At 40.9% G+C, this 72089-nt stretch overlaps 1 protein-coding gene across 1 annotated transcript; it reads right to left on the bottom strand.

Annotated features, from left to right (window-relative positions):
- Nucleotides 1-22733: 22733 nt before the first annotated feature.
- On the bottom strand, nucleotides 22734-65702 carry ATP6V1C1 (ATPase H+ transporting V1 subunit C1). Its single transcript, XM_035011677.1, has 13 exons — nucleotides 65512-65702; nucleotides 48259-48429; nucleotides 47182-47249; nucleotides 41194-41279; nucleotides 40375-40469; nucleotides 38352-38443; nucleotides 37234-37332; nucleotides 35389-35457; nucleotides 27637-27729; nucleotides 27453-27546; nucleotides 25916-26013; nucleotides 24955-25081; nucleotides 22734-23650 (listed from the first exon to the last, which is right to left on the bottom strand). Exons 2-13 carry the CDS (start codon nucleotides 48388-48390, stop codon nucleotides 23555-23557), a joined length of 1149 nt encoding a protein of 382 aa, XP_034867568.1. The 5' UTR covers nucleotides 48391-48429; nucleotides 65512-65702; the 3' UTR covers nucleotides 22734-23554.
- Between the last annotated feature and the right edge of the window lie 6387 nt (nucleotides 65703-72089).

Below are 72089 nucleotides of genomic sequence, written 5' to 3'. Positions count from 1 at the left end.
CTGAGACACCCGGGGGTCGTTCCAGCCTTCTCGATCTCCCACGGAGTGGCTGACTCAGTTCAGTGGGTGCGGGGCTGAGTTTGTGTGTGGTGATGTGTGACACCGCGGGAGGAGGAAGACGGTTGATACTGTCATTATTTAAAATCACTTCCACCTACTGGGCTGAGTCACTGGCACGTCACTGCCTGGGATTCTGCATCAGTCTCAAAAATAGATCTCTGTGGAGCTTTCCATCCTCAGCAGCACGCCCGTTCCCTCACTCAGGCTGCCTAGTGGACCTTGCACCCAGCCACGTCTCTGCCGAGTGCCTAAATCTCCCTCTGCAGCCTCCTGAGAACAGTGATGTGGCATGCTTGTGCAACACGACCTGAGCTTGAGGGAGGCCGTGCGGTGCCCCCACTTCATGCACAAGAAGGCTAAGGTGGAGGAGGCTGAAGGGCCCGCCCCGGGGTCCCCAAGAGCAGCCTGGGCTGGCTGGAATCTGCGCCCCCAGCCTCCTGGCCCAATCCTGAACCAGGAAGAGAGGAGAAAGGAGCTTTGGGTCTGACAACATGGACCCCCAAAGCGCACCTGCGGCGGGCCAAGCAGAGACCAAAATCCACTGTGGCTGAAGTGATCTGACCACTTGACATGTGATTTCAGAAGACATGAGACCAATTTCCTTTTTTTCCTTATACCTCAGACTACGATAAATATTCTCTCCCTGCCCCTCAAAGTCCAAAACAAGAGCTTTCGTCTAATAGGCGTGACTGGTTTCCAGAACCCTTGTGACTATGCATAAGGAAAACTAATGATTTCCCAAGCAGTGAGTTCGAATGGTTCTAAGAACACAGCTTTGGGGCTGAAGCCAGCTTGTGTGGCTTTGGGTGAGTGACCGTGGCTATCTAGTCACTCATGATTATTGTCATCACAGGGTTGCCAGGAAGGTGACACGAGATAACTAAGCACTCAGTACAGAGTCTGGCACTTATTAAACCCTCTGGAAATGATGATGATAGTATTATACATTTTCAGTTAATTATCTCATGCTAGCTATCTGGTAGATCCTGGATACTGTAATGGCCCAGTCTTACTTTTTAAGCACTTTCTATAATGACAGTCCCTTAAGATTTATTTTACATTTGTCATATGGGTGACTGGAGCCCCCTACTGTCAGGGGAGCCCCCAACTACCTGGTTTATGGGTTTTTTCCATCCAATTTCCAGACAAACTCTTGGGAGCCTTCAAGGAACCCAGCAAGTCTCAGGAGGGTTGGTTAACCCACGTGAACAGTTCCCACACTGCTAAGAACATGAGAAGAGCCACCCTCTGCATAATAATGGGGCATGCTCTCCAACAGGGATGTGAGTTGGGATTTCTGGATGCTTGAATATTCCAGAGCCCCCTCTCCAGACAGGAACCTCCATCCTCCTCACCTCCTCACAGAGTCATGCCTCCTCTCACTGCACCTCTGGATCCGAGGTGTCCTTGTGGCTCTTTGCTACATGGATGCCAACCAGAACTGCTCATGGCAGATGCCTCATTGTCCCCACTTTGTCCTGCTCTGAGGAAGGAATGGGGCTTGGGAGCTTCCCCCAGCCTCCTACACTTCAGAAAGGAAGTTCTCAAAAGAGGCAGCAGAGGGATCTAGTCACATGACATTAGCAAGGGTTGGTGTAGAGATGGGCCATAGAGGAGCCATCTGCCCATAGAGGGGCCATCTGCCCATAGAGGGGCCATCTGCCCAAAAGTGGCCTGCATAGAATTCAGACCAGCACTCCCACCGCTAATGGCTGCTCAAATGAAAAGTCCAGGTCCATCTGTCTGATCATCTGGGGACTAAAACAACAGGATCACAATAATAGACAGATATTTATACAGCACTCACTCTGTGCCAGGCATGGTTCTCAGCACATTACGTACATTACACTAACTCTTTAGTTCTGTCCTTAGGCCCCAGAATGGACAGAAATCTGCATTCCTTCCAGGTACTGGGGTGAGGAAGCATGGCAGGTGAGAGGGGTAGGAAAGGAGAGAGCTTTCTCTTTTCCCGAATATCTGAGAACTTGGAATCCTTCCCTCCCTATCTCCTCTGAGATGTTCCTGCTTCACAGAAATCCAGACTTTCTTCTGTTTTGGAATTCAGGCATCCCCCAAAACATTCCCCCGCCCTGCTCCCCAGCCTGCAATGCCCAGTGTCCCTCCCCAACACCATCACCAGGCCACCAGGTGGCCGGGGGTCACATTTGCCTTCTCTGGGCCTCAGCTTTCTAGATCATCACCAGCATCCCTACCCTAAGCAGCCACCTTCACATCCGGTAGGACATAAAGGTAGAATTCATCTGGCCCCAGTAGGACATAAAGATCCTCAGTCCACGAGGAAATTTCCGAAAGGGACCCCTGAGCTAGAGAGTAAATATTTTGAATCCTTTCAATATTGCTAAACAAAAAACCCATGAGCTTCTCCAGGGTTGGAATTTTTTTCTTTGGCTTTCTATCTCCTGCAGCTCCTGTGACCAACACACAGCAGGCACTCCATAAATGTCTACTCGGGAAAAGAATGATACCATCGTCCCAGTCCGCACACTCGTACCTCTCTTCAAGAAGATCCAGATTCAGTATGCAGTTGATGAGCAACCGGTGGGCACTTCTAACTGGAACACAATACCTGTAACCGAGTTGAGAGACTGTGGTGGAATCATAAAATCCTTCGTCCATCTACCGAGACAGAGTGAAGGCGGAAGTGGTCCTGATAAGGGCAGACACAGGCCATCCTGTAGAAACCCTGTCAGTTCAAGGAATTCACACCAGGTCAAAATTTCAGAGAGACTCCATGATGGGTCAGTAACAGACGATGGGAAAAGACATTAGGCTCTAGGGGCGCCTGGGTGGCTCAGTTGGTTAAGCATCCGACTCTTGGTTTCTGCTCAGGTCATGATCTCAGGGTCATGAGATCCAACTCTGGCTCCACGCTCAGTGGGGAGTCTGCTTGAGATTCTTTCCCTACCCCCTCCCTTTTCCTTTGCCACTCCTCTTTCTCTCTCATTCCCTCATAAATAAATAAGTAAATAAATAAATAAATGTCTTAAAAAAAAAAAGAAATGGAGCTCTAGCTTCTCTCAGCGATTCCCCAGAATGAGCACTGCCCCCCAGACCTGAACCCATCTTCTTTAGTCAGAGCCTCCAGCTGCCACCGACATGCCCAAGAGAAAGGCCCAAGGAGAAAAAATGCAAAGGGAGAAACGAACCAGGTAGAAGACAACAGGGTTACTTGCTAAATCCGTTCCCCTGAGAGGGAGGGAGAAGAGTTACCCGAAAGGAAGCTCTCGTAGGTAATGGAGATGCCATATCAATGCATAGAGAGCTGAAGGTGCTGGAGAGGCCAGGCGATATGGTGCACTTTTAAAATAACTGATAATAAATGTATAGTTTTGATCAAATGTTATTTACCAAGTTTTTAAAATGCAAATTTTGGTTTCCTTTAAAACAGCCCCAAATATTTTATGTCACTGTTGCCTTTGGGGAGGGGAAATGTCACTGACAAAATGAGTCCAAATGAAGCCAAACAAAATTCCATTGCCTGGTACGTGAGGGAATGCCTTTTGAATTTTCAGGGTTTTCCAGAAATCCACACACATTGACTATATGACTTGCAGGTAATTTTAAAAGCAGTCCTATTCTGCTTTGCTGTCTACGGTGGTATAGAACAACCCAGGCAGGTGGGGACCTCCGACAACCAATTGCAGGACGCGGCATCCGCCAGCCAGGCATTCCGAAGGGCATCGGTGAAGAGGCATTGTCTAAGCTTCCCTGGTCCGAAGCAGGGCCCTCCCCCATCTGGCTCCTGTGAAGCTCTGGAACCTGGTCTGTTCCTAGTTCACCCTTGTTCACTCCATTCCAGCCACACTGACCTGAACAGTTTTCATCCATGCTGAGCCATCTCCTGCCTGAGCTTCTCCCTCTGCTGGGATGCTCCCACCCCAGGTGTCTATATGGCTGGCTGCCTCCTTATCTCCTTTGTGCACATCTCTCTTTCTCAGGAACCCTGACCTCTACTGAAAACTACAAATCCACCCGCCTATCTCTATCATGCTGATCATCCTCTTAGACTCTCCGTTTTCCTTTACTTGCTTGTGGTCTGTCTTCCCCCTCTAAAATGTAAACTCCACGAGGGCAGAAACTTCTTTCTTTCTGTACACTGCTCTATCCCTAGCACATAGATCTTGGCTCTGAAAATACTTCTTAAATGGATGAAGATTATGTATCGGATTTGAAAGTGGCTTTGCCTTTTTGACAGATCACAAAGGAACAAAGTTGAAAAGTTTTAAAATGTTATTTGTGATTTTTTACCCATGTCCTCTTTGACATATTAATACTACGAGTGTTAACCACAGGCATCTGTAAAAAGGCTAGAGTTTTTTGAATGGATACAAGGCTTAAAATATTAACTGATATTGTTTTCTGGTTTTTTCCCTTCTACCTACTTTATCCTCTCCCCACCCCCACCCCAGCTCTGCCTTCCACTACAACATATACATGTCCTGTTGGCTTTTTCCCCATTTAAGCATCGAGGCTGTTTTGTAAATTGAAAAATGCTACAGTGGAAGGAGAATAAAGGGATATTTTTAGCTTTACAAGCGTAGGCCCTGAGAAAGTTCAGAGCACAGAAAAATCAGGATGAACATGGGCCAGCTTTTTATACACTCAGATTAGAAAAAGATTTCCCAGGCTGTTGGGGGCAGAGACTAGGAGGGCAACAGGAATAAGGGGAAGAACCCAAGACATGGGGCCTTTATACCTGACAGGGCCTTTGGTTAAGGAGCTAAGTCACCATCCTCAGCCTCTGCCCCAGCGGGCACCAAACACCACCAGGGCTGGGGAGCTCCCTGGATGTCCTTCTCATTGACTTCTTTTTACAACACTTTTGGCTGTAAGTAACACACCTGTCTAAAGATAATGTAACAACAGAGATACTTAATCATCTTATATCAGATGTCCTTAGAAAGAAAAGTTGGTTTGGCAACTTAATGTCATTTAAAAACCAGGCTCTCTCTTTTCCTACCTCAGAGGACTGTTTTTTTGCTTGTTTGTTTTGTTTTGTTTTTAGGCTTGTCACCTCATGGATGCAAGATGTCTTCCACAGCTCCAAGCATCACATCCTCATACGACTGCATCCAAAGATATAATGAAATGAGACAGGGAAGAAGGGTTCTTGTGCATATTTCTTTTTAGTGGGGAGGAAAATCTTTCCTAGATGCCCTTCAGCAGACTTCCCTTTACATCTCATTGGTTAGGACTAGGTCACATTCTCTCCCCTAGCTGCAGTGGAGGCCGGGAACATCTGACATAGTCAGTCTCTGTTGTGGGTAGAGAGCTCTTCTAACAGGGTATGAGAGGAAAGGGAATCTGGACTACTCTACTGAGAGACAACCAACAGTGTCTGCCACAATCTGATACCAGGTTGTCTGCCATGCATTAACCACCTCCAGCCACCATTAGGGGGCACCTGTCTGTGCCCAGGAATCTGTCCCTTTCTGACTTATGTTTTAATGTCCTGAACACACGTAAAGCTTCTTCAAGAAGAGGAGGTCCCTAGACACCTGTCAAGGTGAAGGTACTGGGGGAGGGAAACATTCGACATTGTACCTGGGGCAGGGCTAACTGGAGGGTTTGCTTGGGATTCAACTCCTTCAAGCTACCCCTTCAAGCCAAGACAAAGGGGCACTCCCTAGCCCCCCATCATACTAGAACACGAAGGCCCTTAGCCACTCCAGGCCCTGCCATCACAATGGTCACCAACACGATACCGTGAGAAGTGTGGATTCCAAATCATAGTTTTTCCAATGACCAGTCTAAGTGGAATAGCCCAAGGAATAATATGGATTGGAAATAGAACGTGGTTCTGAGAAGGCTGGTAGGGGGGATTTATTTCAGTAGTAAATAAGGCAAGACTGGCTGCTGCTTTATTTAGGACTTAGAAGCACTGTTTCGATGAGTAAAAATAGGTTCAAATAACATGAGCATCTGTATCTAGCTGTATTTCCTTTTTTATTAAAATGGAAGAGCCCAAACACTGGCAGCAAAATCAATATGGATAATCAGGCATACTAAGGAAGAAGGCAATGGGTTAAGTGAGAACAGAATACCAAACAGGACGTTAAAAATAATTGTACTTACACACATACACACACAATGTAATGTATTATAAAAGTAACAGTTATGTGGGATTATGGATTAGTTAAACTGTTCTCTTTTGTAGAAAACAGATATGAAAGATAACTGACTTACTTTGGCTTTAGACATATTGGAGCACGATTTTGCTAGAGCTTCGCTCCCTCCCTTGCACTGAGGCTCTTTCACACCCGTTACAAGTCCCACACTGCAGTGGACGCATCAAGAACTAACTTAGCTTGGGCGCCTGGGTGGCTCAGATGGTTAAGCGTCTGCCTTCGGCTCAGGTCATGATCCCAGGGTCCTGGGATCGAGTCCCACATCGGGCTCTCTGCTCCTTGGGAGCCTGCTTCTCCCTCTGCCTCTCTGTCTCATGAATAAATAAATAAAATCTTTAAAAAAAAAAAAAAAAAAAGAACTAACTTAGCTCCAAGAGAAGATGAGTAAAATGAGCTGGCTGGGATCAGGGAAAGCAGTGAGAGAGGACAGTTAAGTCTCCATGTGTAAATGTAGATCATGTGTGTTGAGCTCAGAAATTTCTCTTATTAAACATATTCTATGTGATTCATACAGCGTATTAGGTTTAGGAGAATAAATATAACTATACCGTTGCACAGCAAAGACAAGTTGTATGCCTATCCTAGACACATGACTTCCGAAAATTCACCTTCCAAATTCTTCCTTGTATATGCTATGGCTTCTCGATCCTTTATTGACAATCTGTTTTAAAATGTTATTCGTGATTTTTTTACCCATGTCCTCCTTGAAATATTAATACTATGAGTGTTTATCACAAGCATCTCTAAAAAGGCTAGAGTGATTCTAAATGTCCCTTTGTGATATTTTGTAACTGGAAATCTAGGTTGAAAGAAATTCTTGACAGGTTACTTAGTTGCTGGCTAGTTTCCTCATTAAGTTACAAAGGAATGACGTACTTTAGAAGCTAGAAGCAGCTTCTTGACCCTCACTTGGAGAGATTCTTGGACCGTGCTAATGAGCACTTAGAAGGAGGAGACAAAGTTCCTGCATCATTTACACATTCTGTTGGTTCTGCTTTTCAAAGTTGAACCTATTGAGGAAATGGCAAAAATAAATCTGCATGAGTGTTTCTTGTTTGCTTTAGTATTTAATTATTCAAGATAATGTATTCTGCAAAAACACTAAAGGAAAAAATTCAGTTTCATTTAGCAGCCTCACAAGGAGAAAGCGAGTTAGACTGGTGTTTTTTCAAACTTTTAGGGCCACAAGCCACAGTAAGAAATACATTTCACATCACAAAGTTTCACAAAACAGTATTTCTGCTTACAACTTGTGAAACACACTAATGTTTTTTATTTTATTCTACTCTGTTCTGCTCAGTTGTCTTTTTTTCTTTCTTTCTTTCTTTCTTTCTTTCTCTCTCTCTAAGAAAGTGCTGCTTGAACCCCTCTACACTGGTTTCACCACCCTCTGATGGATCTTGGCCTGCATCTCAAAAACACTGGATCAAATGGTGATTATACATTAACAAGGATTAACATAAAGGATATTTTAACAGTTGTTTATAATACTGGGGCTAAGGGAATTAAAAAAGCCCCATGTTATAGACAAGATTATATTAGCAGGCTTTTGGAAGAGTCATTAAAATGTTCAGTTGGATTGAGAATAAATCATTTCTTAGAAAGCCTTTTAACCTTTTAATGTTTAACAATTCCCGGGATGCCTAGCTCTTTGTCTATAAACATGAATCTTCATATATTTTTTCAACAAGTCTTACCCTACTTATCTGATTCATGTTTCCTTCCATGTTATTTTCTCGTCCCGTTCAGCAGGCTGGTTTTCCTCAAATGTCGGGGGATCCCCGGCTATGGCTTGTGCTGAGTGTCCTTCTAGGTCTGTCTGTGAGCACTGGGTCTGGCTAGCAGACTGCCTGGGGAACAGACAGGAGGGGGAGCGGGCAGGGCTCCTTCCTCCTCGTCCCTTGCTCAAAGCCTGCTCTGTCCCCGGGGCATAGCTCTTCACTGTCCTGCCAACATCTCCCTAGAAGCACACACACCTTCTTATTGCAGCTTGGCACAGAATGATTCATTTAAAATTTTTAAAAAATGAATAAACAACCACTGAAACTAGAGGTGTCCCTAAAAAGAAGTTCTTCCACTAAGTTGTAGGAACAGAGAATCCTCGGAAAAACTCTGGGAGAAATAATAACAAGCACCACCAGGAGCAAAAAGTCCTTCCACAAAATCTCAGTGAAGACCTGGAAGAGAGAGCTCCATTATCTGAACGCATCAGCTCTGGGATTCCACCTTCGCTCACGGTTATAGTCAGGACACACAGTCATCACAAACCCAACTGAACCCTGCTAAGGCCAAAAAAGGGAATTTATTGAGATGTTATAACTTAAAAGTCCAGGTACACATCAGGCTTCAGAAAATTCTAAATCCAGGGGCTCAAACTAGGTCAGCAGAAATCTATCAGTTTCCATTTTTTAGGTCTGCTTTGATTTTCCAGGTTGGCCTCATTCTCTGGCAGGTTCTTCCCTCTCCTGGTGATGTCAAGATAACCACCTCCATCTCTGGGCTGCCTTTCTATCCAATCGTCTGTCCCACTGGAAGGAGAAAGGCCTCCTGCCCAATAGTTCCAGCAAACGTCCCAGGTCAATGTCTCAGGGGCCTGGTGTGGGGCGGGTCCCCATCCCTGGCCCAATCACTCTTAAGCTGTGTCATCAGGGCCCACCAACCACCCCTGAGCTGGCCGGCCGGCTAAGTACCACCTCACAAACACAGAGAAGTGGGGCTAGAGGATCGGGGTACCATTACCCAAAGGAGGAGGACCAGATCTGGGCTACCAAAAACAACCAACAACTACCTCGCTCACCGTGTGCAAGAAGAGCTGTCTGGTATCACAGAAACAAAGGATTCTTTGGCAGACAATGACCACAGGATCATCAAGGAAGGGAATAACATTCACAGTGATATTTCAGAGAGTTTAGAGGCATGATAGGTGTAGCAGGCAGAATAAGGGCCCCTCAAAATGTCTACACTGTAGTCCCCGGGACTGTGCATATGTTATCTCACATGGCAAAAGGGCCTTTATGGATGTGATTGGTCAGAGGGGGCGGAATGAGATGTGATGTCTCATGCCTGGTGCTGAGCTCTAGGGAGCCCCATGCAAGGACCTGAGACAGACTGCTATCTGCTCAGGGTGGCCCCAGGCAACAGCCAGCAAGGAAACGGGAACCTCAGTCTTACAACCTCCTGGAGGTAAAGTATGCCAACAACCCAAACCAAGCAAGGAAACTGATTATCCCCTAGAGCCTCCAGGACACAACCCTGCCCTTACTGGATAAGGCTGTGTCTGACTTTTGACCTACCAAACTGTAAGATGATCATCAACTTGTGTTGTCAAAACTACTGAGTTTGCAGTAACTAGTTATGGCAGCAACAGAAAACAAATACAATTGGAATGGCCCTGCCTAGTGCCTCTCGGACTAAGGGCAGTGGAGAGCCCCGGGGGGCATTTTGCCAAATGATTCCCCACTGAGAAATGTATCAGGTGTCTTAATGATGTGATCTCATCTGACCCAGGGAGGCAGAGAGGAGAACCCAAACACCACTCACGAACAAAGGGGCTACGTGCCAATGTCACACGCCTCCACAGTGGCTGAGTCAGAATGCAGCCCGAGGTGTGTGTCGTGGGAAAGAGCCTGTGCTCCTTTGACCACATCACACTCAGCAAGTGAAGGAGAAACTGGAAATCAGCTAAAGACAACACACACGTGAAAACACAGGCACACACCTCCCACAATGGGAGCCGAGGGTCAAAGGAGGCACAGGGAAAAGACTTCCCAAAAAGAAAGGGACATTCGAGCCGGCCTAGAAGGAGCAGGCCCTTCCTAGGCAAAGAAGAAACATGGGGATGTGAAGGGGGCGGGGGGGGGGGGGGGGGGGGCCTTGGGGGGGGGGGGGGGGGGGGGGGGGGGGAGAGGGCGAGGGGGGGGGGGGGGGGGGGGGGGGGGTGGTGAGCGGAGGGAGCAGGTTGACAGACAAGAGTAAGGCTGGAAGACTGGGTTGGAATCGTATTTCCAAAGAGCTCTGTAGGCCACGCTAAGGAGTTTAACTGTATGTGCAATGGGGATCCATGAAGATTCCTAAGCAGAGAGTGGCCTGGCCAGGCTACATTTGTAAAAGCTCCTTGGGCGGTGCCCAGCAAGGGCTGGGGCACAGAGACTGGAGGCAGGCAGGGGGCCCCTGCACTGGTCTAAGGTGGGAATTGCCAGGCCCGTCTGTGTCAGGGAAAAGTGCTTAGTACTCACTGCCAATCCTCACAATAACACTATGAAGGAGTTATCTTCTTTTTATGGATTGAAGAGACAGACTCCGAGAGATTAGTTAGCTTGCCTAAGGTCATAAAGCTACTAAAAGGCCAAGTTAGGATTTTAATTTGAACTCCTGTCAAGAAGCCAGACGTTAAAACCTGTGCTTATTAATTGCAGGAAACAAACTGAGGGTTGCTGGAGTGGGTGGTGGGGTGGGAGGGATGGGGTGACTGGGTGATAGACACTGGGGAGGGTATGTGCTCTGGTAAGCGCTGTGAATTGTGCAAGACTGTTGAATCTCAGATCTGTACCTCTGAAACAAATAATGCAATATATGTTAAGAAAAAAAAAAAAAGAAGAAGAAGAGCGTAGCGGGAGGGGAAGAGTGAAGCGGGGGAAATCGGAAGGGTAGACGAACCATGAGAGACGGTGGACTCTGAAAAACAAACGGGGTTCTAGAGGGGAGGGGGGTGGGAGGATGGGTTAGCCTGGTGGTGGGTATTGAGGAGGGCACGTTCTGCATGGAGCACTGGGTGTTATGCACAAACAATGAATCATGGAACACTTCATCTAAAACTAATGATGTAATGTATGGGGATTAACATAAGAATAAGAAATTTAAAAAATAAATTAATTAATTAAAAAAAAAACAAAAACCTGTGCTTAAAACTACAGAAGAGGGGGCAGAATTAAGAGCTATTTTAGAAATAAATGGATGGAATTTGGTAACCAATTAAAAGGGAGGAAGGTTGAGGTAGAAGGGCAAGGTCTCCACTTGATTGACTAGGCATGTGCTAGGATACAGGAGGTGCGGGATGGGGGAACCTAGTGAGCTTCCCAACCAGGGACAGCACCACACCCCCAGGGGCATTTGGAAATGTGCAGGGGTGGGGGTTGTCTTGGTTGTTCCAGTGACTGGGTGGAACCAAACATCCTTCGGGGCACAGGACCATCCCACTCAGCAGAGAACCGTCACATCCAAATGCCAAAAGTACCCTTCCAAGAAATACTAAAGACAATCTCAAAGGACATCTACCTGCCAGACCAGAGAGATGTGGAGATGAGAGACTGAATTTCAGAAAATAAATGACACCAGAATCCATGAGAGAGGATGACACTAAGGGGAACTCACAATGAGAGAACATTCTGGAAAACCTGCAACATCAGTGTCAAAGTGTGGTCTCTGGAGCAGCCGCAGCATCACCTGGAGTCCAGTTAGATGCAAAGCCCTGGGGCCCACCTAGACCTGCTGGATCGGCAGCCCTGGGGTGGGGCCGCCACCTAGGGTGCCACGCGCCCTCAGGGTGATGCTCATGCACAGTCAAGCATGAGAACCGCGGCGGAGGGGCCGGACGGAAGGTGGGGGAAGCTGAGCAAGAGCAGAGAAGGAACGAGAGTTCCTGGGGGAAGAAATGGTCAGCAGTGACAGATGCTGTGGAGTCAAGCAGAGCAGTCACGACACGGGACTGAACAGGATGCTCTCCAGGTCTCTGCCAAGAATAGTGGATGGACAGACAGCAGCAGCAGCTTGGGTCTCAGCAGGCCGAGGACTTATTGGGAGTTAAAAATAAAGAATGGGGAGTAAAAGGAAGAGAAGGGATCAGTAATAACTTGAGAGGGACACAGGGTCAAGGGAGAGTTTTTAAGGATGAAAGAGCGAAGGATGTTTTATACCAAATATAAAGGGGGAAAATAAACAGGAAAGAAAATTACAGGAGCAGAGTGCCAGAGGCCTGTGCACTAAGAAGCAGGCACTAGTCAGTAAGATCTGAGCAATGCTGGGTGCTTGGAACAGGACACACCCTTCCAGAAATGGGAAGGACAGAGGCATCAAGGTTAGAGACGTTGGGGAAACGAGGGCATTTAGCGCTCAGCATGGTGTCTGGCACCCAGGGGGGCTCCCAGGAAGGACAAGGCCCATTGCTTCAAATGCCATCCGTTTGCCCACTCAACAGCTGTGTGACTTTGGGCGAATTAACAGACCTGTCCAAGTCTGTTTCTCCCGTCCACGAAAGAAGAGGCCAGATCTCACATGGGAAGCAAAGGGGTAGGAGTTAGGAAAAGAACTTGAAAAATAAGGAAATTTGGAGCAATTCCTGTGATGCATGAGAGGCCACTGACCAGCGACCAGTAAAAAGAGCATGTACAAAACATGATGAGAGGGTGCATGACCAGAAGCGTAAGAGCAGAGAGGCGTCAAACTACAAAATGATGTTCCAGCTCTGACCTGAGGTCAGCTTCTGTACGTGTCAAACAACATACAGCTCCCAGCCCAGGAGCTGCCTTGATGTTAATCTGACAGGGCCACAGGGTGCCCAGGGAGTTGGGCAAACACTATGCTGGGTGTTTCTGTAGGAGATTAGCACTTCAATTGGTGCACTGCCTTAAGCAGACTGCTCTTCCTGGTGTGGGTGGGTCTCACCCAATCAGTTGAAGGCCTGAATGGAACAAAAGGCTGACCTGCCCCAAGTAAGACAGAATTCTCCTGACTCATGGCCATCCAGCTAGGACATCAGCTCTTCCTGGTTCTACAGCAGTTCTGGCCTCTGGACTCAAACTGGGACATGGACTCTGGAGATTCTGTACTTTCCAGCTTCCATAATCCTGCGGGCCAATGCATTATAATAAATCCCTTTTGTACACATACACACACACACACACACACGGTTGACCCTTGAACAACACAGATTTGAATTGTATTGCTCTACTTACACAGATTTTTCAATAGTACAGTATTATAAATGTATTTTCCTTACAATTTTATTAGTAACATGTTCCCTAGCTTACTTTATTGTAAGGAATATAGTATATAATACATGTGACATAAAAGAACGTGTTAATCAACTGTTTATGTTATCGGCAAGGCTTCTGGTCAACAGTAGACTATTAGTTAAGTTTTTGGAGAGTCAACATACAGTCAACGTAAAGTTATACAGAGGGAACACCTGGGTGGCTGAGTCAGTTAAGCTTCTCATTCTTAGTTTTGGCTTAGGTCATGATCTCAGAGTCGTGGGATCGAGCCCTGCATCTGGCTCCATGCTCTGCGTGGAGTCTGCTTGTCCCTCCCCCTCTGCTCCTCCCCGCCCCGCCCCGCCCCCCTCTCTTACTCTCAAATAAATAATCTTTCTTTCTTTTTTTAAGATTTTATTTATTTGAGAGAGAGAATGAGAGATAGAGAGCACAAGAGGGAAGAGGGTCAGAGGGAGAAGCAGACTCCCTGCTGAGCAGGGAGCCCGATGCGGGACTCGATCCCGGGACTCCAGGATCATGACCTGAGCCGAAGGCAGTCGCTTAACCAACTGAGCCACCCAGCACCCAATAAGTAATCTTTCTTAAAAGAAAAAGTTATACACAGATTTCTGACTGTGCAGGGTGGGGGGTCGGTGCCTCTAACCCCCACACTGTTCAAGAATCACATGTATATCACATTGGTTCCGTTTCTCTGGAGACCCTGATGAATACACTGCCTAACTGCATGATCTTATCATTCATTCCCTCAGCTTAAGAAAGGATGTGAAACGGCTGCATAGCAACATGAAGTTCCAGGCAACTCAGCTTTCTCTTCAACGGCAATCCTTGCAGGAGGAAAAAAAGCAGGTTCATGGGAAAGGGGTGTTCTGAATTCGAGAGAGAAAACAATAGAAAGAATAAGCAGAGGAATTACCAAGGTGGAACAGGCCTAAGGGAACCCAAATGTTAAAAGAAAGATTTTGACCAAACAAAACTAAGAAGAAAGAATAGGGGGTAAAACCAGGAACCAAAAAGGAAAGCCAGAAAAAACAACAATGGCATCAAAGTGGGGGGAGGCGGGGGAAGAATCAACTTTGCTGTCACCTTACAATTTTAATGTGCGGTTTAATGAGGTTTTGGAAGCTGATTAAACCAGGACGACGCTGTGCACCGTATCACAGCTGGGGAGTTAACTTTCCCAGGCAGGAGGAACTGCAACTGTGTGTCTGGGTGGCAAGAGAAGAACGTTCCAAATCATTTATTTTAGAAAAGAAATTCCCACTCAGGGGCAAGCAGCCAACCAAGTTCTGGAAAGCTCGGACTATGGAAAATTTGACACTTCCTTTCAGCATTAGTACCTATGACAGAGGCCCCATTCCAGAACCTACATGAACACTTCTCAAGCAGTCGACTCACAGACCCCAGCGTTCCCGTCTCTCCAAAGCTGCATCAGTTCCCCTTGAAGAATGTGAGGGATCCGCCGTAGATGAGCCGGACAAACGCCTTAAATGACTGAAGAGGCAGAGGCAAGACGGAAGTTAGAGTGGCAGCAATTCATGTGATAGATTTTCACTTCCTGCATTAAGTTAGTGGATGAAGATCATATAGCCTCTGGTCTCCCAGCAAAAGGCCGGAGCAGTTTGAAGCAAACAAGAAGACAATTTTCCTGGGGCGCCGGGGTGGCTCAGTCCGTTAGGCATCCGACTCTTGGTTTCCGCTCGGGTTGAGATCTCAGGGTCCTGAGAGAGAGCCCCACATGGGGCTCCGTGCTCAGTGTGGAGTCTCCCTAAGATCCTCTCCCTACCCCCGCTCGTGCTCTCTCTAAAATAAATGAATAAAATCTTAAAAAAAAAAAAAAAAAAAAAGACAGTTTTTCCCTCTAAGGAGCATGGAAGCAAGAAATTCAGACACACTGGAAAAATGAGTTAGAACCCAGAGCGCCCCTTCTGTCCCCCAAAAGCCCTGCTGTTGTGTTGGCTCTTAGCAGAGAACGACTCTGTTACTAGTTACTAGGTGCAGTTAGCCAGTTATGTATCAAATATGGTTTAAAATGCCAGCTCATTTTATAAACATGTGATGACCGTGATTTTGAAATCAGGGCAGTTGCAAAAAAAAATCAGTAATAAGTTTATAAATTGTTAGATTCTGCCTGCCTCTTCATGTACATTTGCAGGAGAATACTAAGTATGTTTACAAAACACTCTTAAAAGAGTGACAAGGTGAAGAGCTTCTGGGGTCAGCATCAGGCACACTCCCTGGCGTGGGGTACACCCCATATGCCCACCCACTGGACGAACCAGCACCTACTATGAACGTGCCAAACACGAAGTGAGAAATTGCGGTTACAAACACATGAGTAAGACTGCTGCTGGCATGATCCTTGAAAAATGTAAATTAGACCATACAATGGGTTCCCTTTGTAGAACAAAATCTCAGTTCTCCACCATGCTTGTAAGCCCTGCCCCACCTTCATGTGTTGCACTTTCTACACCCCCTCGCTCATGAAGCTTCCGCCTCGCTGACCGGCCACTCCGACTCTCTGAGCCAGTTCTCTCTTGGGGCCCTTTGCATCTGCTGTTTCTTCAGCCAGGGATATTCTCCCCCTGGCTCTGGCTGGCATCTTCCCCCCCTCATCTGCCACAGCCCCCCTTACCCCTTCCCAGCCCAGGTCACTATCACCTCACACATTCAGAAGTGAAGCGTCTTGTTTATTACGTGTCCATTGCCACCAACCCCCAGCAGGTGAGCTCCATACCAGCAGGAGCCCTCTCCTCACTGCTCACTCCTGTTCCAGCAACTGGTACTGAGCCACAGCTAAGTATGTGCTGAGTGAATGAGGATTCTACCCTCAAGGAACTCATAACGTATGTCCTCAGTCAGGAACTGGCTGTTGAAGGAATGAATGAATGAAGGATTCTTTTATCTAGACAAGTCGTTGGGGTCATGTACCCTAAACCATTAGGCCAGTAAAGTCTCAGAGAATGGACCTTTTCCTCAGAGACTGCTGGGAAGGCGGGCTGAGCGCTGACGCTGATGACCAGTGGCATCAGTTTCCTGAAACCAATGCGTCCCCGCCCTGGAAGCAGAGGAGGGGTTTGGCAGCTGCTGCAGCCAAGTCTCACTGGGATGATGAGTGGAACGAAGGAAAACACAAAAGATAAACAGAGACTAACAGAAAAGGAGAAAACCTCACAATGAATAGCAAGACCACAGAAAGGAGTAAAACCCTAAAACACAAAACTCTTTCACCAAAGGGAATTCAAATTAATTTTTACAACTACACTGACATAAACACATGAGCCAAGAATTGAGAGAATCTGTCGAAAATCTGATTTCATTCTTGATAGGTTTTTTCAGAAATAATACATAGAGCGTAATTTATTCTCTTCAGTTATACAATTCAGTGATTTTTGGTATATCCACAGGGTTGTCCAGTCATCACCATTATATAACCCCAGAACATGTTTATTCCCCCAAAAAGAAACCCCGTATCCATTAGCAGCCACTCTAAATCCCCAGCTTCTCCCTGGTCCCCACCAACCACTCATCTGGTTTCTCTATCTTTGGATTTGCCTACTCCTATCATCTCATGTAACAGGAATCAGACATTTTGTGACCTTCTGTGTCTGGCTTCTTTCACTCAGCACAACGTCCTCAAGGTTCAGCCATGTTGTAGCATGGATCAGGACTTCATTCCTTTTTGTGGCTGAGTAATATTCTCTTGTATGGACCTACCGTATTTTGTTTATCCATTCATTCATCTTAAGTGGATGGCCACTTGAGTCTCTGCTTTTCAGTTATTATAAATAATTCTGCTACAAATTTCCATGTTCAAGCTTTTGTGTGAATCTATGTTTTGTTTTGTTTTTTAAGATTTTATTTACTTGACAGAGAGACACAGCGAGAGAGGGAACACAAGCAGGGAGAGTGGGAGAGGGAGAAGCAGGCTTTCCGCTGAGCAAGGAGCCCAATGCGGGGCTCGATCCCAGGACCCTGGGATCATGACCTGAGCCGAAGGCAGACACTTAACGACTGAGCCACCCAGGTGCCCCTGAATCTATGTTTTCAATTCTTTTGGGGACACACACACACACACCCCCCCCTTGGAATTGCCTATCCTATGATCCTGGTGGATTTTTAATGAAGGAATTTGCCTTCTAAATAGATATAGTTAAAGGGAAACTAATTTCAATTCACATAAGCTAGAGAAGCCAAGAAACAAAAAAGAAACAAAAATCAAGTAGCATAAAAAATAATACTGGGCGCCTGGGTGGCTCAGTCGTTAAGCGTCTGCCTTCGACTCGGGTCATGATCCCAGGGTCCTGGGATAGAGCCCCGCATTGGGCTCCCTGCTCAGTGGGAAGCCTGCTTCTCCCTCTCCAACTCCCCCTGCTTGTGTTCCCTCTCTTGCTGTGTCTCTCTGTCAAATAAATAAAATCTTAAAAAATACTACTACTACTAACAAAAGTGGCCGTTAGCATGCTGAATCCCCTCTTCGATGCATATACCTTGTCAAAAAATCTGAACACACCATGAGGTTTAATTCTCACAATAATCCTGCACTGTTATCACCATCCCTCTTCTGTAAATGAAGAAATGGAGTCAGACCCAGGGTGGCAGGCTGCCTAAGATCACAGTAGGATCTGGATCTAGCACACAGGGCCAGCTCCAAGGCGCCAGAAGAGAAAAGCAGACCCTTAGAGCACTCGTAACAAATACCCATAGTCTAAATTCCTCCATCAAAGAAATTGCAGACGAAATTAAAAACATTAAACAACATCCCGCTTTCAGAAAACACGTAAGAGAAGCTAACTTAAAAAGAAGGAAACAATCCAACTTGAACAAAGGGACTTTCTTCTGTGGGTAAATGAGGAAGAGCTCTTCAGGATTTGTGGGCAGTGACCTGACAGTCCCCTGGCAGCCGAGCAAGGGTGCTACGAAGGTGAGCAGAGAGGACAAGGCCAGTTAGGAGGCTCTCAAAACAAACTGGGGCAAGGAAGGACTGGGAAGGGGAGAGGGGAGAGAAGCTCCAGAATGCCTGAGTGCCTGGCTGCCAAGGGGGAGAGCGACAACGAGCACACAGCAGAGGGGGAGCCTGGGGCCCGGGTGGAGGACGCGGGGAGGAGCTGGCTTTCTGACTGCGCTCCTTCCTCCCTTGGCCAGCTGTCCTGCAGGCTGGTGCCACTGGGCTCAAGAACGGGGCAAGATCCAGGCCAACATACCACTGATGAAAACAACCTGCAGACGGGTGCTATCCTTTCATACATAACTCTCCTCTTTCCAAGGGTTGGTTCCCTGTAAATTGTCACTCTTCTTGCTAGAGACCTGGACTGCTTCACTCTTCTATGAACTTCTTAAATTCCTAAGAGTCAACAGAGACCAAAAAAATGTCATTCAAGAACATGTGTTGAGCATCTCCCTGATGTCTCCCTACAGATGCGAGTGCCCTGCACACAATGAGTACTAAGTGAGCACTGACTGACAGAAGAAATTATATCCCCTTCAGAACCACACAGCTGTGTTTCCAATTCTGCGGATTCAATATTTCCCATCAGAAACAGCTTTTGGTCTTTCAATATTGCAACCAGTTTACCCTCATGCACATAAAGGCACAAAGTATATGTACTTGTCTTTCGTGATCCAAGTGAAAGCTGTCTGTGTAGCAATCTGGGCACATCAACAATGACTCAGAAAGCCTTCTTTCTCAGGCTGGCAGGGAAGTTAAATCTGGCAATCAGAGTGAACAGAAGCTAGGCTGGCTCTTCCAGTTAGAGGAACACAAAAAGCCAAAGGACACAGGGCATATTGGGAACTCAAAGGCAAAACAGCTCATGACTCAAGCATAACCAACTAGGCCTGTGCTGGCCAGTGCAGTAACCACTGGCCACAGGTAGCTACTTACATTAATTAAAGATTAAAAATGTACTTCCTCGAACACATCAGCCATATTTCAAGTGGACTATGGCCCCATGTGGCAGAGGCTACCACAATGAGTGGCATAAATACAGAATGTCCGTCATCGTGGAAAATTGTTTTGGACAGTGCTGAACCAGGCCAACTGTATGGTCGTATTCGGTGGGGGGAAAGATCTATTCTTCACTCACTGACTGATAGTACAGGTTGACTTTTCTGGACAGATATCCTCAGAGATGTTTTCAGACTTTTGATTTCACAGATCAGTAATTACAGTGCCTTTTCTCATTTCTCACTGTGCCTTTTTACTGCTCAGCATCACACCCCTGGCACCGAAACCTATGCCTGATTTGTAGTATGTGCTCAATTTACTGAATAAATGAACATATGCGCACACAGACGGACAGACGTATCTATAGAGCCTTAGTTTTTTCATCTTGTCTTTGGGGAAAACTATCACTGGCTGGCACCAGTGTTTGGGCTCTAAAACACTGCTTCTATATACATAGACACTCACACAGGCTGGATTAATTCACAAAATGAATATAAGTCGTCTAAAACTTTCTGAGAACTTTATATTAATAACATTAACTTGTAACAAAATATCGCAAATCAGAGCACTACCTAGTGTTTGTGGGCTTCTCTAAATTGACTATATGTTTCGTAACCAGCCATGAGGGGGATTGGGGGATTAAGCTACCTGTTTGCTTCTAAATGGCACCAGAGCACCCTCTTGTGGTGAAATGTACTACCCGTGTATAGTCACAATTCTTTTTTAAAGAAACAAGTGACTTTATGCTTCCAACAACACATTAAAACCTGTACTGACCTGTAACTACTCAGCCCAAATAGGTACCCAAAATAGTTAAATATAAAATCTGGCAAGTTGTGTTGGTGAAAAAGGTAATTAAGAATGTCCTGTCAGGGGCGCCTGGGTGGCTCAGTCCGTTCAGCGGCTGCTTTAGGCTCGGGTCATGATCCTGGGGTCTTGGGATCTATTCTATAATATTTGTATATATGGTTTTTAACCTAGTGCATTTGTTACTCTGATTTTCTTTAAGATTTATTATTTGACAGAGAGAAAGAAAGAGCAGGGGTGTGTGGCAGGGAAGGTGCAGAGGGAGAGGGATACAGTGTGTCTTAAGCAGACTTCATGCTGAGCATGGAGCCCAACACAGGGCTTAATCTCACGACCCCAAAATCACGACCTGAACTGAAACCAAGAATCAGAGATTCAACTGACTGCACCACTCAGGCACCCTATTACTCTGATTTAAGGGAAAAAAAGGAAATGCAGCTGTGAATAAAGGTGAATAACTTCATATCTATATCAATTTCTTATATTTTATTTCCAACATTTGGGACTATTTAAATTTGAAGTTCATGTTTGCTGAGTATTTGTGATGCACGAAGTATTACTTGAAGGGTATTACTTGGCATATGCTTATTCAAAAAGCTACATTGGAGTCTGTTCCACCCAGACCACACAGTGTCTGCCTAAGAGCAACTTCAGCAGGCAGGAAAACGTTCCAGTCTGAATAACTTGGGCTACTGAAATTAGCATGCAACAGCTAGACACATCACTGAAAAAAAGGTGTGGGTTCCTATGTTCCTGCCAAATACCAGCACAATTTAATATCTCATGAAGCACATGTAATGCCTTTTCCTTCTCTATATCACATGGACTAAGTTGAAGGAAAGTGTCTGTCTCACTCATACAGGACCCTGTAGAGGGAAAGAGGCATGATATGGATAAAAGAGCCCAGGAGTCAGAAAGCTTAGATTCAAATTCTGAATCTAACTCAAAATCTGTGAGATCTAACAAAGAAATCACCAAAGTCCTTTGTCCCTAAGCCTCCACAAGTAGAATGGGGACCACCAGTCCTCCCAACACAAACAACATGGGGAAGGAATGAGGCAACGGGTACTGAGAGCATTGGCAGAATGGTCTCGAACAGACACCCAATAAATGTCTAATGAATCTCAAAGTAATCTGAGCTCAATCCTAGAGGAGAACCAATAGACACTGAAGCAAACAAGGCAAGAGGAATAGAAGAGTCCCTTCCCAGGAATGGTAGCTACCATCAAAAATACAAAAAATCCAACACAGACTGAAGCTCAGAGACACTCAAACTGCTTTAACATTAGGCTACATACACAAAGTCTACTCACCCCACCACACACACACACACACACACAAAATTACTTCCTTCTAACCTTCAAACTCCACAATGTCATGACTAAACACAGGTGAAAAGAAGCTCTAGGCACTCATCTAGGATTCTGAGTACATGCCTCCAGCTCTCACCGGGCACCATTTCAAAGCCCTGCACGTGCAGGTGGGAACTCTTGCACTTAGAACAACAGCCCTATGAGGTGGGCACGCTAGTTATCCCCATTCTATGAAGGAGGGATGGGGCGTGGAGATCACAGGGCTCAGCAGCAGCAGAACTGGGCTTGGGCTCCACAAGAGCTTGAGAGCTACATCTTGGTCACTCTGCATCCCTGATGGAAATTACAGTGAAAGTCCTGAAGTTCCAAACACACACTGGGATTTTAAACTTGAAACAACCCTACCTACCCATGTCAGAACAATGTTACTGTCCAGGTAAAACCTTAAAGTCATCACGTAGGCCTATCAATCTTTCACTTTGTCAAAACACATCCTCTATCACAGACTATGCCCACTGTACAGATACTAAGACTCAAAAAACACTTGCAAAAGATGACAGAAAACCAGAATTTCCTGACACCAAAACCAAAAATTTTCAGCCTCCTTTTATCCAAAGGAAAACTGAAAATAAAATCTGCAACATGTCTTAAACATGTCTTAAATTTAGAATTCTGACAGGGAACTTGGCAGTACGTGTCAGAACTTTAAATATACCCTATGATCTACGAACCCCACTTGCAGGGTCTTTCTTACAGAAATACTAACACAAGTAAACAAAGGTACCTGTAGAAGGAGGTTTACTGCAGCAGTGTTTGTTAAGAGCAAAAACAAAAAATAACCCGAATATCCAACCAGTCAGCTATCTTATGGCAGAAATACATGATGGAAAACCATGCAGCCAGTGGAAAAAAATGAGGTAGCTCTAGACAGACTGACATCTACCTATTTTGGATACACTAGTAAGCAAAAAAGCAAGTGACAGAATATATGCAGTCTGATCCTACATTTATTTAAAAATAAACTATGTTTGCATGTGTGTGATATATATGCTGTGGAAACCTAGAAAAAGGCCTGGAAGAATACATCAACTCCCTTGAGAAGAAATCTGGGGGGGAGGAAGGGTCATCTCTCATTTTTTACTTTCTAGAAGTCTGAATGTTTGAGGTAAATTTCTTTTGAAATAACAATATAAATTTGTGAAGTAAAAAGGATTTGGAAGGTGAATTTCTAGAAGGAATAGAATAGCTGAGAAATGCCCTGGGAGTGCACAGGAAGGGGAGCACTGCCACAGAACCCTCTTTAGAAGCTCCTCCAGGATGCTCAATGAAGTCGTCCAGAGATTTTTACAACAAACAACGTCTTTTTTCAGACGATGCCATAAATGACATATATGTGAAAACAAAGGCTTGTATAATCAAAAAATCCTAGAAAGGAAACATGTAAAGTAAGGACTTACACAGAACAAATGACTGAAGCTGCACGGTTTCGCTACATTTTATTCAAAGTCGGCCCCACTTCCTAATTATTTGCGGGAAACTCAAAATCTAGTGTCCAAATGTAAATATCCATCATATACTGAAAAATAACCTTTACATTTGTGCTGTGATCCAAAATTGGCACACTTAAATCATATGTGAGCCAGACCCAAACGGTTGACCCTCGATACAGAACAAAAGCCTGGAAGTGGCACAGCAAGGTAGCTATGCTCTCCTTTATTAAATTCTCAACCTGAACTGTTACCTTCCGAAGTTACACACACCACAATATACCTTTGCACAGGTAATTTTATTCTCTCCTGTGGGTGTCAACAGTGCTCATAGATTGGAATTTGAAACATTCAGAAAGCACATACCTGAATATCGTCACATTTCGTTACATCATGATTCAGTAACTATTAAACAGTTATGTCTACTAAATACAATGAACAAATGGTATAAACATTTACCATTACCTTGTAAACAAGGCTTTTGTGCACAACAGTAACAAATGGAATTAATGCATACCACAGTATCAATGAAGACCTTCTCTTTAAATAAACTATTCTGTTTATAAATAAACTCTGATTTTTTTTAGTACACATTTACAGACCTGATCAATAAAAAGAAATAAGACATCTATTTTCCTTTAAGAAGAAAATATTGAGAGATGGACCACTATGGAAGAACTTACTAGGAAAAGTGGTCAGAAGCAAGCAAAGGACAAGAGGGAGTTAAAAGTACTGTCATACTGCAACCTATTTCTGTTAGAATACACCAACACAAGGACAGGATTGTCTGGGAAGGAGCTCATTTTTACTTGAATTCCAGCAAGTTGCAATCAATCTTGTAGTACACATAGGGATAGTATTCCTGTTGACTCAGGTTTAAGCCTGGAATATCCATAGGAGCCTATAGGAAAATCAGACAATTATCCAAATGAGTACTTACAGAAATCAGAAAAAAAAAAATTAAATATTACCATTTACCTTCTTATTGAACATCTACTCTGGGCTAAGTGTATATGTTTATGCTAATTTAATCTGAGTTAGGCATTATTACTCCAATTTTGCCAATGAGGAAACACAGTGGGTAGTAAAGCCAGATTTAAGCACTCACTGACTCCAAAGCCTGTATGTGTTTAACTATAACCCTGTGATCCATTTTTATGCATAATGTATAAAATTACTTTTTAAATCTCAGGCTTGGGGTATTCAGTTTATGGGGCACTTGGCTTATTAAAATGTTGAATAGAAGTAAACCAAGTATGATTTTAATGGTGTCACTTATCATTTACGCATGTTTTAAGAATATACTGGTAGGAGGGGTGCCTGGGTGGCTCCAGTTGGGCATCTGCTTCTGGCTCAGGTCATGATCTTGGGGTCCTGGGATCGAGCCCCGAGTTGGCTCCCTGCTCAGTGGGGAGTCTGCTTCTCCCTCTACCTCTGCCCCTCCCCTCCACTCATGCTCTCTCTCCCTCAAATAAATAAAATCTTTAAAAAAAAAAAAAAAAAGAATATACTGGTAGGAAATTATGTATCAAATAGTTGAGCCTCATATTTTATTGACAATTACATGAAAATGTAGAATGTAATTTCCTGCATTTTCTTCTATCAAGAAAATCTGACATTTCGTGGGTTCTAACTAATGCAAATGTGAGATACTACCATCCTAAAAAGAAAAAAAAAAACCAACAAGATATTTGAAATAAAAAAATATGAAATAAAACCCACTACAATTTTAAACAGCAGTAGTGTGCTTAAATACCCTCTGTTTGAAAGAAGATAGAAACACACCAGTTTAGAAAAATGGTAGTTCCTTTTAAATTGCTCCTCTACTGACATCGCTACTTGTACCGAATACAACTGAATTAACTACTTCGTTTCGTCTTCTCTGCAATTCATTAACTTCGGTAAGTAAGTACTATAGTATGACCGGTTGCTTCTGTATTTCTGCAGCTATAAACATCTGATCTATAGCAAGACAATGACTGGCTCAGAAGCAAAAGCACTGATCTAACTAGTATAAAACAGAGTGAACAATGTAAACTACTTGCTATGTTTATCTAACAAATTAACTGAGACCCTCAAAGTAATAAAAACATAGATTAAATAATACAATATTTACTATCCCTTTTCCATTTATCTCCTTCCAATGATTTTTTTCTGAAATTCATTCCAGTTGCTACTCTTCCAAGGTGCCTAGTAAGTACTTACATCAATAATAGCTGCTGCACTGCTGTCTAGATGTTTATACAATTCATATAATACTTCTCTTAGTTTCTTCATTGTTTTCTTATTGGGCTGAAGTAGCATTGCTTGGAAGTTCACTGGCAAGCCATACCTTAGCAGGAAGCAAATGTACAGTACGTAACATAAGTAAACATAAAAACAGATTTTCTTTTCAAAGCAAATATTCTCATAGTCTTCTTTAATCAGTTAACAGAGAGAGGGTATCTCATTTTAATGACCACCTCTACAAGTTCAACTAATATACAAAGAAACTCAAATCTTCTCTGGTCCTCACTGTCCACTAGAAAACTTCCTTAAAATGAGAACCCGCTGTCTACTAGGAATTACTTTTAATTACTCTTTAATTTTTAATCTACGAATACCCTCAGCAATAATATGTATACTTAGTGGAGACACCTTCATGATAAGGAATAACATAATTACATCTTGAAAAGCCAATGAAATTTAAAAATAGCGAGCATGGCTACAAATAAGTATTTTGAACTACATCCAATATGAGCAAACTGTATAGAAGATCACAAGATGATTGAGATTTTAAGTATCTCAAAATAATAAAATATTTAAGGTTAATATGAAACAGTGATTTCAAATACATCATCAGTATACTGTGTGCCAAACTACATGTAAAGTATGTGAAAGATCTTCTTTTAAACAAACATTAGCTAAATATTTTATAATCTACTTTTAACTTAACTACACCAGCAAAGAACCAGGGAATATAGCAGTATGGATCGCTTTTTCCAAACCTGGCATCAAGGACAAGACTAATATGAATGTATGATACTGACAATCTCTCTCTCATGGTTGTCCCTTTGGTTTCTCCGCATCAACTTCCTATTACTGGACCATATATTATAACAAAGAGGTCTAATGTAAAGGGATCTATAAACCCTTCAGTTCCAAGTTTCTCGACAACTTTCTTTACCTTAAAACAGACTCAACAAAAACCCTCAACGCTTTCACATGAATCCACGCAATAAACGCCTCACTGAAATTTACTTTCAGCCACCGTACAAGCGGTCCCTATAAAAAGGAAAAAAAAAAAAATCACTACAAATTTGGTCTTGAAAATGGCAATTAGAAATAAATAAACCAAATATTTTTAAAGGAGTGACTATCCAGTAAGAATCTACAGGAGAATTAAATCACATTATATTCACTTTAAAAATGTTTCATTTTTCTCATTATCTTGGACACTTCATCTTAAATAAGATTAAAAGGTCAGCCACTACACTGAAACCTCAGTAGACACCCAAACTGATGGATCCTACTCGCTATACAGAAAAAGGCATGTATTTTCATGAAAGCAGTTTAAACTGATACATAATATATATGTGCCCTAGGTTTGAAAACCGAAATATAAAAACCTGAACTTATTATGCAATACATTTCAAACATTTAAAATAGAATTCAACTTACAAACAACATCTCAGGAACAGGACAAACAGTTATGTAGTAAGTCATTTAATACATATATCCCTAGGTCTAAATTTTTTCATCTGTAAAATCAGGGGTGTTGATCTAGATCCCTTAAACCTCTTCACATTCTAAATTCTTAATGATTCTATTACATAGGATAACTTCTCTTTGAACTTAAAACATTCAATATGATTTCCAGTACTAAATAAAAATACACCTTTAAACAGATTTTAAATAATACTGCCTTTCAGTATGTAAAAGACATACGTGATCAGTTCAGCTAAATTATTTACAGAACATCATTAGGTTCATTTGATGTACTAACCAATTAATTTAAGCAAAAAGGACATGACAAAGTGGAAATCTTTGGTTAAAGTATCTATTCTTTAAAAACGCTCTGGACCTTTGTAACAAGTTGGTTTTACTGGGCATTACTTGGTTAGGATTAGTTTTCTCCCAACTTAGAGGATATGGTTTATAAAGTACTTAGGAAAAATTTTAAATGGGATTTGCTTTTATTTTCTCTTTCATTACAAGAGAAATAAATTTTCACTCACCACCCCTTCCATACTAGCTTCTAGTCTTCACAGTAATCCGGCACTTAAAGATGACAAGGAAGTTGACACCATCTTCCCTTGTCACAATTCCATCCCCTTTCTCCATTTTGCCTAAAACATACTAACTCTCCAGGGGTTTTAAATAGAAATTGCTTCAGTATAATATTGCAGCATTAAAAAAATTTGCCTCAAGAAAATGAAAAATTCTTCCTGAAAAAACTATTATTAATTAAAATAATACCTCACTATACTGCATTTAAAATTAATTCCTGATACAGATTTAGATGGAGTAAATAACTTTAAGGTATGGACTTCAAGATCTATGTTTGATTAAATTCATTTTGATTAATAGAAAAAGTAACTAAAATCAAATGTCTTAAAATAAAATCAGTTTTAAAAAAATTTTAAATAAAAAAATAAAATAAAAAGCAGTACTGCTTTTTCTTCTGCTTAATGCTGATAATACTAAATATTAAGAACACATACAAACTGCTTTTTCTTGTCAGTAGAAAGCCTGTTCATTTCTTCTTTATCTGCTTTCATCTCCTCTTCATTATACTGGAAGTCACGAACGATGAATCTAAATTTGGGGTGGGGGGAAAAACAAAATTGTCCATACTGTGTATATAGGTGATCTAACAAATTAAAAAACAAAAAATAATTATCTTACTTGTTTTCCCTGGCTTTGTGCCTGAAGTCATCAACTGCCTTCCTAAACAAGGTGACATTACAAAGGTAACTGTCTTGGTCCTCTGAGAGAACACTATGGGGGGAGAAAAACACACACAAAAAAGTCCATTTAAAGCTTTATATGGATTGCTCTCTTTCACACTGAGGGCAGAACTCACAGAAGGAGGACAAACAATAGGGTACGGCAGCCCTTCCCAAACCACCTCAAGGCTAAGCACGTGTATTGCCTCCAACACTGAGGACACTCAGTGTTTACAATGTGTTTATTTACAATGCCTTAACAGCCCTATGCCATTTACCTCTTCCTAACCCAACAAAATCCAACATTTACTCAAGTAAAATGTCCAAACTCTAAGAACCATGCTTTTCCATCTATCACTGCCAGGCTGGCATTTTATTTACAATGTGGTACTTCTGAAATCCAAAAAAATAATGTTTTACAAAACCAGTAGCTAGTTTATTCCAGAGTCTCCCTGCTTCCCTGCTAATAATAAGCACCTTCTTCTCTTCTGGAAATCAAATTCTCTCTACCTCTCTCCAGTCCAGCCCAGCCCACTGAGGCCTGGCTCACCATCTATGTACTGCCAATAGCTCCTACCTCAGATCTTTCCTTCCCCACTGCCCCCAACACCCTAACTCAACAAGACAAATGCAGTGGTCTAAATATCCTCTGACAAAACACACTTTTATGCACCTCAGGGCTTCCTCCTAGGCTCTAGAAGATCCCAGCGAGGTCAGAACTTCTATCCAGTCGTGGGTCTCATGGACATCACTGGAAAAACCTTTCCAGACACAACTATGTAGGGAAATTTTAACTGTCATATAAATTTCTAATGCCCTGGGGAAAAGCTGTTTGGAAAGGCAAACTGTACAGTTCATGTATACTATGACTCTCATTTGACTTTCAAAAGTTACCTATAGCGGGCGCCTGGGTGGCTCAGTTGGTTAGGTGACTGCCTTCGGCTCAGGTCATGATCCTGGAGTCCCGGGATCGAGTCCCGCATCGGACTCCCTGCTCGGCGGGGAGTCTGCTTCTCCCTCTGACCCTCCCCCCTCTCATGCTCTCTCTCTGTCTCATTCTCTCTCTCAAATAAATAAATAAAAATCTTTAAAAAAAAAAAAAAAGTTACCTATAGCTATTTATGCAGAGAATCCCAGACACGGGGTCTACGAAGCTATACTGTGAATTGTTCAACAGTGATGATGCTGGGGCAGGAGCATCACTTAATGGTGTGTGGAAGGGTCTCTTTTCCTTTCTATTTTCCAAGTATTAGGGTTTTTTGTTTGTTTAGTTTTTATTTACAATGTGGTACTTCTGAAATCCAAAAAAATAATGTTTTACAAACCTGAGGGAGTGCTTGTGGAATTCAAAGATACTTTACTAAATATGGGGGGAGGAAAAAAAAAAAAGCAAGTTTAGTTTTTCCAAGAAATCTAAGAATTGCTTGATTAGGTTAATTCAGGTAAATTCAGGAGGCAACAACAATACTTAATGGCAGAATGGCTATAAGAACTGACGCTAGTCTGGCTCTTGGTCTACCTCTCCAGCAATAGGACCAGCAGACATCTCTGGGAGGACTGACCACTGTCATCACCAACACAGAGAGAAACTCAGCTACTCTGGATTTGGAACATTTAAACTTCCTTTTCAAAGGTGTCCTCTCGGGGCGCCTGTGTGGCTCAGTCAGTTAAGCATCCAACTCTTGATTTCGGCTCAAGTCACGATCTCAGGGTTGCTGAGATCGAGCTCCCTATCGGGCTCTGCACTGGGAGTAGAGCCTGCTTAAGATTCTCTCTCTCCCTCTGCCCTCTCCCCCTCCCTCTTAAATTAAAAAAAAAAAAGGTGCCCTCTCTGGCTGGCTCAGTCAATAGAGCTAGAGCATGTATCTCGATCTTGTGAGTTCGAGCCGCACACTGGGTCTACAGATTACTTAAAAATAAAATCTTTTAAAAACTTAAGAATTAGGGCGCCTGGGTAGCTCAGTTGGTTAAGCGTCTGGCTTCGGCTCAGGTCATGATCCCTGGGTCCTGGAATCGAGTCCTGCGTCAGGCTCCCTGCTCAGTGGGGAGTCTGCTTCTCCCTCTTCCTCTGCCTGCCACTCCCCCTGCCTGTGCTCTCTCTCTCGCTCACTCTCTCTCAAATAAATAAAATCTTAAAAAAAAACCCTTAAAAATTAAAAAAAAAAATAAATAAGAGGTACTTTCACAAAACTATTACCCTTAGGTTCTTGCTCTCGGTGCCTATCAAATCCAAGGCACAGCAAGTACCAAGTGGACAGAACTCAATAAAAAACCTTTTATGATCTTCAGGTCTCCCAGGCTTATCTCTGTAAAATGCACACTGCAATCTAACAAATCCAAATCCAACCTGACAGGCCAGTGCAGACCCCTAACAATATTCCTCCATTGTCATAGTTATCTTTTAAATTCACACAGTACTTTGCCATTTTAAAGACCATTTCAAAAGCCTTTGATGTTTGACACGGCTCTGTGACAATGAGCAGGGTGTCTATTACGCAGGCTCCTCTATCATGTAAAGACCTGGGTCACAGCAAAGCTGTTTGACTATTCAAAATCCTATGGTGAAGAAAGCCAAGATAAAAATTTAGTCTTATTTTATGACTAAATCCTGCTGTGCTATCTTATTAAGAAAAAATAAATAGAAACCACCTGCTTTTCCTTCCTATCCCAGAAGTATTTCTTAAAACATTATAAAAAAGAAACCATGAGTCCTTGGCATAATGGACTTTCAATCATTTAACATGTACTGAGCCTCTATAAACGTGCCCAGCTCTGGCTACATATTCGGAATAAAACTAAGACATCATGGTTCGCTGACCTCAAAGCATGGGTCTAATCAAGGAAACAGACAGAAACAAGTAATACAATACAAAATTGCAAATGTTATAATAGAAGATATATGTGACATATTGGGGCAAAAAGGGAACGGACAACTTTATCTCAGGGGACATTAAAGAGTTTCACAGGGACGCCTGGGTGGCTCAGTCGGTTAAGCGGCTGCCTTCGGCCCAGGTCATGATCCCAGGGTCCTGGGATCGAGTCCCATGTCGGGCTCCTTGCTCAGTAGGGAACCTGCTTCTCCCTCTCTCTCCCTCTGCTTGTGCTCTGTCAAATAAATAAAATCTTTAAAAAAAAAAAAAAAAAAAAAGAGTTTCACAAAAGCAGTAATGCCAAGTGCAAGTCCGAAAGACAGGGGAAGGAGAGAACATGCCAGGCGAGCCCCACACAAATGCACACAGGTGTGGAATAGCATGGCACATCTGGGGCTCTGCCAGATACAAGCATAGCTGGAACAGAGCACACGGGGTGGGTGTGTGTGCATGCTCCTGTGTCAGTAATAGATCAGCGCACCACAAAAATGAAAACGGCATAAATGCAGGAGACTGATGAGAGGAAAAAAAGAGTGGCGATAAAGGAGACCAGCTCATGGCAATTCCAACAGTCCAGGCAAGAGACGGGAATCCAAACTGAAGCAGTGCCTATAGCTACGGGGGGGCGGGGGGGGTGTCAGCTGAACCATATGAAGTTGATGGTATCTGACCATTTTTGACCTACAAGATAGCAATTTCGTAGGCGTCAACCAAATGCTACTGAAGGTAGAAATAACACAGCTGTTAGACTGGGTGGTGGAAGGGCAGGCAGTGAGGGAGAGGTAAGAGTCCAAAACGACTACCATGGTCTGGTTTGGTAACTAGGCACACGTTGGGCCACACACTACAAGGGAGATGGACGACTGAGGCTGAGGTTGGAGGGGATAACGTCCTATTGGTAGTTACCTGTGGCGTAGACATGTGCAGTGCCCAAGAGGAACCCAGGTGTGGGAGTCTGAAACTATGGGGATAGCCAGGCCACGGACGGAGATTTCGGAGTCCCAAAGCTGCAGGCAGAAGTCAGAGCCCTGGGTGTGGCTGAAAAGGCGCTGAGAGAAGAATAGGCTGTCCCACTAAGACAGAAGAGCCCATGTCTAGACTCGCCAATACTCAGGGCTAAGAGATTCTCTCCGGCTCTCAGGCGCAGAAGCCAGCAGGCTGCATTACAGATTAATTCGGAGACAGAGTTTGCAGGAGGTCACGGGGCCAGAGATGAGGGTGCAGGCAAGACAACAGCTGAAGAATGACTCGAGAGTCCAGGCTCAGCAGAAGAGGAAGCATGACTGGGGGAAATCAACAGTGTCAGAGCAAAGGAGTGGGGACTAGAGATGTGGACAAGGTCAAAGAGCAGGTTCTGGGACAGTGGAAAAGATGGAAAGAAGGCTCCGCTTCAAGAACTGGATTACAGATTTAAGAGCCCAGAAGTAAAGCCTTTTTAGAGGTCAAGAGTGAGGCAAGGCAAAAGCTTACAAAACTCAAGTGGAGAGGCACGTGCATGGCTCAGTCAGTGAAGTGTCTGCCTTCAGCTCAGGTCACGATCCCAGGGTCCTGGGATTGAGTCCCACACATCAGGCTCCTTGCTCAGTGGGGAGCCTACTTCTCCCTCTGCCTGCCGCTCCCCCTGCTTGTGTGCTCGCTCGCTCTCTCTGACAAATAAATAACATCTTTCTAAAAATAATAAATAAATAAAAAACAACAAAAAAAACTCAAGTGGAGGTGATGGTTTGTGAGCTGCAGGGATCGGGGAAATGAGAAGCCAGAAGCTGGAGGGATTTCAAACCAAGCCAAAACCAGCAGTGACCTTAAGTGACATAGGAGACCAAGGCAGAGAAACAAAATGAAAGCCAGAAGGAGAGGAAAGAGTCAAGAAAGTGCCATCTTCTCGTGATGAAACATGGACTTGGACTGTGCCTGAAAGGGAGCTTAGTTTAGCTTAAGCCAGGTTGCACAAGTTCTACCACGTTCAAATAAATGACCCAAACGCACACCTTCCTTTAGTTCTACCGTTACGTAGAAGTAGCAGCACGACCTTCACACAGGTATAAGCGGGCCTGAAGGAGACGCCAACGTTTTCCAGACACTGCACGGCATTTGCAGTCACCTGTGTGAGCAGCCTTGCTTCTAGAGCTCACTAGCGCTGTCTGCTGCTTCGGATTTCTTAGCTCGGTCCTAAAACTCAGACCTGCCATCTTCTCTGTTCCCTAACTAATCTTCCTATGTCACTGCCAAGACATCTCTCCTGCTTTTCTTTGTAAAAGTTATCTTTGCAACCCCTGCTCCAAAACACAGGGGAAACTTTTCTCTGCACAATGGCTAGTACAGTTTTTCCGAGGCTTTCGTAGCTGGGTCCTTCTACCTCCCCAACCAAAAACCTCTGGGAAGCACCAATGCGTTTGTGGTACTGTTTCCAAAAATAGAGAAAAGGCAAAAGTCAACTAGTGATCGGACCTGGTCAGACCACCTTCGCAAGGAAAAGTAGACAAAAAGGGAAGTGGTAATCCTGAGTACCAGTGAAAAACACTGTTCTCTGAACAGTTTTCCCAACGAGCGGCAGCCAGCAACCCAGCCTCCACTTCTCTGGCCGTAACTGTGCAGCATTGACGCACAGCCCTGCACTTACCCACACAACAATGGTGGGAGCTCAAACTGTCCAGTGATTTTAAGACTCAAGTAGAATATTTTACAAATAGCTGGGTTCTAAGCATTTTTTAAATGGAATTATTTCCTTCAGATTTGAAGACCGTATTTTTCAATCCGTTCTTCTACCTCACAATTCTACTTTCATCTTCACTGCTCCCAAGAGTAAGGACTCAAGTGCCAAAAAGCAACAAGTCAAAGTATTACTACTTACAAATGACTTAAAAATGAAGCACTTAGAACAATCACGAGCACACAGCAGCTACTCAAAAATGTTATTATGATAAGCTAAAAATCCAGCATCAAGTCACAGAGATCTTTCCTGAACACTGGACAAAATGCCAAACTAACCCAGCACAGCCTGTCTGCCCCACATGATGAGCCGTCCTGTCACGGCACTGGCTGAGCTGCTGTTCTCGTGGACTAAATTTAAACAGCGAAGCTTTCATGTCAGCGGTTCCAAAGGCCTTCAGAACAGAGACACAGGCAGAAAAGAGGTTTGCACTGACTGGTGGTCAGGGAGCACTTATTCGTCATCCAGAAGACAGGCGTTGTCTACACTGAACTCTTACCGCTTGGCATTTTTTCCTTCAAGCTACTAGAGTAATGTTCAAGAGATGTAAATCTCTGAAGTAGTATTTTTAATGTCCTTCTTTCAGAGTAAACCCGAACACAGGTACACACCACTCCCCGGGACCTTGGGTCTGGCATATGTACAACCTGTGAGGACATTCTGTATACACTGGGTCCTTGGTCTCCTCCTTACCCTCCTCTCAGACATAAAGTCAACCTCTATGGCTTTAATGTCCTACAGAGTATAAAGGTATAAGAAGTTGTTATTCGTCAGGATAAACAGCTTCAGTGGGAAACTAATATGAAGACTAAGGCTGTCCCTTAGTCTTTAGTCTACCATGTGAAGGGCTGGTGAGAATGGAAGGTATTCCCCAAAATGGGAAAAAAAAAATTCGTATGAGCAGAGGTTTGTGGTTTAGTTCCCAAAAAAATCAACATTTGTGAAACTATGATAATCATATTACCTTATATTTTGTATATCTTATCAAGCCTTCAAATAGCCTCATAATGTGTACTAGGAAGGGGCTATGCTCATTTTTCAGACAACGAAAAATGAGGCCCAGAGAAGGTAAAAGACTTATCCCAGGTCACACAGCAAGTTGGTAGCAGAACCAGCAACAGAACTCAAATCCCTGGGCCCAGCACTCTTTCCATTATACTAAGCTACCTCCCATATGACATAATGAAACTGGAAAAGAAAATACTGCATGGGCCTACCCTTACTGATACCACTTCTTTACTCTCTGCTGTAACCTTCTCTCAGTGCACGTTGCCACCTCTTGAGGCACAGCCATACGAAAGAATCCTCGGGGGGTGCATATCCACCGTACTCAATATTTTCTCAAAGAACATCTCATGCGGAATGACAGAATACAGGAAAAAATGACATGGTAGCGTCAACAGTGTAAGACCTAACATTAAAAAACCTGACTTTTAGTCCTAACTGTCTCCCTGGACACTAATACAGCCAATGCAGCCAAATGCCTTAGGCAACTATTTAATTCTTCTGTATTTTTACTTCTTTCTCCACAAGAATAACTGCTCCAACTACTTCACAGAATCGTTGTAGATATCAAATTAGATAATGTATTATCAATCCGTATATTTAAAAACACTTAATACAAGTTTTTTTTAATGGAAGATATAGATTAGGTAGAATCTATGCTCACTGAAAATTGAGATCAACATGGTACTCTAGCAGCCATTTTGGTATACTTCCTTTGCAAGAGAAATGAAGAATTATAGACATATAGTAGGTATACAATAAATACTGAATGAAGAATTTTCAGAAGGTGGCAAAGCATGGCAGAAAAAGTACCACACCAGTGACCTGGGTTCTAATTCTAGCCCTGCCATCAATGAGATGTGTGACTCTGGGCAAACCACTTCACCCCTGTGGCCTCAAACTTCTCCACCTATAAACATGAGACAGTCGATCAGCCTGTACAAAGTCCCTTCCAGGTCTTTAACTGCGATAACTAGAGTTACTTATTTCTAAGGTGAAGAAGATGGTCCTGAAACCGTGAATTTACCACAAAGAAAAGATAAAGCTATTTCCTAACCCAACATCCCAACTCTAAAAAGGAATTCTAGGAAAGAAAGAAACAGGTTTTACAAAGACTACTACTTACTTGCTAGACCTTGGAACTACCATTTCAGCTAGTGTTTCGTACTGCTTAATCCAGTCGTTGTGGTTTAACCTGCAGAAAAGGTACAGTAAGTAGTGGAAAAGAAAAAAGAAGTCTTACCGCCTGCCATAACCAGAAAGAGAAAAACACATGGGACAAACAGGAAATTCAACTAATGTATACCTCAAATCTATGTAACCAAAAAAAAAATTCAAGTTTCCTCCTGAGAAACAGTAAGTGTGAAGCAGGAAATACAGTTCACCACTCTTATATCCAGTAACTATTGCAAAAGAGGCACATCCTAGAACTAAGTTTCGAAAGGAAGTAAAGCAAAGTACAGATTCTAAATGACTTTCAAACTTCAGAGGTAAATGCATTACCTTATTAAAAATAAATTAATTAACTTAAAGGCCATACTGAAATCTCTATCATGTCTATTCACTGGCCGTTACAAAAGGCTGGATCAAACCGTATTTACTAAAAGCACAGTGTACCAGGAAGCATTGAGTAAATTAAGTGACAGCAAACCATGCTGCACAGAACGTTGTGCAACAACCCTCTGTAGAGGCCAACGGATTTGGGCGTGTGCAGAAAGACAATTATGTTTGCAATTTAATGAACTGAAGTATTTGTAGGCCACATAGTGAATAATTCAACATGGAAGGTACCCTAGGTCCTATGTTTCAATTACTATGTAGAGAAAACTATAAAAATTTCTGATCTTAAACACAGATTTTCAATAAAGATTGTAGCAAATCTTTTATCTGTGCAAAGGTTATTTTCCTACAGAGTATAAAGACACAGATACAAAGAAGTTTATTATAAATAATCAGTGCTCTGGTATTCTGCAGTAAGGGGAGAAAAGCAGAAGCCAGATAATATTGTAGCCACAGTAAATTCAATGCGGGTGCTTTCCTACCATTTTCCAATATTCCCAGCTCCCTAACCAGATAGAAATGGAGAACACAGCAAAGGAAGAATTCGTGCAAGAATTCTGTGAAGAATCCCCAAATCTCCCACCTCAGTTTGGATCCTCCAAAGATTCCTGATAGCGAGACTTCAGTCCAAGTCAAAAGTGAAACCATTAACAGTGTTTCTCTCTCATACACACGCATGCATGTGCACAGAGTTCTAATCCTTCCTATGAGTGTCCAAAGGTTTCATTTTACCAAGACAAACTGTGATCACAGAAGAGCTGATCTCAAGAAGATTTCAAAGGATTCTCTAATCCAGGAAAACTATGCCCAGAGCCTATGCCTGTTTTCATAAATAAAGTTTTACTGAAACACAGCCACATCCATTTTGTATGTACTATGTACAGCTGCTTTCAGCTACAACCACAAAGTTGACATGGCAGAGATGAGTAGTTGTAAGAGACCCTTGGGCTTGCAAAATGTAAAATATTGACTATATGGCCCTTGAAAGAAAAAATTTGCTAACCCCTGACCTAATCCATCCTTTGCTTCTTAAAGGGTTTAATTCATCCTAACCAATCAAAGATTTTTCAGAAAAACAAATACAAAGGGCTTCCTACTTTGAAAAACCTAAAATCTGTATTTTTTTTTAAATCTAAAAATTTAGCATTATTTAATTTTTAAATAAGCCCACTCTACTAAGCTGCTAAATTTGATTTGGAATTGCAATTTATAACTGATGTCTCCATTACCAGATTATGAACTCAATTCTACTATGTGTGCCATATGAATACATGTTGGTTCACAGAATGAAGGACAATGTAACAGTCCCTTTACAATTGGGTTCTATGGAACACTTCAAATTACAATATCAGATACTAACATTTTTCTTATATTTTAACAAGTAAAAAACTTTTGTAATTACAAGACATACTTGGGAACTACGACCAGTAATGTGATGAGATACTCTGAATCAAGAACAAAGTCATCCTTCTTCACAATTTCTGCTAAACTTCTAGTTAGCAAACTTCCTCTGAGGAGTAAGAAAAAAATAATCAGGCTGATAATGCCTCCATAACACAAGTAAAGAAATAGCAGGCTAATTATATTCACATATATGTACTATATATACATCTCGAGAAATGGATTAATTTTATTAGTTAACGTTTTTACTTTGCAAGAAGTCAAAATTTAGCTATTTCCCGCCCTCACTATTAAAGAAATGTCAACATTTATCAAAATTTGCCTTTAGTATCTTCCTTTGTGTTTGCTTTAATTATTATAACTCACCTCTTCTCTTGATTACATACGTAATACCTTGACTGGGCAAGTGTTATTCATTATATGTCAATTAAAGTCTATTTCATCATAATTACAAAATGATATCATCTAAGGACAACCTTTGATTTTCTTCCCTCTCCCTGGGTATCATCTGATACTAAGCAATTTTGGTTAGTTAACCCAATAATCAACTCTTTCAAATCAGTCTTCATTTGGTCTCCCAGTACATTTCATAATGAAAATGACTTGCCCTGTTTGTACCATTGATGGTATCCAACCAATTTTCCCTCTGGAATATGAACGCATAACTTGAATAGTTAAATGCTTAAAGCTACACTTGCAGTAGTCATAGTACGATGAGATCAAGAAAACAAACGTTTCCTATCTTTTAAAAACCTAACGTAAAAAAGCTAAACTTGGAAAACAGAAAAGCAGATAAATTACATTGTAAAAGGATTCTTCGATAGAATTCTTTTAAGCAAGTAATTGCTATGCAATTAAACTATGATTTGATTTAAAACAATCTTAGACAATTTTTCAGTAAAAACTTAAATGCATAAAAGGATAAACAAACAAGTACAATAAATCAGTCTCGCATCTGTTTTGACTTGGCTGAATTAATAAACTTTTCTCCATGAAGTAAACAAACACCGTTTTGATTACAAAAACAGCATAAACTGGAATTCACTAAACCCCAACAATAGCTCGCGTTCAGTACATGCTGGAGTGCTTCCCCAATTCTTAATAGTCACATATACTTGATACGCTTACGCATTCTTCCGTTCCAAATTCTGAAGATTTCCCTTCAAGTTATTATATGCGGATGCTCTAGATTTCAGGTCATTGTCAATTTGAGTCACTCCCTTTAAAAATGAGAAAGAAAAATAGGCAAAATTTTCCTAAATCTGCCTCTACTAACACAAAGTAGCTGTACCTGAACATTTACTTTAAAAAACACCATCACTGGTTGCTGATGTAATAACCATTATTTTAAAAGCACAACTTTAAAAAAGGTCATTTAAAAAAATAACCTACTTCATTTTTTTTTTTTAAAGATTTTATTTATTTGAGAGACAGAATGATAGAGAGAGCATGAGAGGGGGGAGGGTCAGAGGGAGAAGCAGACTCCCCGCTGAGCAGGGAGCCCGATGTGGGACTCGATCCCGGGACTCCAGGATCATGACCTGAGCCGAAGGCAGTTGCTTAACCAACTGAGCCACCCAGGCGCCCAACCTACTTCATTTTTAATAACTCTGGTAATTTCCATATGAATCTTTTCTACTAAAGATGTTTTAGTCCACATATATTTTAATTACTGTTATGATACTATTTCTTAAACCACATAAATGCAATCTAGGCTACTGGGTACAGAGATTATTGATTAAAAGTCTTTAACTTCAGAAGGCTGAAGAATTAATTTCCAAAAGTAATAAACTACACGGTTTTGTTGTTCACAACACCACTATTCTTACACAAAATATTTTTGCAATTAAATTACAATTGTGGATGAATATTATTTATAAATGTTACAAAAGCTGATTTAAAAAAAAAAAAAACTACTAACAATTTAGGAAGAAAGTACAAATCAGCAGATTTAACATTTGAAGAACTAGTTCCAACTCAGCTCTACCATTATTACCATTCCTCTATGAGCCTGTTTCCTCATCTATACTAGTATCAGAAAATGATGATTAGATCCTTGATAAGGATCAAAAGAAAAGGCTCAGTCATAGTAAGAGCATCATTTTATATAATCAAACTACTCACTTTCATTAAATTATAATGTTGACTTCAGTTTTAAAACCCTTAATAATCTACTCATTTATATAGAGCACATTGTCAAATAAAGTCATTGGGAACCAGGAAAAAGTCTGTCCAAATAATTTAAACCATAATTTTCATCCTAGCCAGATCATAACAATGTTGACAATTAAAAGGGCCTCGTCTATTTGCCCTGTTTATAGCTTCAGGTAAGACTTTTACATTTTCTCTCAAGTTCAAGGACTACAATATAAAAGGTGAGTTGTTCATGGATGAGCTTCACAGGATCTGTGTACTCCCTGAAACTGTACATAAAATCATGTGTACATGAATACAGGCATTTTTTTGGGTAGAGGATCGAAACTGAATGTCAGAAGGTGTCAGAGAACCCATAAAGTTTAATGTCTGACTCAGTACTATACATAACCATGCTAAAGTAATCATTTTTGGGGCGCCTGGGTGGCTCAGTCACTAAGCATCTGCCTTTGGCTCAGGTCATGATCCCAGGGTCCTGGGATCGAGTCCCAAATCAGGCTCCCTGCTCAGCAGGAAGCCTGCTTCTCCCTCTCCCACTCCCCTTGCTTGTGTTCCCTCTTTCGCTGTGTCTCTCTCTGTCAAATAAATAAATAAAATCTTAAAAAAAATAATCATTTTCATCTACCTGAATGACTACTAAATCTTCAATAGATTCCAGTTTCCTGTTCTACATAATCTGTTACCCTTAAATTTGCATAAATCATAAATACAGAATTTTAAAGTTTACTTTCTTACTTAAACACCATTGATAAAATATCTAAGTTAACCACTTAAGTAAGTAAACAGCACAACTTGGATAATGTACACAGCAAAGTGTTATATTTTAACATCTTTCTTTTTTGGTAAAGTTGTACTAAGGGTACCTCCTGTCTGTATCAGTCACATATCATTTAGTTGCTTTGTCAAAACCTAAAGGGTATTTCCCAGCTAAATACTTATAAAATAAATAAAGCCACTATAAATCACTGTGTCCTACCTGTGTCATTTTTTATCTTACCTTGGCGATTATTTCAGAAATATTTTTCAGGGACTGCTTGATTGGATATTTAGCCATGTCCCACTGAAACCTTGTTATGTAAGTAACCAAGTCAACTGAAATAAGGAAATAAATTAATTACTGAGAAGCAACAGAATATTTATAGTTTCCTACACAGTAATAACTTTTAATGGAATCAGTAAAGATGTCATCATTGCTGGGGAGTCCTGATTTTAAAAATGTGGAACTATATTAAATAACATGGATTAATCAACATTTTTTACCTTGTAATCTGACTGGCTCTCTTCTCCTTACTCAAAATTTTATATATTTTTTTTATTCTTATGTTAATCCCCATACATTACATCATTAGTTTTAGATGAAGTGTTCCATGATTCATTGTTTGTGCATAAAATTTTATATTTTTATATATACACATTTTATGTGTGTATGTGTGTATATATAGCTATATATTAAAATGCTCCTTCTAATTTGATGACTTAAAAAATGGAATATGTGCATACCCATGATATGCCTCAAATGTCAGAGAAAGAGACACAAAGATTAAGAAACTTCAAACTGTCTCCTCAATAAGTAGAATCTGACAAAAGTATGTTCTTTCTTCGCCAACTTAAACTGAAAATAAATCATTAAAACCAGGTGATAATTGTTTCTAGGAGTCTATACTTCAACAATCTTCAAAACATAGACCCTTTCACATTCAAATGAAAAGAATAAAAAATGTAGAGTCAAAGAGACACTCAACTACTATTCCCTGTTTTTATAGCTAAATCATTCACCTTATGTAAGTCAGTATCAAATCCTCAAGTATTAGCTTACCTCCATTGGCCAACAGATTCTCCTGAACTTTATCTTTACTATCCTCCAATACATCAGCCATGTATTGAGCCACTTTCTTAACCACCCTTGGGAGGCACCAAAAAAAAAAAAAAAAAAAAATCAACAATCATTTTCAGGAAAAAGACCTATATTCCATGCTATACAATGAACACACTACATAAGCACATGAATCTGACCATATCTGTTCCCATTACATCTATCTGTATAATATAGAACATGGGTCATAACTTCTACAAATAAGGTTTTAAGGATAAAAGGGACCAAGATTTTGTTATATGTGAAGCTCAACTGAGTAACTGTAGAGATTTAAAGAGACTACATGCAAAATGTTTATTAAGTCTGGAAAGAAAGTAATGGGAAACTAATGAGAAACATACATTGTATGACAAAAATGGATCAATGAATCTGACTGCAAGGACCAACAACAAAGGATGGAGGCTGGGAGCTAGCATTCACCACTTACATGCTTTCACTTAGGACAAAAGAGATCTGACAGGCAACAGAATACAAGCAACACTAATGATGAAGAATGAGGTCCTGTATTATTTATTCATTAACTATTTATTAAGCATCTACTACATGCAAGGAACAGTGCTAAAGAGAAACCATAGTGCCATAACTACTGAGGCACCTAGATATCACTTTGTCAATCCCTTCATTTTATATAAGTAAAGACGTTAAGGTATAAAGAGAATAAGTGACTTAATCACAAAAAGTCACAAAGTCACAAAACCAGCTAATGGCAGAGCTGGGACTAGAAACATAGTGTCTGTGGACTTTGGTGTTCTCTCTCCAGTTCCATGTCTGCCTCTGGACCCTGGGTGGGATACAAAAGTATACAAGACAAAAACAAACAAACAACACTAGTTTCACATCGAAATGGAGAGACACCAAAAGACACAAATGACTAAATACAAAGTAATCTATGGTTAAGTGCCAGCTGAGAATACCAGGTTACAGAGAGAAGCACAAAGGAAAAAGGGATCACTTCCAGCTACTATAATAAAAAAAGCATAATGACTCATGAGCAGGGCAATGAAGGACAGGAATGGTTTTGAAAGGATGATTAGATGGGAAGAAAGTACATTCTTGCTGCAGGGCATCCTTTGAGTCAAGATCAGGAGGGGCAGAAAAGCAAGGGCATTCAGAGGATGACAAGGGATCCACACTGCCCAGAGGGCTGTGCTGAGAAGGGGAGGTTAGGCTAGGAAGGTAGCCTAGAGCCAGACTGCAGATAGATAGCCTCTGATGCCAGACTTTAGAGAGAAGTGTAACATGGTCAAAACAACGCTTTGGACAATCTGAGGACCATATGCTCAATGGCAGGGAGGATAAACGGGTAGACAAATTAAGAAACTCCTGCAAGGGGCACCTCAGTGCCTCAGTCAGTTGAGCATCCAACTCTTGGTTTCGGTTGAGGTCATGATCTCATGGGTCCTGGGGATTTAGCTTGGGGATTTGTACACACACTTGGTATGTCTCCAAAATTCACTTATCCCTTCAAAGGAGACAAGGCATTATTCCCGTGTAATTTCACAAGCATCTTATAAACAGAACCATTTGCTATGAACACGCAAAAATGGCCATATGTTTACCGCAGAAATAGTTCAGAGTGTAGAATTGCCTAGTGTCAAATTTATACACCGAGTGTGTAATTCAGAACTTCCCAATCTCCCTGTGCAGCTCTACAAGAGTATCTATGTCAAAGTACACATGGTCACCTTAAAAACTGCTCTGATGATTAGATTACTTGATAAGTAAAAACTGTAATCTACTCCATATATCACAGTGTTCAGCCTTTAAAAACTGGAACATTTAAGTCATTAAGCTCCCATCTGTCAATTCTACCAAGGTCTAACAACTACAGGATTTTTAAATTCCTCATTGTTTCAAAAAAACTGACAAAGACAAGATTGCATAACAGTGCAGAAAAGAACAGCAGACAAACTACACAGGTAACTTTTAATTCCACAACCAAATGTACTACATTTAACCTAAATACTTTCCAGATTCCTCCCCTAAAAAATGTGAGCAAACCTTACACTACATTCAGGAGATCCCAATGACAATTTAAGGAAAGACCAACAGCGCCAACAAGATGATTAATAAGAATCCAAATAATCACATTCTCAGGGACCTCCCTTCTTCACGTCTCTGGTGGTTATGACCTGAAACTATAATGAGGGGATGGGACTGTAGGGAATATAATCACCTCAGCGATGGCAACTACAAAGAGATTCCTCAAACTTTTTCATAATCAAGAAACAAAGAGATGTTCATACCATCAATATAGTGCTCTGAGAATATCATCAATACTTATTTTCACATTTGCCCTATAATGAATGCATGGAATTACTCACCGTAAAGTACTTTTAACTTTTTAAAGTTACTTTTTCTTTCATCCTTTCATTCTTTTTTTTTTTTTTCAAGATTTTATTTATTTATTTGACAGAGACACAGTGAGAGGGAATACAAGCAGGGGGAGTGGGAGGGAGAAGCAGGCTTCCCGCTGAGCAGGGAGCCCGATGCAGGGCTCGATTCCAGGACCCCAGAATCATGACCTGAGCCAAAAGCAGACGCTTAACAACTGAGCCACCCAGGCGCCCCCCTTTGACTCATTCTTATTGCCAAGTGCCTCGTCTTAAAACTTTTAATATCTCTTGCTTAATCTACTGTAAATGTGTCTGCTGACTTTTTTGCCTCCAATATTAAAGACCATCAGTACATCTGTCTATTTACTTACTACATGCTGCTATGTTAAAAGGTCTCTCTGCAACATAGCCTCTATTACCCAGAGACGCTGCATTATGGCTGTTCCATCAATAAAGAAAAGCCTAATAGCATACATGGGAAACCCTTCCAAACAGACTTCAAGAATAAGTTCCCTTAGAGCTTCAATCAAATATACATTTCTAAAATTCTCCAAAATTCTGTTATCTTACAAAATTGTACCTCTTTACCCAAACCCTAAGTATTTAAATGCTCTGTATTCCAAGAATCAAAGGAATCGTAGACTGGTTCTGCCAATTAATCAAAATGCAAAAAGTGTTCAAGGATCCCATATCCATCTTCAGCTGAAATACAGAGCAAGTAAGTATCAGGAGTGACTAAAACTGTGGTTTAGAAAAACTCTTTTACTGTAACTAAATTTTAAAAACAAGAGCATCATTATCTTCAAATAAATGGCATAACATCTTATGTTCACAGAACAAAGACTTAAAATTATTAAGATGGCAATATTCCCCAAACTGACCTACAGATTCAACACAATCCCCATCAAAATTCCAGCTGACTTCTTTCCCGAATTTTGACATGATGATCCTAAAATTCATATGAAAATGAAAGGTATAAGAATGGCCAAGAAAACCTTGAAAAAGAAAAACAGAGAATTCACACTTTCTGATTTCAAAACTTACTACAAAGCGACAATAATAAAGACAATGTGGTGCTGGCATAAAGACAGAAATAAGGATTAGAAAGAAATACAAAACTGAGAGTCCAGAAATAAACCCTCACATTTACACTCAGTTGGTTTTCAGCAAGGGTGCCAGGGCAATTCAATGGAGAAAAAATAGTCTTTTCAACAAATGGTGCTAGGACAACTGGATACCCACATGCGAAAAAGTGAATTTGGGACTCCTACCTCACATCATATACAAAAATTAACTCAAAAAGGGGATGGAAGACCTGGGGAGCCTGGGTGGCTCAGTCAGTTAAGTGTCCAACTGTTGATTTTGACTCAGATCATGATCTCAGGTTTGTGGGATCGAGCCCTACATCAGGCTCCACACTTGGCCCAGTCTGCTTGAGATTCTCTCTCTCCCCCTGCTCATACTCACTCACTCTCTAAATAAATAAAATCTTAAAAAAAAAAAAAAAGGATGTAAGACCTACTGTAAAAGCTAAAACTATAAAACTCATGGAAGAAAATATAGCTATAAAACTGTGTCACCTTGAATTAGGCAATAGTTTCTTAGACATGATATCAAAAACAAAAGCAACAAAAAATAAATACATTGGATATCAAAATTTTAAATTTTATGATTCAGAGGCACCTGGCTGGCTCAGTCAGTGGAGCAGCGACTCTTGATCTCGGGTTGTGAGTTTGCGCTCCACACTAGGTGTAGAGATTACTTATAAAATCCTTTAAAAAAAAATTGGGGAGGGCACAATGGGTGGCTCAATCTTAAGCGTCCAACTCTCGATTTCGGCTCAGGTCATGATCTCAGGGTCCTGCAGCAGGCTCTGTGCTCAGCAGGGAGTCTGCTTGAGATTCTGTCCCTCTCCCTCTCCCTTTGCCTCTCCCCACTGTTTGCATGTATGCACTCTCTCTCTCCCTCTAAAATAAGTAAATAAATCTTTAAAAAAAAATTGTGCCTCAAAGGACACTATTAAGAAAGTGAAGACACGGTGTCTGGGTGGCTCAGTCGTTAAGCATCTGCCTTCAGCTCAGGTCATGGTCCCAGGGTCCTGGGATGGAGCCTCGCATCGGGCTCCCTGCTCAGCGGGGAGCCTGCTTCTCCCTCTCCCACTCCCCCTGCTTGTGTTCCCTCTCTCGCTGTCTGTCAAATAAATAAAATCTTTTAAAAAAAAGTGAAGACAACCACAACCCAGAATGAAAGAAAATATGTATAACTCACATTTGATAAGTGACTTGTCTCTAGAATTATAAAGAACTCTTACAATTCAATAATAAAAAGACAAGTAAGACGATTAAAAAATGGGCAAAGGATCCAACAGACATTTCTCAAAAGAAGAAACACAAATGGCCAGTGTAAATGCATGAAAAAATGCTCAACACATGACTAATCTTTAGGGAAATGCAAACGGAAAATGCAATGAAATACTACTTCATATCCGCTAGAATGGCTATAATAAAAAAGATGAACAGTAACAAGTTTGTCAAGAATGTGGAGAAACTAGAACCTCTATACACTGCTAGCGGGACTATAAAATGGTGCAGCCTCTTTGGAAAACAGTCTGGCAATTCCTCAAAATGTTAAAAATAGAGCTACCATATGATCAGTAACCCCACATAGGAATATACAAACACTTGTATACAAATATTCATACCAGTATTCTTATTAGCCAAAAAATGGAAATAAAGAACCTAAGTATCCACCAACTGATAAATGGATTAATAAAATACAGTGTACATGTACAATGGAATATTCTTTGGTAGTAAAAAAAAAATTGAAATGGGGCACCTGGGTGGCTCAGTCGTTAAGCGTCTGCCTTTGGCTCAGGTCATGATCCCAGGGTCCTGGGATAGAGCCCCGCATCAGGCTCCCTGCTCAGTGGGAAACCTGCTTCTCCCTCTCCCACTCCCCCTGCTTGTGTTCCCTCTCTCGCTGTGTCTCTCTCTGTCAAATAAATAAAATCTTAAAAAAAATAAAATAAAAATAAATAAATAAAAATTGAAATATCAATGCATGCTATGACATGGATAAACCTTGAAACATGCCAAGGAAAAGAAACTAGTCACAAGAGACCATATACTGTATGATTCCATTTATATGAAATGTCCAAAATAAGCAAATCTTATACATATGTCAGAAAATAGATTAACGGGCAGGGAGTAAGGGGGGACAAGTAACAGAAGGTTTGTGATGGTGGAAGTGGGAGAGTGGTGAAAATGTACTGTAACGGACTGTGGCGATGGCTGCACAACTCTGTGACTATATTAAAAATTGCAGTACACTTCAAATAGCTGAATTGCATGGGATGTAAATTATATCTCAATAAAAATATGAAAAAGACAGTCACAATTTTCATACTTCAAACAGGTATATTTTATTGTAGATAAATTGTACCTTCATAAAGATGATTTACAAAGAAAAAAGAAGTCATTATTTTCTAAAACCATTCCAATAAGCAGAGTATCCATGTGATAATAAGCCCAATGTCCAGTTAGCCTGATAACAGTGACTCTCATTTTGCTCTAGTCTATGTATATAAGTACATTACCCTTCTACAAATGCATCCAGTTTAGCCAGTTCATCCGACAAACCAACCAAGACATCCAGTGTGCCAACCTAGGAGGGAAATAGACCATTTTACTACCTAGGTTTCATCCCCCCCCACTTTTTTTTTTTACAAGGTGATACAACATCTTGATTTGAAGGGCCCTCAAATCTTAAGTTTTCCGTATTTTATTTCATAATGCACAAGTGTGGTTAAAAAATGTTTGTCAGACATTTCGAAGCTATTTATATGTGGAAGATAATCCTCTAATTCATGGGTACAACCACTATTTAAGATGTGCAGATTCCCTAATGGCAGGCCTCTGCCCTTACCCGTGCTACTCAGCGACAGGTGGATCATCTGAAGTCGTGGTTTACAGCAGCACCTCTTAAATAGGGGTCCATGACTATCAGTGTCTCAAAGCAATTCATAACTCCCCAAATACAATCTTAAGTATTTCTTAAATGAATGCAATGTATAAGTGCCTAAGTTAACCAGCAAAATAAAAGTATCATGATTTTTTCTATTCTGTAAAATTACTGACAGCCTGCTTCCCTTTGAGGCTGCCAGGTTACAGACCTTCAATAACTGTTAAATAAATTAATCACATTAAATAACTAGGTGAGATGTGCCAAGTATGATTAAAGAGGTACAAAGGTAAAACATTTACAACATTACTGAACACTATATCAATTTAATTAACAAAAAATCGGGTTCACTGTGAAATTTAATATATATTACTAAGATTTTTCACTTCTGAAGATCATATTTGTGAATGTAATATATCAAATATTTTCATAAGATTTCTCATTACAATTTATAGAAAAAGCACAAAAGTTTTTAAAAACGTTATCTCACTTTGGTTGTTTACTTCTAAAATCTCAATTTCCTCATTATTTAAAATCTGAAGATCAGAGAGAACAAGGTAAGTTTTCAATTATGCCAATGACTGGAAATGAGCTTTTTTTTTTTTTTTTTTTTTGAAGGAACCCAGCTATCTCATTTCTTCTTAAAGGTAAGCACAGACAACTGTCCTCTTCATGATGAACTCACACACTATTTTGCACCACGCAGTTTTACCTTTAAGTCAGGAATGTTAAACTTTGAAGCAATAGCAAGATTATTGTTCTTCGTAGTTGCTGCGTGCAATTTCTCCCAAGTTTGCTGACATGTTTTCTCCCCCGGAGCAGATATAAGCCAGAACTCAGTCATATTTGTTACCAAGTATTTTTTCCAAAATCAAGAGTGACTCTGAAAGGTAAAACAAAACAAACAAAAAATACCTTTAATACCATTTGTTCCTAAAGTATTTCAGAGTCACAGGATAAGATAATTATTAACCTGTTTCAAAACTAATCCAACACTGGCAGATGATCTCAAGCAAAGTCAAATTTACTTACCTGGAAGTAAATCCACATAAATGGTAAAAGGGGATTTATTTATGATACTAGAAAAAAAAAATGAGGGGCACCTGGGTGGCTCAGTTGGTTAAGCGACTGCCTTCGGCTCAGGTCATGATCCTGGAGTCCCGGGATCAAGTCCCGCATCGGGCTCCCTGCTCAGCAGGTAGTCTGCCTCTCCCTCTGACCCGCCCGCCTCTCATGCTCTCTATCTCATTCTCTCTCAAATAAATAAATAAAATCTTAAAAAAAAAAAAAATGACAAAGACCTAACACAGGAAGTATCTAATTTTTTTTAAGCTACAAAACATCTAAAATGGAATTACTCAAAGAAGTGAGACTACTCAAAATACTAGCTACCAACGGTTTCATTTCACAAAAGAAGTAGAAGAGTCACAAATTTACAGGTTTATCTTAAACTTTTAAAACATAAAACCAAAATAGGAAATTTAAAAACATGCATAACTTTTACCTTTGAGAAGGAATTGAACGAATGCATTTGAACAGTAGCCACTAAATAAATTTGTCATATCTGGCTTAGCAACTCCAACAAAGTTAGCCAAATTGGTCATTAACTTTAATCCATATTCAACCTAAAGGAATCTCCTCAAATCCCTGGCATATACTTAGTTGCCATCAAACATTTATAAATTTGCAAAAGAAATCTTGCCATTTGGCCTTTTATGTAAAAATATGATGGGGGGGTAGTGATACAATCCCACTGGATCTGAGTGAGAGGCTGTGTGTGGATCCCCTTTCCAAAGAGTTCCATTAAGACACAACCAACCCTCAGACGCCTGCGTGGCTCAGTTGGTTAAGCATTTGCCTTCAGCTCAGGTCATGATCTCAGGGTACTCCTACTCAGCAGAGAGCCTGCTTCTCCCTCTCCCTTTGCCTGCCACTCTCCTCTCTTCCTCTCTCTCTCTCTCTGTGTCAAATAAATAAATAAATAAAATCTTTAGGGCGCCTGGGTGGCTCAGTTGGTTAAGCGACTGCCTTCAGCTCAGGTCATGATCCTGGAGTCCCGGGATAGAGTCCCGCATCGGGCTCCCTGCTCGGCGGGGAGTCTGCTTCTCCTTCTGACCCTCCCCCCTCTCATGTGCTCTCTCTCTCTCATTCTCTCTCTCAAATAAATAAAATCTTTAAAAATAAATAAATAAATAAATAAAATCTTAAAAAAAAAAAAAACACAACTAACCCTCTTCTACAACCTCCCTTTTTCCTCCCTCCCTCTCACACGGAAAAACAAAAGTCTAGAGCCAAATGTATTCAGAATCTAAGTAGGTAAAGTATACAAACTCAAAAATGAAAATATTACCATACCATTATTTCCACTTTAATATGTCTTCATTAGAACCACCATAAACTTTCCTACTACCTGTGACTGTTGACGCTCCCCTGAATAGAAAATAACTACCTTACAAAGTTGTCCTGATAACAAAATCATATAATGAATGTGAAAAGACTTTGTAAATTTAAATTTCCTTTAAGATGTAAAGTATTATAGCTAATCATAATGGACTTTTATTAATTTCATGATTTCATTCAGCCTATTTTTAGAATTATAATTGAAGTAATCCCATGCAATTATTATACAACTGAAGTGCAGTGAACACAGACGCCATTCTATATATCTTTTTCCAATTTCTGCTTGTAGAGCATCTACTATATACCAGGTACTGTTGTAAATGTTTTCTACATTATCACGATCTTCCCAATACCTCTATGAGATACACATCATCCTCCCCATTTACAGATAAGAAATTCAGACAGGTTAAACTGGTAAAAATATAGATGGTGGTATTAAATGACTATCTCAAAAATTCTACTCTAAAATGATTTTTCCAGGGCGCCTGGGTGGCTCAGTTGGTTAAGAGACTGCCTTTGGTTCAGGTCATGATCCTAGAGCCCTGGGATCAAGTCCTGCACTGGGCTCCCTGCTCAGCCGGGAGTCTGCTTCTCCCTCTGACTCTCCCCTTTCTCGTGCTCTCTCTCTAATAAATAAACTAAAAAAATAAAATAAAATGATTTTTCCAGCATTAATAATAAAGATGCATTGAAGAGCTACACTCTCTCAAATGATCAACAAACTAAGCACAGGCTTGTTAGTGATGGCAAGCCCAGACAAAGCATTTAGTCTGGCCAGAAAATAGTACAGCTTAACTGGCCATCCATGGAAGGAAGCCACTCAGAGCACCAAGTTCTAAAGAAGCCGTCCAGAGATAAGCTTTGACTTGAAAACAAAACCATCACTAGACTACCTGAGAAACTTCAAATGTTAAATTTTAAAGCTATTATATAAATATCATTCTACCCATATTCTTTTCCAACTTAATTTTTTCATTCAACCTGTTTTTGGAATTATTCATGGTGATCCATATATGTAGTTTATTCATTTTAATTGCTATAAGGTATTTTATGAATAACCTAAAATTTATTATCCATTTTCCTCTGGAAGGATAGTTACATTTCACTTTTTTGCTATTATAAACAATTTTGCAGTGAACGCTTGTGCATGTCTGTTTTTGTGAAAGAATTTCTGCAGGATAGAAGTAAAACTGCTGAATTGAGTATGATCACGTGGTAGGCTGTCTTCAAATATGGAGGCGACAAGTGTTTCCATGCTCCAATGCAATGTGACTGTCACTCCTCCCATCAAAAGGTGGATTCTATTTCCCCTCATCTTGAATCTGGGCTGGTCTTGTTACTTGCTCTGACGAAAACTCAAGGAAGCCACACTATATGAGTTCAGGGCCCAGGCTTCAAGAGGCCTTGCAACTTCCACTTCTGTTTCTTATGGTCCTCAAACCACCATGGAAGGAAGCATGTAGTCTAGTCTAGTGGAAAATAGGCCACATGGCAGAGAAACAGCAACACTAGGGCTGATAACCAACAGAAACTACGGAATAGCTGAGTTTCTTGAAACTTCCAGCATAGTGAATGTTCCAGCTGAATACAGCCCCATCAATGAGCCCAAGTGAAACAAGCAGAAGAAGCACTGAGACAACCCACAGATTCAGGAGAAATAAGAAATCACTGTTTTAAGCCCCTAAAGTTTGGGGTGGTTTGTTATATATCATGAGATAACTGACAAAAACCATCATCAACTTTGCTGGGTACTGACAAACTGTTCTCCAAAGCAGTTACCAACTGAAGTTCCCACACAATGGTATAGATTGTTCATAAATATGTATTTACAGAAAATACAGAAAGGAGCAAGCTGCTTCAGCTATGTATTTAAGATTTATTTAAAAAAATATCTGGGGCATGAGTGTTGTTGGAGTGGGGGGTGGGGTGGGAGGGATGGGGTGACTGGGTGATAGACACTGGGGAGGGTATGTGCTCTGGGTAAGCGCTGTGAATTGTGCAAGACTGTTGAATCTCAGATCTGTACCTCTGAAACAAATAATGCAATATATGTTAAGAAAAAAAAAAAAAAGAAGAAGAAGAGCGTAGCGGGAGGGGAAGAGTGAAGCGGGGGAAATTGGAAGGGTAGACGAACCATGAGAGACGGTGGACTCTGAAAAACAAACGGGGTTCTAGAGGGGAGGGGGGTGGGAGGATGGGTTAGCCTGGTAGTGGGTATTGAGGAGGGCACGTTCTGCATGGAGCACTGGGTGTTGTGCACAAACAATGAATCATGGAACACTTCATCTAAAACTAATGATGTAAGGTATGGGGATTAACATAAGAATAAAATAAAATAAAATAAAATAAAATAAAAGTTTGAATAGTAAAAAAAAATATCTGGGGCAAATATGGCAAAATGTTAATACCTGTTAAATCTGGGTAGTGGATACATGGATATCTGTCAATCTGAAATATTTGAGCTTTTCTGTATACTTGAAATATTTCAAAATTATTTTAACTGTTGGGCGCCTGGGTGGCTCAGTTGGTTAAGCGACTGCCTTCGGCTCGGGTCGTGGTCCCGGAGTCCTGGGATCGAGTCCCACATCGGGCTCCCTGCTCGGTGGGGGGTCTGCTTCTCCCTCTGACCCTCCCCCCTCTCGTGCTGTTTCTCTCTCTCTCTCAAATAAATAAATAAATAAAATCTTTAAAAAAAATATTTTAACTGTTACAAGAATATAATTACTTGGGGAGGGGGGTGGGAGGATGGGTTAGCCTGGTGGTGGGTATTGAGGAGGGCACATTCTGCATGGAGCACTGGGTGTTGTGCACAAACAATGAATCATGGAACACTTCATCTAAAACTAATGTTGTAATGTATGGGGATTAACATAAGAATAAAAAAATTAAAAAAAAACGAATATAATTACTTTATGATAAAATAAAACAGAATACTTAGCAAATTTATAAAAATTATAATTTTAATGACTTTCAAATGGAATATCTGGAGAATAAAGTAGCCTTGTTACTACGCTAATCCTCCAAACACAACTTTTCTGTTTTAATACTAGTAAAGATGCTTTCAAATCTGTTTATGTTATGACCAAGTATAATAATATATTGAACAGGAAACCTTTCTGATGTTTTGGAATTTTTAAAAAATATTTTAGGGTCGACATATTCAGCAACTCTAATCACATAAGGTTGTAAAGGTAAGAGCTTGGACTACACACCTATATTAACTACAGGATCCATCTCAGTAAGTTGCTTTTTAAATTAAACTGCTGATGAAATGTGGTTCTATCTCCTGCTTTCCTGTCATTGCCTAATCCTGTTCTCTACTGTACCTGGGTCACCTCACCTAAGCTGCTCCAACCCTGCTATCTTTTCACTTACCTTTGGCCACTTCAGCTTTGGCTTTTCCCTATCTCTGGTCTCCTCCATCTAATATTCTTAGACTTATCAAATCTAGCTTTTTTTTTTTAACTCAAACACCAATTACAGGACTACCTTGAACTTTAAAATTCTTGATTGATTAGAGAATCCAATAATATCTTTCAACCTCTTTTTTAATAATCCAGATCTTCTACGTGATGGTAGTTTTTGGAAATCTGAGGTTTTATTATTATTATTTATACAAATGGTTCCGTTAAAGTATATCTGATGACATTTTATACCTCCTCTCCCCTCAAAAGAGCAGGTGATTAAATCAATTAAGTTCTTCCTAAGATTTTAAAATTATTCAAAATGTACCTTCTTCAAAGACTGTAATAATATGAGCTACTACAGTAGATGTCACTATCATACCATTTAGAGTTCTAGAAACTCTTTTTCATCCAACAGGTTTCCAAAGTATTTCAAGAAATAAGGAAAAGGACCCCATTTCTTATCTATAAATACCTGCCCTACCCTATTTCACTGAGCTTTTATTAGGATTAAATGAAATAATGTCATAATAGTTCTAAGCAAAAGTAGAGTCTAGTAATGTCTAGGAAACGGGTGCCAGGCTGGCTCAATCAGTGGAACATGTGACTCTTTATCACAGGGTCCTGAGTTTGAGCCCCACGTTGGGTGCAGAGATTACTAAAAAAAAAATAAATAAACTTAAAAAAATGTCTAGGAAACTTACAGAAAGTACTCTAATTCCATCTTTCAACTGGAGACTTCTCTAGGGCCTGTTTGGTGATGGGGAGGAAGAGGTGTCCTCTATGTTTGGTACTGTGTTAGACACGTCTCCCATGCTATCTCATTTAATTCTCAAGACAGCCCTATGAATTAAGCAGTAATACCTGAAGAGGTTACTAATTTACCAAGGTTACATAAGTGGCAAATGGGGTTCAAATCTCACTGAGTTTGACTGTAAAGCTATGTTCTTTCTACTGTGTCATGCTAGAAGAAAATGTTCTGCACTCAGACCCACCTGAGCTCTCTCCTATTTGGAGAGATCCACTTGTAACCTTAAACCCTTTTGTCCTGTTTCCTTCCAGGCTCCGAGGAACCCATAGGCCCAAGGAATTCTGCTAGATAAAGGGACCTGATCTGAGCTTCCCTTCCCTTTTTGTTTCATCCAGGATCATCACAATTTCTAAAACAGCAACACCCAACATCGCAGACTATCCTAGCTCCTAGAAGGAACAATGATATTTCCAAACAGAAAAGCAAAATAAATAAGAGATTCAAAAGACCTGGAGACAGAATTTAAATTAAATTTAAAAAGAGACCTTGATTTCAGAAAGAAAAAAAGCACAAACTTTGGAGTCCATAATAGTTAAAATCCTAACTAACTCTATCCTCTCACTAGTTTCCTCATCTGTGGAATACTACAAATCTCTTCACAGAGCTGTTGGAAGGAGTCAACAAAACGATGAATGTAAGAAATGCCCATGAGAACAGCCATCAGTAAATCTTTTGCAAAATCCCTTTTTCTCTGTTTCTGAACAATGTCCACTGTTATCCGGTGGACACAAGTCACATAAAAGATATTTCTCCTTGAGGGGCACCTGGCTGGTTCAGTTAGTAGAGATGTAACACTTGATCTTGGGGTCACTGAGTTCAAGCCCCACACTGAGTGTAGAGCTTACTTAATTAAAAAAAATTCTCCCTGAAATTTAAGAAACCAGTTCCAGATAAAATTTATCTTTGCAGATGAATACACATATGTACTTTTTGGGATCAGAAAATGAAATCCATATTGCTAAAAACATTTCCCCTTTTATCTTAGCTGCATGGAAAAAGAGTCAAAATTGGGTGTCCACTGGTTATCTTCTCATTAAGAACCTAGACACTTCCACCTCCTCTGAACGCTTCAAATGACTTCTGTTTTTATTCCTAATCATTTCCCTTTATTTCATCTTAAATATTGGAATTCAGGCATAAATACAGACAAATCATCTGTAAACAAAAGAGAAAATTAAAAGGCACTCCAATCAAATGTTGGAGTTCCTCAAGACTCAGATCTAGGTCTAAGTCCCTCTGCTATATGTGGGTATAAATGTGTGTATACAGGGCGCCTGGGTGGCTGTCAGTTAAGCGCCTGACTCTTCATTTCAGCTCAGGTCATGATCTCAGGGTCGTGGGATCAAGCCCTGCAACGAGCTCCATGCTCAGCCAGGAATCTGCTTCTCTTTCTCTGCCCCAACTCCGACTTGCGCACTCTCTAAAATGGTTTTTTTTAAATCTTTAAAAAATTTTTTTTAAATGTGTGTATAGTTTTTCTCTTGAAGATATTATCTATACTCAAGGAAATTCCAGGCTAGATGCTAAACACTCTCCCAAATTTTTATCTCCAGCCCAGGCCCCTCCGCTGCATCTAGAGCTGTACCCAACAAGCCTCCTCAACTAACTAGAAGATGTCTCCACTTGGATGTCTCCAAAGCACCTAAAACCCAACATTTCTAGTCAAACTCATAATCTCTTCCCCAAAACCTTGTCCTACGCCAGTGTTCCCTGAGTTAGTACAGGTGGACCCCTGCAACATTAGACAATCAGAATGTCAAATGTCATCAAGATAACGGCCAGTACTTATTAGGCACTTCCTATTTGCTAGCACCAGTCAAAACACTCCATACATATTAACTCAGTATGTTTAAAACAACCTTATCAAATAGGTAGTAGTTACAAATGAAGAAACCAAGGCACAGAAAGTGCCTCATCTATTAGGAGATATATAACATGTATCATATATCATGATTTGCTAAGATGATACCATATATCATTATATGCTAAGAATGAAATGTGTTATATGCTTTCATAGCACCTCCTTTTCAGTATTTCCCTGAGGGACACTTTTTATTAATGTCTTTTTTCCAAATAAACTTCCCCTTGGAGTAGATAGAAACCATGACAGTTTTTGCTCACAACTCAGTATCCTCAGTACCTGGCACAGAGGCCAGTATGTAGAACCTCAAAAAGTATCTGATGAATATTTTTTTTTAAGATTTTATTTATTTGAGAGAGCGCATGCGCTCATGAGTGGGGGGAGGGGCAGAGGGAGAGGGAGAAGCAGACTCCCCGCTGAGCAGGGAGCCCTACAAAGGGCTCCATCTCAGGACCCTGAGACAATGACCTGAGCCAAAGTCAGATGCTTAAATAACTGAATACTCTTGAATGAATAAATAACTGTGAGGATTAAATGAGATAATACAGTTAAAGTACCTGGTTTATAACTGGTTACCTCCCTTCACTTCCCCTGTATTTTTTAAAATCAACTTTATTGAAATATAGACAATAAAATGCACTCATTATAAAAGTACTGTTTAATGCATTGACAAACGTATACACCTGTGGAACCACCACCACAACCAAGATTAAAAACATTTCTGTCATCCCAAAGCCTTCCCTCACACCCAATCCCAGTCAATTCCTACTGCATTGCCAGCCCTGGACAGATGCTGATCTGCTGTCACACTATAAATTAGTTTTGCCTGATCTAGAAGTCCACTGTAAATGGAAAATACATTATATATTCTTTGTATCAGACTCCTTTTGTTCAGCAGATCTTTGATATTTATCCATATTGTGGGTATCAGAAGTACACTGTTTTATGCTTACTATTCATTACATGAATGTACTACAGTTGGCTTATTTATTTGTCTGTTGATGGACATTTAGACTGCTTCTGGTTTGGGGCCATGGACAACAAAGGTGCTGTGAACATTCCACTACAAAGCTTTCTGTGAAAATATATTTTCATTTCTCTTGGATAAACATCAAGAAGTGGAATTCCTGAGTCAAATAATTAACATATACTTAACTTCATAAGAAGCTGCCAAACTGTTTTCCAAAGTAGATACATTAACTAGGTATGCAAGTTCCAGTTGTTATACTGCTCACCAACACTTAGTGCTGTGAAGTGTTCAATTCTGCTAATTTACCATTTTTCTTTTATAATATATGCTGTGGCATAAGAAAAATTTGCCTACTCCACAGCTTGGACTTCACTGAGCTTCTTCAATCTGTGTTTAGTTTTCATCAAATCTGAAAAAATTTCATCCATTATCTTTTTCAATTTTTTTTTCTGCTCCCCTTTCCCTTCTTTTGAGACAAAAATCACATGTTGAACCACCCAACATTGTCCCACACGTCAAAAAGCTTCTATCCATTTTTTTCAGTTGTTTTTCTATGCTTCAGTTTGGGTACACTCTTGCTCTATATTTTAGATTGCTGAACTTTTCTTTAGAGTATTCTGCTATTCATCTCATAAAGTGAATTTTTCACCTTAGATGTATTTTTCAGCTTTTTAAGTTCCATTTTTTTAAAAGTAGGCTTCAAAGCAAAGCTTGACTGTAGTTATGCTGTGAGCACAACAATGAAAATGTATTGCTTTGGTAATAAGGGGAGAAATGTTCACTTCTGTTTAAAAAACAAAAACAAAAACAGGGGCGCCTGGGTGGCTCAGTCGCTGGGCGTCTGCCTTCGGCTCAGGTCATGAGCCCAGGGTCCTGGGATCGAGTCTCTCCCACTCCCCCAGCTTGTGTTCTCTCTTGCTATGTCTCTCTCTGTCAAATAAATAAATAAAATCTTTAAAAAAAAAAATTAAAATAAAAAAAAACAGCGCCTGAATAAACATACCATACATTCATACACGTATAATTAATTTGGAAATGTATGACATGGTAACATGATTGATAAGATATAAATTCATTTTAAAGCATTAAGAAGATGTAACTTGCCATTATTAATATCCCCAGTATTGCTAGTTCTATATTACAGAAATGATTTCTGTTCTGTGGCACTTAGAAACCCTATATATCAACCCACTTTTTGCATGTTTTCTATGGCAGGTTATAAACTTAAAAAGTGAAAAGCAATATGAAATATGAAATCAAGTACAGAACAAAACAAAATCTGAGTAAACTCTTGCTGGGCTCAAGAAATGCAAGTTTTTATTTAATTTATGAAGGACAGAATAGAGAGGATTTTAAATGCCCTATATAAACATAGTGGGTGGCTTTGTGACCACAATGTAGAGTCCTGATTCATTCCCAAAATATCCCCTTGAAAAATTTCTCCAGGTCTAAAAATATTGGTGATAGAAGGCTGTATAACTCACAGAAATGTATCTCCTAGTTTGCTTCTTTCTTGGAAATAAAACTCAAATCTGCCAGTCTTCACTGTAATCACTAGTGTCCTCGTCTGAGTTTTTCTGCCTTACCTTCATAATCTTCCTGAACTCTTATCAATCTTGACCTCAGGCCTGCCTGCCTTTAGTTCTCTTCCTACTTGCCTCTGCTCAGACAGTCCATTTTGCACAAAACTTCTCTTCCTGTCTTAACCAACTCAAACTTTCCTTAACAAAAAGGTTTTCCCAACTAAGCCTCACCATGCACTAAATCCATTATTATAATCCCAAACCAGTATGTTCCCGTCAGTATGTTCTCCTTCAACCCGTTTAAACCCATGTAATTAACTGCATTAAAGCAGACATCTATTTGGTGTTTTGTTACGTATCTCTTGCTTGACTATAACTGTTTTCAATTTAGGGTCATATCATTCATGTCACCAAATGTTGTAGGTGCTTAAGTTTTCAGAACTGTGGTAGGATCTAAAAGCAAAACAAATAAAATGCACTCCCTATCTCGAAGGAGCTTACAAACACGTGCACACAGGTCTGTGTAAGTAAGTAGGTCTCTGTGTGCTGATAGGGGTGGGAGGAAAACTTAATGCAGATGACAACACAAAAAAGAAAAATCGAGGCAGAATACATTGGAGGGGCTCCTGGGTAGTTCAGTCGATGAAATATCTGACTCTCGATTTCAGCTCAGGTCATGATCTCAGGGGTGGTAGATGAAGCCCCAAGTCAGGCTCTGTGCTCAGGGCAAAACCTGCTTGGGATTCTCTCCCTCTCTCTCTCCCCCTGCCCCGCCCCCCTGCTTTTGCATGTGTGCATGCACATGCACTCTTTCTCTAATCTTAAAAAAAAAAAAAAAAAAAAAAAGACTACATCGGAGCACAAGAGAAACACTGGTCCAATTTTTAAAATATTATTTTGTCTGACTGCAATAAGGGTGCTGCTTAAAAAAAAAAAAGTTAACAATTATTTTTCAAAACGGGATAAAGGAAAGGAGAGAAAGGAAAACCTGGGTACAAAGCTCTGTTTATTTACTGTGTCAACCCACTACTGGGAATTTGAAGGTTGTAGATTATTTTCCTACCACAACTGACTTGAATATAAAAAACAGTAAAGCAATAACCATCACAACAACATAAAAGGTTAGGATAATAAGCTCAAAGAGAGACCTGCTGGCATCTCTTCTTGAAAGTGTGAGCCATTGGGCGCCTGGGTGGCTCAGTCGTTAAGCGTCTGCCTTCGGCTCAGGTCATGATCCCAGGGTCCTGGGATCGAGCCCCGCATCAGGCTCCCTGCTCAGTGGGAAGCCTGCTTCTCCCTCTCCCACTCCCCCTGCTCGTGTTCCTGCTCTCGCTCTCTATCAAATAAACAAATAAAATCTTTAAAAATTTTTTTCACAATAAATTAAGACTGAAGGTGGTTTACGTGCAAAACAACCTCCTTTTCAGTACTTGAAAATACGAAGTTTACTAAAGTGGCCTATTTCAACAAGCTCAAGAAACACCTCAGATGTTAGTGAAATATCAATCACACAGCCTTCCAACTGCGATACATCAACTTTTAAGAGAATTCATCAATGCAAAAGATTTACCACAATCCATTCATTTTAAAAAGTTGCCACATCCTACCCCAGAAACTGTTAACACCATACAAATAAAAAGCAAGAACAACTATTTCCTCTTTGAATGATAAAATTCTACCCTTCAAAACAGAAGCATCTTAATTGAGATTGTGGGAAGGGCTTACTGGTAATAAAACTTGTTTAAAAGTTTCCAATAACTAAAAGGGGAATTTTACCTTTCAAGGAGTAGTTTCATGATTCATACAGAATGAAATTTTGAAACTGTCAGAACATACACCTTCTTTAAATAAACCTTGATTTTTGCTTTTTGTTTTCAACTGACATATTTAAAATTGCTCTATAATCCCATTACAGATTACCTGAATTTCACGCCATAAATACATTTAAAGATGGAAGACAATTTTATCTTTAATAGACATATTTTATAAACTACCATCTTTTTAAAAAAAGATTTGAGAGAAAGGAGAGCACATGCGCACATGAGCGAGGGAGTGGGGGGTGGGCAGAGAGAAAGAATCTCAGGCAGACTCCCTGCTGAGCACAGAGTCCAATGCAGGACTCAATCCCAAAACCTACGAGATCACGAAGTGAGCGGAAATCAAGAGTTGGATGCTTAACTGACTGAGCCACCTAGGCGCCCCTAAACTACTATCTTTTTATTTCACAGTTGGCTAAAAATAAATTTGTAAAAGCCAAGCCTTAACTTTTACATAGATATCAGTCATAAAAACTGAAATGTGGGGGGGTAGGGGAGAGTGGAGGTGGATGGTGTTAGGGTGTCTTAAGGAAAATATCTTGTAATTTCTAGTAAAGCTAGATGAAGACAGGAGGGCATTGTACACCTATTACTGAAAGTAATCATCAGGACCTTCTGAGCTCCCAGAGACTTCCTCTCTGCCACAGGCAACTCAGCAATGACCCAAGGAACAAACAATTCTTTCCATGCCAAGGGAATCCCTGGATCTACACTCATGGCTCCCAAAGTGTTACTTCCCTTTTACTTTGGGCTGGTATTTTATAACAGTAATTGGACCACAATATCACATTCCACCAGAAGTGCTTATATCTCTAACACAATGTAGCCTGAAATTCATCAAGTTACAGACTTAAAACAAGTTAGTTTTTCCCAGTTCATCACTCCAGTAAGCTTGAGATTCTATTTATTGATAGTGACAACCACTTACTGAATATGCACTATGTGATAAGCACTTCAGTATGCTATGCAATTTTGTGTTTAACTTCTTCAAAGATGTTATTACCACTCCCACTTGTAGATCAAAGAACAGTTAATGAAATTATCTGCCCAAGATCACACAGCTAGTGACTATACACATTTTACATGCTAGTTTATTAAAATACTACTCTTAACTTCTATACCCCCAACAACTAACAGTGCCTGTCACTTAACAAGCACTCAAATATCTGTCCAGCAAATGAATGGTAGCACCACATGCAAGTGTTTTGTAACCAAATGGTATCTCTCTTCCCCAGGAGGAGTTTGGAAACGTATGGGAACATTTTAGATTGTCCCAACGTGGAGGCTACTAGCTGCATTTAGTGGATGGGGACCAAACAACAGACCGTCCTGTCCAAAATGCCAGTAACACCCATACAGAAACATTAAGCGATAGCCTGGTTCATAACGAAAACCCTTCATGGTAAAGTTAATCCAACTGTTAATCAGTTTAGTTTATAAATAACTTCCTATTCACTGGTAGTTTGCTTAAAAATACACTAGTTTCTTTTTATAAAACACCATTTTTGCACTTACCTGGCATTTCATTTTCATATATACACACAACTCATTTTAGATAAAAAGCTAATGCTCTTTTATCCTCTGATGTAACCAAAGCACCTCTCCTCTACTGCTCACCTGGCTCCTTTTTGAACTCAATAAATGTATAGCAGATTTACACAGTGATATAACATTAGAAGTAGATTTACCACTAGAAAATAACTTTGCTTCATTATCAAGAATATAGTTTGAAATTTCTGGTTCCAAGGCTCACTCGTGTCAATAAGAAATTTTAGAATGCCCTGGGTCATCGCCTGAGCTATCTTTCCAAGGGCACTATAGTAATGGCTTCTACTATGTCTTTTTTTTTTTTTTTAAGATTTTATTTATTTATTTGACAAAGAGAGAGGGAACACAAGCAGGGGGAGTGGGAGAGGGAGAAACAGGCTTCCCGCGGGGCAGGGAGCCCGATGCGGGGCTCGATCCCAGGACGCCGGGATCACAACCTGAGCCGAAGGCAGACGCCTAACAACTAAGCCACCCAGGTGCCCCAGGCTTCTACTATGTCTTTAAAATGTCAATGAAATGGGAATCTAACATGAATTAGTTTACAACGAAAATAGCATATAATTTCACATCAAAAGGGTGAAAAAGACTGACTTCTGCAGACAGATCAAAATATGTACAAGAACAAAATTTAACTAGGAGATACTTGTAGCTATCCCTAAACAAGTTCAATAGGAAGACTGCTTCGGAACCAGTGGACTCCAAGGAGATCCTTCTGCAAAGGTTTATTCTGGCATTCCAGTTTTGCTCTTTGGCCAATGGAATTATTTCATGAGTTATGGAAATAATCACAGAATAAAATTTTTGAAGCTCTAAATTTTCTTTTTAGGTTGTAAAAGCCAATGTAAATGAGATTCCTAATATTGATATGCCAAAAGTTAAAAACAAGTATCTCCTGCCCAGTTCTAAAAGCAGAATTACATTAACTACCTAGCTCTCAGCATTTACTTCAGTCAGATCCCGAGTACTGTTTCCTTAGATTTTATCTAGTCCCTGCAAGATACACCAAAAGAGAAGAAGATCCGGGAGTTCTGAGACACAACCCCAAGGCCCGGTCTTCAGCACAACTTGAGACTTGCTTATTGCCAAAGAACCGTGATTGACAACGTGAGCACTGTGCACTCCACTTTGTTGCTTATTATCTCCTCCAGCAGAACTGTAAATTGACTAGCTTTACCCAAGCTTACAGAGAAGCAGTTTTTAAAGCACTGACCACCACTGCCAAATCCCTTGAAGGTGTCCTACTAGAAAAAGTACACCAAGAGTGCTAACGTGCTGAATCAAAGATTACAACGTACTTCAGCCAACTCATCCTCTCTAGATGTGATTATGGGTAAGTATTATGTAGGTAATCAGCAGGAACAGGACACCAGCAGTCAGCACACTGTGAAAGTTCTGCCAGACTGAGACAAACCTGTTTCTAGTTCCAAGGTTCTAGATAGGTTCCCATCTATAAAATGAAACGCATTTTCATCTACTCTCTCTCAAAGATCTGTGAGAACAAAATAAACATGAAAGTTAATTGAGTCTACCCTGTTACTACTATTCAATAAAAGGTATTCTGGAGAGTAACATTACCAAAGGATAAGTCTGGAAGGCCAAAACAGATTTTTGCAAAGGAATCTCCAGTCACCCACCAAATGATTCAGCCTCCCCTGTCCTCAGGACTGCTTAGGGGGTAGTTATAACTACCCTCAGTGAAGGGTCAAAATAGAATCTAATCATTCTTCCCCTTCCCCAACTCCTTAGCTCCTCTGAAAGCGAATACTGTTAAACCTTCTCCTTAATTCCTTAGTGGAGAGAGAAAGTATCCTGCCTTCAAGTCCTTCAGTGGCTCTCCATTTCCTACAGGAGGAAACTATTAAATTGCTTTGCCATCTCTTGGCAGGAATTACAACAATGACCTCATGAAGTGGTTTCCCCTCATTCAGTTTTGCACCCTCCACATTCCCAACAAAATTTTATTTTTAAAAACCACGTCTAACTCAACTCTACTGCCTATCATCTTCACTGGCTTCCCTTTGCTTTTAGGATAAAAGCCCTGCTGGGCCTGATCCCAGCTTTCCCCTGCCTGCCTCTCTCACATAGTTCTCTGCAGATTCAACCCTGCTAGTCCTCCTACAATGTCTCAAAAGCTTTATTCCTCTTCACATCTCAGGGCACTGACATACGCTGTTCCTTCTGTCTGGAATGTTTTTACTCACACCTTCACATCCTTTTTAGCCGCTTTTCAGATACCAGTTTGGAAGTCATATGCTCCAAAAGCCTCCTTTGAACTTTCTATAAAGACCATGTCCTTTACAAACTCTCTCACACCACTGTTATTCCTTCCAAGCACATTTCACACGTGCATAATTATTTATTAAGACCCATCTCTCCTCCACTCCACTGGAAGCTCTAGGAGAGTGATCCTGTTTTCTAAACCTTCACACCAGCATAGCACTTGGTATATAGCTCAATATATATCAGTTGAATGAATGAGTAAATATCATTCAAAGTCTTCATTATCTGATCCCAACTTTATTTTTCACTTTTCTGGAATCCAAATACACCATAAACCTGGGCTTCTGACTCCCCTAGGAGTACTCTTTCTTTTCATCTTCAGGCCTTCAAATCCTGTGCCTTTCCCTGCCGAGAAAGTTCTCTTTTCTCTCCACCTGTTCAAATCCTACTGGCTTGCAAAGACCCAACCCCCGTTATCTTTCCTCCAGGATACTTCCTGATTAGTGTCAGTTCATACCTCTGTCCTGCTCCACAATTCCAAAGCACTTAGCAATTTTTTTGATAATTACATTAACCTCATAGTACTTCAATGTGTCATGTGTGTGTGACTTATCTCCCCAACACTGGTGCGAACTCCTAAGGCTGGACTGTTTACACCCCCACTCCTGCACTCCGAGAGCAGTGCTAAGTACTGAGCTCTCACTGAAATACTTGATCTTTCCCTAACATACCAGATTTTTCCTCCGAAAAGAGTATCAGCTTCTCTTTACTCGTTTTCTCAAGTGATTGAATTTACCGTATGTGACTCTCCCCTCAAGTTCCTTTTCGGGGATTTCTTGCCTACCCTTCCCCCATTCTAATAAAAAAATGGTTTGAGTTCTCTGGATTCTTGTTCTTTCCCCTGCCTACAAAGACCCTGCATCCTCTGTGAGAGTCCCCTGCATGTAGTGAGGGGCTCCTAGACCCTTTAAACTGCCATCCCCGCGCTACTCACAAGCGCGTAAGCCCAGTGAGGGCTTCTGAGCTCGCTGTGACCTCACACACACCACCCCAGATCCTCATCTGGGCCACTCTATCACATTTCATTCCTCTAAATCAAGGGGCGTGGATTCGCTCCCCGCCCCCCTTGCAAGGAGAAATGTCCCAGACCCGCAGTGTTTCTCCTTCCTGTCTCGGCTATTCAGTACCCCCTAGGGCCATTTCTTTTTCCCTTCTTCCTCTTCCTTAGAAACAGAACCCACGCCCAAGGTTTCAACGAACCGACGCAGAGAAACCAAACACAACCACCCAGCCAGCTCCAACGCCACAGCCTCGGCCCCTGCGCCCACCCCCATCCCTCCCAGACGGCGACCGCACCGCAAGGTTCGGCCTGGCCAGGACTCCCCATCCGGGGTAACCATCGCTCACTGACCCAGGAAGGTGTCAAACGACGAAGTGGCTGCACTAACAGGTACGGAGGCGGACAGCCTTGCAGACGTTAACGGCTCAGCGCTCCATCCCTCCCGGACCTAAGCTCCGGCCTCACGGCTTTCTCGACCCCAGCGCCTACAGAGCAAGTCACGTGCCAGCCGGAGCAGTCAGCTGACCGCGGCGCGCGCCGCTTCGCCTACGCGCGCGCCACTGCGCAGCCGCAGCTGCCGTCGCAGCCGCGACCTCCGCGGAGGGGCGGGGCTGGGAGGCTCTCCGGGGAGCCCGGGAGACCCGGGAGGGCTGGCGGCCGCCGTTCCGGGGTGGGGGGGGGGTTGCCGCCTCTTCCAGCGTCCTGGCGCCGTCTGGTCCGCCCCCTGGTCCATCCCTAACGTTATCCCACTGTTTGAGATTTCTGTGGGTCAGACTGTCTCTAGCCCCCTACACAGGTTACTCCACTCGGGGTTTTTTTCAGACAGCCCCGTTTTCTGAGTAACATCCTTAATAGTTTACTTCGGCTGATTCACATTTTCCTTCTAGTCCACTTCCAGTTAATTCCATAAGTGTTCCTGGAACGTTTACTGTGCACTAGGCATTCTGCTAATTTTTTTTCAGGGTTTATCTACCAGAGCGAATCACTCCTTGCCATGAGAGGGCACGTTATCTAGTTTAGGCGTATGTGTGGCGTGTGATAAACATCACAATAGTTGAAACCACATTACATAATGAGAAACCATGAAAGGTTTCAGACAAAGCTATGGACGGGGGAAAAAGCATATCCTTTGAGAGGAAGAAGGTAGCAGGCCGCTCTTTTAAACCCTGCATATTCCATTGGCTTGGGAAAATAAGGGGGGTTCTAATTTAGAGTATAGTTTTAGAAAGGGTAGAGAACTTTGGGATTTTCTAATGTAGTCCTTTCAGATTTACAGATGAGGAAAGTGAAGAATCAGAGGTCAACAGAGCTGTTTAGCACAAGAGCATAAACATATCTCGTTTTAAATCCTCGTTCTACTACTATCTGTGTGACCTTAGGCCTCTAAAGTTCAGCTTCTTCACCTGTGAAATGGTGGTAATGATACACACCTTTTAGAGGTATTGTGAGGATTGAGGGAAGTATGCATTTAGCACAGTGGCTGGCACATAGAAACACCCAGCAAATGATCACCAGGATTACTGTACATTACAGGACCCAGGTTTTCTGAGCTATCCCATGCCTTTTCTGCTCTTGGGTCCCTGTAGAAATTCAACACAAAATTTCTTAAAGCCTCAGTATTAAACTGGACAGAAAGTAACAACCAACCAAACTATCCCCAACCTGATATTTTTCACCAATTCTGAATGAAGTTCAGGCAATTCCAACAACCAGTTCTATAACACAGCTTTGGAAACTTATCAGGAATTTCAAAAGTTTTATCTGGCTTCACAAAAATGGGCCTAAAAGCAATATTTTGTTGGCTCTGTACTGTCCAATAAAACTTTCTTCAATGATGGAAATGTTATTCTGTCCTGTTGATATGGTATGCACTAGCCTTTGTGGCTACTGAGCACTTGAAATGTGGCAGTGTGACCAAAACTGAATTTTAAATTTTATTTCACTTTAATTAAAATTTAAATACACACAGGAGGTTAGTAGCAACTGGTTTGGACAGTGCAATTTTAGGGTCTGCATTTGAAATCTTTTGGGGTTTTTTGTTTGTATGTGGCCCTGAAGCAGAATTCTCCTCTCAGTTTCTTAAATTTTAAACTCAAGTGCATCCATTTCTGTCCTCCTGACACTTTCCAATGTTTTAAACACCATGTTATACTTGAGAGGCAGTGTAATGTAGTGCTCAATAAATGTTAGCTCTATTACTAGGTCTAGCATATCTCATTAAAAAATCTAGCAAGCGTATTTAATATAAGCAGGGCATGATTGCTTCCTAATGCTTCTAATAGTAAGAGAATATGCTTTACAAAAAGAGAGGAAGCTCACTTTTCTATACTACACGTAGGAGCGTGCTAATATGTCAGGATGCCCAGCAGGCATGCCACACTTTTCCCTCCATTTCCAAATACCTACATACTCCCCACGAGGAAGTACATTTTAAGCTTAAAGGCACTGAAAAAATGCATAGAGAATATCTATTTTTTCCTCATATTTTTTAAGGGAAAAAGATAAATGTTTTAATTAAACAAAGTGGGGGAAGTATTTGAAACTAATAGCACAATAGAAATCAAAATCACTTCACCCTCCTATAATATTTAAAATATCTTGAAAGTTGGTACTGGCATTCCCCTGAGGAAAGGAATTGTCCTTGCTTAGGAAAATGTCTTGATAAACTAGCAAAAACCAAAGATAAACTGAGCTTGGGTAAATGGAGACAAACCAAGACATAACTAAACTAGTTTCCAGATTGGAAAGAAACAGAATTGGGGTGAAGAGGTGGGAGGAAAGCATAGGGAAGTGAAGGGAAGAGAGAAGAGAAAGGAAGCAACATGATAAAGAGCTTACAAAAACAGGAGTGCTTAGAACTCCATTTGAGATTGCTGTGATGTAAATCTTTTGCCATCTGCCCAAGTTTTTAATAAAGTCTAAGTTCAGATGCTTCATACAAGCTTTTATTTTGTAGAAATTTCTGCTCTCAGGTTACATTACATAAAGAGCTCAAACAAATGGATAAGAACAATCAGTAAGACCCCAACACACAAATGAAGAAAAGACACAAACAATTAGGAGAAGAAGAAATACCACTGCTAAAACATATGAGAAAATACCCTTACTAGTGTTCAAAAATATAAATAGGCCAACGGCGCCTGGGTGCAGTTGGTTGAGCGACCTACTCCTGATTTCAGCTCAGGTCATGATCTCAGGGTGGTGGGATCATGCCTTACATCTGCTCCACGCTCAGCGTGGAATCTGCTCAGAGTTTGTCTCTCCCTAACCTTCTGCCCCCTCCCCTGCATGTGCACTCTCTCTCTCTCTCAAATAAATAGATAAACCTTTAAAATATATATAGAAATAAGACAATATAAATATCTATAAAAATAATATATAAATATAAGTGAGAACTTATATCAGCAAAGATAGAAATATGTACATAACAGCCAATACTGGTGAAAATGTGGTAAGATAGACTCCCTTATCCTGCTAGCAGAAATGTAAACTGGTACAACTTTTACCGTCACCAATTTGACTTATGAAAGTGAAGGCTTAAAAATGTTCATTTATTTGCTCTACATTAGGGTGGAAATAATTCACAAGATAGGAAAATATTTATGCAAAATATGTCCATTATATCATAAAGTCTGTTTTTATCAACAACAACATCAATTAAAGATTTAGCCAAAGAACTAAGCCCCCTATGAAGGTGAAGTATTGAAAATGGTTTGAGGGGCGCCTGGGTGGCTCAGTCGTGAAGTGTCTGCCTTCGACTCAGGTCATGATCCCAGGGTCCTGGGATCTAGCCAGCATTGGGCTCCCTGCTCAGCGGGAAGCCTGCTTCTGTCTCTCCCACTCCCCCTGCTTGTGTTCCCTCTCTCGCTGTGTCTCTCTTTGTCAAATAAATAAATAAAATCTTTAAAAAAAAAAGAAAAGACAATGGTTTGAGTTTATATCTTGAATGTTTGGAGTTTAATATTCATAATTAATGAATAGAATACACTAAACCAGTGGTTCTCAATCAGAGGATATTTGGCAATGTCTGGAGCTGTTTTTGCTTGTCACAACCTGTGAGGAGAGGGATATTACAGGTATTTAGTGAGTAGAAACTAGGGATGCTGCTAAACATCCTACAATGCACAGGTCAAACCCCCACAACAAAGAATTATCTGATCCAAAATGTCAATAGTGCTAAGGAATGAGGACCCTAGTACTAGACCCATGATATTCTCAGATTCCAAAGGTCTTTTTTTAAAGATTAATTGATTGACTGATTTTAGAGAGATAAAGATAGAGAGCATGGGGGGAGGGGCAAAGAGAGAGGGAGAGAGAAACTTTAGCAGACTCCATGCTGAGTGTGGAGCCCTGCACCCCCGTGCTCAATGCCACGACTCTGAGATCACAACCTGAGCCCAAACCAAGAGCTGGATGCTTAACCAACAGCACCACCCAAGGGCCTCCAAAGTTTGTTTAACTTTTATTTTTTTAAGTAATCTCTATGCTCAATGTGGGCCTCAAATTCATGACCTCAAGATCAAGAGTCATATGCTCTACTGACTGAGCCAGCCAGGTATTCCATTAGATTCCCAAATTCTTGACTACCAACATGATATATAATACTCTCAGTTTTTTATCTGTAAAATTGAGACAATAATATCTACCTCTATTGTTGTTGTAAGAATTAAATGGAATCATGTAATAAATTATAGTCACATTGCCACTTCAGCTTGTCAACCAGGCTCACTCACCAGCTAAGAAATTGGTTCCCATATGCCAGCCTCATAGTGAATTCTGGATTTGTCAGAGTCACAAATTTCTACATATCATACCCCTTGCTTGAGAAGAATAGACAGAAATTTTTTATCGATAAATGCCAACTATTTAATGAATAATGGCTTTTTAAAATAGGTTTTCATTTATTCCTATTATAACAATATATATTAATTATTTCATAATTAGAAAGTATAGATAAGCAAAAAGAAGAAAATGAACATCACCCATCATTCCACAAGGCAGGGAAAATCAATTTGGTACATCCTTCGAGAATATTTCAATTCAGATGCGTGCACATATGTAATCTTTGCCGTAGGTTCAGAGCAGTGGGTGGGGAATGTCTGTGTCTGATCTTCCCCAGAGCAAGAGTCTAGGACATCCGTCTTCCTGGTGCCTCAGCTGGGCTGTCAGCTGAGGGATGTCTAACGTTGTCTCCATTCCATCCCCTGCTGTTAACCAGGGTTACCTGTAATGCTTCCTCATTCATAAAGTTTTTTTCTGAGCCCCATAATCATACATATAACAACAGCCAATTAGAGCTGGACTTCTAAAGCCCTTAGTTTTGTGCCCAGCACTGTTCTGTGTGCTTTGAATAGATTAATTCATTTAACCCTCAAAACAACCCTTTGATACAAGTATTATTATTATCCCCATTTTACATATGAGGAAACTGAGGCATGGAGTGATAATGTAATTTTACTAATTAGTAAGGGGCAGATCTGAGTTCTGAACCCAAGTTGTCTGGCTCCTGAGTCCATGCTCTTAACCTCTGCAGCATAAATCTTCTTGCACTATCTCTTAGACATACTTCTTTTATACTCTGAATTCTCATAGCATTCTTATGGCATTTAGCCAGTTTCACTTGCATTACAATTTATCAATCTTACCAAGACCACCTTTTACTCAGTCTTGAATGTGCATTGTACATGGTAAGCATCCAATAGATGATTAAATAGATTTTACAATTAAAGGAAAGGTCGGATTTTCAAACATTTAATGACAGAGGGGCAGGGAAGAGGTCACTGAGTAATTAAACCTGTCAGTTCCTTTCTTCTGTTCCCTACATTATTGGTCCCTGAACTAATAGAAATTATATCTTCATCATTATCTCCTTGGAAATGTTATGGAAACTTCTTGGGAGCAGCAGATGTTCATAGGAGTAGGAAGATAAAATATGTTTTTTTAAAAAGCAGTTCTGTCCTTTCACCTGTATTTCAAGATTTTGTTCACTTTATTATTACTTTCTAATTTGCTCATTCCAGCTTTAAATAACATATTAGGAAAGATTTTGAACAACTACTGTTCTGTACTAGGAAGTGGCTGGCTACAGACTAAATCTATTCAATTTTCATCTTATTTACAACAATAGCCTAAAAGTGTTAGCACAAGAAGTTAGCATTCAGTAGTTATAAGGAACCAATCAGTTAAAGGAAAAAAAAAAAAAGGAAAAAACATGCAAAAAAACAACTGATAATAATTATAAACATGTTTTCTTTAGTCGCCCACTTATTGTTACATCTAACTCCTCAATTTACAAACATACATCGTTCAAAACAGTCAATAATACAATTGATTTACTGAAGGGAGAATGTGTTTAAAAAATTACCAATAGGGGCGCCTGGGTGGCTCAGACGGTTGAGCGTCTGCCTTCGGCTCTGGTTGTGAGATCTAGCCCCATATCGCATGGGGCTCCCTGCTCAGCGAGGAGCCTGCTTCTCCCTCTCCCTCTGCTCCCCTGCTCCTGCTCTCTCACTCTCTATCTCAGATAAATAAATGAAATCTTTAAAAGAAATAATAAATAAATAAATAAATAAAAATTATCAACAGAAATAATGAACACTCATTTTAAGTACCCTTTCAATACTTTCATCTCAGCCCTCACTATTTTATTAAATGTATTGATTTATGTGACTCCTGTAGGCAAATGATTCTCGATGGATCTCTCACATTTCTGCATGCCCTGTTAGTAGAGGCACTGACTGCCTTTTGCTCGGACTGTCTTTGCAAGGATGTTTGTATGGCCCCCGGCGTTGGAACATAGAGATCACATCTTCTAAAGTGCGGGACAGCCATACTCACTGTGGAGTATGAAAGATCTGGGTTCCCTGAGCTCAGTGTTACTTTCCTGTAATGAAATCGACTGTGTGTCCCCACATCCATCCGGGCCCATC

The sequence above is a fragment of the Mirounga leonina genome, unplaced genomic scaffold (assembly GCF_011800145.1).
Source record: "Mirounga leonina isolate KUSES-001 unplaced genomic scaffold, KU_Mleo_1.0 Mir_165, whole genome shotgun sequence".
Taxonomy (NCBI): Eukaryota; Metazoa; Chordata; class Mammalia; order Carnivora; family Phocidae; genus Mirounga; species Mirounga leonina.
Note: the sequence above shows the minus strand (reverse complement) of the source record. Positions and strands in the feature narration are given on the sequence as shown.

Excerpts from the sequence above, each read along its gene's own strand:
- ATP6V1C1 (XM_035011677.1), bottom strand. The coding sequence starts at position 48,390 with ATGACTGAGTTCTGGCTTATATCTGCTCCGGGGGAGAAAACATGTCAG. Across the intron at positions 37,333-38,351 it reads AATTTGGAACGGAAGAATGC|AGGAAGTTTGCTAACTAGAA; the intron begins GTAAGCGTATCA and ends CTTACTCCTCAG. Across the intron at positions 27,730-35,388 it reads GTAGTTCCAAGGTCTAGCAA|TGTTCTCTCAGAGGACCAAG; the intron begins GTAAGTAGTAGT and ends CTCCCCCCATAG.